General features: G+C 34.0%; 3 protein-coding genes across 6 annotated transcripts; 1 reads left to right on the top strand and 2 right to left on the bottom strand.

Moving 5' to 3' along the window:
• Positions 1-24,399: 24,399 nt before the first annotated feature.
• Positions 24,400-40,708, top strand: LOC127847586 (uncharacterized). Of its 4 annotated transcripts, none has more exons than XM_052379594.1 (5): positions 24,400-24,753; positions 26,584-26,654; positions 27,614-27,763; positions 28,168-28,302; positions 28,940-31,788. In XM_052379594.1, exons 1-5 carry the CDS (start codon positions 24,596-24,598, stop codon positions 29,191-29,193), a joined length of 768 nt encoding a protein of 255 aa, XP_052235554.1. In that variant the 5' UTR covers positions 24,400-24,595; the 3' UTR covers positions 29,194-31,788. The 4 variants fall into 4 exon arrangements, with proteins under 4 accessions (XP_052235554.1, XP_052235556.1, XP_052235557.1 ...); XM_052379596.1 differs by lacking the exons at positions 26,584-26,654; positions 27,614-27,763; positions 28,168-28,302; positions 28,940-31,788 and adding exons at positions 35,512-35,582; positions 36,542-36,691; positions 37,096-37,230; positions 37,868-40,708 and having other exon boundaries at positions 24,423-24,753; XM_052379597.1 differs by having other exon boundaries at positions 24,529-24,753; positions 27,614-27,748.
• LOC127847585 (putative nuclease HARBI1) lies at positions 29,856-33,214 on the bottom strand. The gene is made up of 5 exons (XM_052379593.1): positions 32,649-33,214; positions 32,148-32,260; positions 31,816-31,927; positions 31,067-31,158; positions 29,856-30,137 (listed from the first exon to the last, which is right to left on the bottom strand). The coding sequence occupies exons 1-5, from the start codon at positions 33,073-33,075 to the stop codon at positions 29,856-29,858; spliced, it is 1,026 nt and encodes a 341-aa protein (XP_052235553.1). The 5' UTR covers positions 33,076-33,214.
• LOC127847584 (putative nuclease HARBI1) lies at positions 37,698-42,207 on the bottom strand. Its single transcript, XM_052379592.1, has 5 exons — positions 41,569-42,207; positions 41,068-41,180; positions 40,736-40,847; positions 39,995-40,086; positions 37,698-39,065 (listed from the first exon to the last, which is right to left on the bottom strand). The coding sequence occupies exons 1-5, from the start codon at positions 41,993-41,995 to the stop codon at positions 38,784-38,786; spliced, it is 1,026 nt and encodes a 341-aa protein (XP_052235552.1). The 5' UTR covers positions 41,996-42,207; the 3' UTR covers positions 37,698-38,783.
• Between the last annotated feature and the right edge of the window lie 19,348 nt (positions 42,208-61,555).

Below are 61,555 nucleotides of genomic sequence, written 5' to 3'. Positions count from 1 at the left end.
GGTTTCAGACCAGCAATTATTTGGTGACACCAATGAAGCAGAAATTTCAATAAATAATATTAGTACCATTGCTTTACTTGACACAGGCAGCTTTGTGAGTGTTGTTTCAAAACAATTTTATAACAATCATTTATCTTCAGTCACTGTACAACCGTTGACAAATATAGTTAACATTGAATGTGCAGATGGGAATAGTTTACCATATGAAGGGTATATTGAAGTTGAAATTCAAATTAACAAGGGCTTACCTAAAGCTGAAAATAGAAATTGTCTTTTACTTATTGTGCCTGACACCAAGTACTCTAACAAAACACCCGTTATTCTGGGAACTAATGTTTTGCAGGAAATGTTGTCAGATTGCCAGTCTCAATATGGAGATCAATTTTTACAGAAGACAAACATGAACACTCCATGGTACTTAAGTTTAAGAACAATGGTACTACGAGAAAAAGAATTGAAAAGAAATCCAAGAATTGGTATTCTCAGAAGTGCTATACCGCACAAAATACTTCTTAAACCAAATCAGTGTATTGACATTAGGGGATATTTGGACAAACAAGTTAACCATCCAGATACAACAGCATTATACAGGAATCAACTCTGAGTAATTTGCCATCAAACATAGATATTACAACTGCTGCTGTGCAATTTAAGAAAACAGGCTATTCAGAAGTGAATGCTACTCTTTCAAATTTAACATCTAATACTGTCACTATATCTCCAAGAGATATTTTATGTGAACTTCAACCCGTCACTATTGCTGAAGAAGTATTTGAAAACATTGAACACTCTCAAAGAAAGAAAATGTTTGATCAGTTGAACATAGATGAACATAACATACTTATTCATGAACAAAAGGAGAAATTAAAAGAATTATTAGAATAACATAAAGAAATATTTTCTGTTTCTGATACTGACATTGGCCAATGTAATTCTATAAAACACAGGATTGATTTAATCAATGAAACACCTTTCAAACAACGTCATAGGAGAATACCACCTGGTATGATAGAGTAGGTTCGTCAACATATCGAACAACTACTAGCTAGTGGTGTCATTATCTCTTCTAAATCTCATTGGACTAGTAATGTTGTACTAGTAAAGAAAAAGAATGGAAAGCTTAGATTATGTGTTGACTATAGGATGTTAAATCAAAGGACAGTAAAGGATTCATATGCATTGCCTAGAACTGAAGAAATTTTTGACTGTTTAAATGGGGCTAAATAGATTTAAAATCAGGGTATCATCAAGTATAAGTAGAAGAAGAACATAAAGAAAGAACAGGATTTACGGTAGGATCAATAGGATTTTTTTTTGTTCAACGCCATGCCTTTCGGACTCACGAACGCCCCCGCCACATACCAACGCCTAATGAAGGAATGCCTGAAAGCACTCAATATGCGCATATGTAATGTTTTCCTTGATGATTTAATAATTTTTAGCGACACGTTTGAACAACACTTAGAAAGACTAAATTCTGTTTTAAATAGATTGATATCTTGCAATTTGAAATTGGCTCCTCAAAAATGTTTGTTCTTTCAACCCAAAGTCACTTTTCTTGGACATGTTGTTAGCAGTAATGGGATTGAAACTGATTCAGCTAAAATTGAAAAATTAAAAAATTGGCCAGTTCCAGAAAATTCAGATTAATTGAGATCTTTCTTAGCCTTCGCAGGATATTATCGACGCTTTGTCAAAGATTTCAGTAAATTAACAAGGCCATTGAATTAACTTTTACCTCCTACAGTTAACACAAATAAACATAAAAATTCTAAAGAATGGAAATAGACTGAAGTTGAACAAGCTTCATTTGATAAATTAAAAGAAATACTTTGCTCACCACCTGTTCTTGCCTACCCAGACTTTGAATTACACACAGATGCTTCTAATAAACCATTAGACGCTGTGTTGTATCAGCAGCAAGGCGACCAAAAGCGAGTCATAGCTTACGCCAGTCGTGCTCTTACTAAGTCTGAGCGTAACTATAGCGCATTTAAGTTAGAATTTCTAGCGCTGAAGTGGGCTGTAACTGAGAAGTTCTCAGATTATTTAGCCATGAAAACATTTTCTGTTCTGTTGACAACAATCCCCTTACTTATATATTAAGTTCAGCCAAGTTAGATGCCACAGGGCAAAGATGGGTTGCAGCATTATGACACTACAACTTCAGTATTACATACAGACCAGGAACCAATAATGCTGATGCAGATGGTATGAGTCGTTACCCATACGAGAAATTAGATCAACAAAATGTCATTCAAATAGATGACCAAACAGTCATAGCTATTTGCAATAGCGACTCAGATACTGTTAGGTCAATAATAGAAACTCTGCCAATGGCTAGTATGCATATTGTTGAGGCAACAGAAGAATTAGGTCGTGGATTGGCACTAAAAGAATTTAGAGAAATCAGACAGAAACAAAGACATGATCATTTAATTGATAGATGGAGAAAAGCTGTCATTGACCAGAAAATACCAACAAAGTTTAATTCTAAACAAGACTTAATTATGAGGAAACAATTTAATATTTTAAGATAAAGAGAGGCATTCTTTTTAGAAACATTAAAGAAGAAGATAGATTAATTGAACAGTTAGTCATACCTGACTGTTACAAAGAAGAAATATTGAAAGGAGTACACAACAAGGCAGGTCATCCTGGAAAGGAGAGAACAACTAAATTAATGAAAGAGAGGTTCTTTTGGCCAGGTGTAGCAGCTGTTTAGAACAGTAGATTAATGGTTGCGAAAGGTGTTTGAGAAGAAAGAACAATACTAATGAGAGAGCTCCACTAGTTAGCATTAATACCACATATCCACTCGAGTTAGTTTGTTTTGATTATTTGACACTTGAACCAGCTAAAGGTGGCATTGACAATGTACTTGTCATAACAGACCATTACACCAAATATGTGTTAGCCATACCAACCAGAAATCAGATAGCCAAAACAACAGCAGAAGCATTCTACAGTCAATTTGTAATACATTATGGGATACCGACACGCCTACATTTAGATCAGGGGGCCAATTTTGAAAGTGAAATCATTAGAGAGCTAAGTAATTTAACAAATATAAAAAAGAGCCATACTACTCCATACCATCCCCAAGGAAATGCCGGCCCTGAGAGATTTAATAGGACACTTTAAGATATGTTAGGAACGCTTGAAAAAGAACAGAAAACAGATTGGAAACACTATGTAAACTCATTATTTTATGCATATAATTGCATTCCTCATGACTCAACTGGATTTTCTCCACATGAACTGATGTTTGGTAGGAAACCAAAACTGCCCATTGATGCAGTTTTTGAAAAGTCAAGAGAGGAATTTGGCAACAAATCTATATATGAATACATGGAGGAGTTAAGATCTAGGATGAAAACAACACAACAAATTGTAGAAAAACATGTAAATAAGGCAAAAGATTAACAAAAGAAACAATATGACAAAAAGGCAAACGCTGTTTGGATATCAGTTGGTGATCGTGTTTTAGTACGAAAAGTGTCATTTGATGGGAAGCATAAAATTGCTGATATATTTGAAGAGCAAGACTATGTTGTGGTTGAGCAACCGCAAAAAGATATTCCAGTGTTCAGAGTAAAAGAAATGGGTTCAGGTAGAGAAAAAGTTCTTCACATAAACTTATTAATTCTGATTAAAAGTCAGAATGAAGTTCATGATAGTGGAGTAACAGATCATATTGGACTTTAGAAATGTTCAAACGGATCAGAAGTGAGTGTTGATAAAGAAGCCACAGATGAGACAGTTATATGTGACGTCACTGAGGAAGAAGATGATGATGGACTAGATTTTTGTAGCTACTACAAAACAGATTAGGGACGCCCAAAATGCAAGCATAGAATTGGACATAGCAGATGTAGATCTACATACAGAAAAGAGTCAGAACGAAGAACATGAAGAGAAGATGAGAGATTTAGTAGGAATTATTTCTGCTGATCAGACAGAAGAAACAATGGACGAACCTGAAGAAAGAACAACAGATGAAACAGGTGAAGAAGCAGCTGATATGACTGGTCAAGGAGCCGAAGTACTCCATGGCAACAGTATAGAAGCAGCTGAAGAACCCATAGACCATGACACTGAACAAGACATTCAGCTTACAGACACAGGTCAGGATGTTAGAATAGAAGATGGTACAGAAAGGACACGGAGGAGTGAGTCTGTTGAAACTGAAACAACTTGAGAACCACCAGTCCCAGTACCCAGAAGATCTACCAGAGAAAGACATCCACTAAATAGACTTAGAGATTATTATCTTAATTGCATGTTCGAAATTTCTCATGATTGTAAAATTGAAGCATTATCTGTATTGGATAATGCTGGTATTTTAGATCAAATTGATACTAATATAGCTCACCCAATAATTGGAGCTGTTATATAATGAATTGCTTGTATTCTATATAATAAAATGTTAATTGTTTAAATAAGTTTTTTTATCATTCTCATTTACTTTTGAGGAACATTGTAAGTTTATACTTTTGAAATTGTGCGGTCACAATTTCTGTTGTGGGGGAGTTCGCAAAGTGTATAATACTTTAATAATATAAAGTGTATAATGAATACTTTGTATGAAGTGTAAAGTTTACTACATAGCTGTGTGATGAAGTTTGATTGCATGTAAAACTTTGAGAAGTGTTACAGGTATGAATAGTACTGTGTAGTGGTAAATAGTGAGTAGTGTATATAGTTAATAATATTTAGTAGTAAATAGAGAGTAGTGTATACAGAAGATAAGTTTGTGTCTAACATGATATGGACGCACACAGACGTATACTTTATGACGAGAGGTCATTTAGGAAAGCGGGGGAGTATGTACCCAAGTGGTTTTTGACCTTTTTTATTAATTTGTAACCGAAATTCTTGTGGCCAGTTTTATCACTATTGGGTATGGTTTTCTGATTGAATCAATTGTTCAATATTTATGGTGGGAATTTGGAGAAGAAAGGCAAACATTTTCTTCAACCTTTCTTTTAGTATTAAATCAGGATTCCACTGGCTGCAGTCACGTGAGCTTGTAATGTAGAACTTGGAAGTACGAGAAGCCATTCATTTCCACCAATTGGATGGGGCGTTTCCATAGATAACTACATCCTGATCACTTATTTGAGTATTTCCATGAATACATTGATACGAGAAAACTGAAAAGTATTGAGTTGTATAGTCCTCTTATGTGAGTTATAATACCCCAAAGAACCCCAGGGTTATACTTAATGTGCACAGAAAATCATTTGCAGTAGTAAATCGTTTTGAATGAAATGAAAAAGAAATTCCTATAAATCAACGTTGTTGCTGTTGCTTAGTTTTCGGTGACGTGCACGGTTTTTGTAGGTATGCATTTAAGATCAATTGTGTCACATTATGTGTGTCACATTATGGTTAGAAATTGTAGGTGGAATATGTGGGTTTACCTCATGTAAGAAATATTGAAAATTTTATCAAAAGGGCCAGTAAACATGACAGTCACAAAGTGCACATATGTTCAAATAAGCTTATCGATGAGGGAGAGATTAAAGAATAGTATAGTTGACACAAGGCCGGGTATGTTTGTATTGGTCAGGCAAAAGTGTTTATTCAGTTAAATCTCTCATCAAAAGGTTTGAGAAAGCTTGTAAATATTTGGGTGGGTTGTTTATCCCGTTCCCAGGGCTTCATTGATTCAGTATCTTAAGTAATCTATCCAATCAGAAATAAGAACGCATAGAACACTGACCAATGGGATCCTTAGTAATCCAGCCAACCGGCTTATTTAGAATACTGACCAATGGGATTCATAACTGAGTTTCACGGGGCAAATGTTAGAGAGAAATGGTCGGTTAGCGTTTAGACTTGGAGGCGTACGGATCGAGAAAGATACGATCATGTAGCTATCAGACTGTATTTGTATAACCGAAAATATTAAGTATGTTAGACATTAATTTGGACTAGAAACTGATACATGGTGTTGTTGAATATTTTATCCTACATTATGAGAAACCAACATAATAGAGAGGGACCGACTTGTCCCATGCGCGACACGAGAAAATGGTAGTTAATGCAAAACTCGTCATCTTGGCAATACGCGCATGACGAGATATCGAATGATAGGCTACACACCGGTAATTTAAGAGTAATGAACATTACTAGTAACTATGTGTCGTCCATGAACTATGAACGATTACGTGACACAGGACATTAAATGGTGCCGTGATCAGGATTCGAACAAAGAAATACTTCCACTTACGATTCCGAAGCCATGAAAAACAACGCAAAGAAACTCCGTTTCTTCAACTTCTGTAACCAGTAGCAACGACCGTGAGCCGGGAACAACGACACCAGACCGATCATATTCTACAACTTCCGGTGAGTGACTGTTTTATTTCCTAACGCTTGTATCAAAATGGCAAATAAAATAATCCCTGAATTATTTCAAAATTTGAATGAACAAATTAAAGATGTTAAAACGGCCACAAGCACTCAGACTATTTCAGAGGTTGTACAATCATTTGATGGAAATTAAAAAGAATTTAAAAATTGGATTACAAATGTAGAAAAATATGGAACGCTTACCAATTTAGATGAGAATAAATTAAAATTTGTTGCTTATCAATCTAGTAAAGGGCTTGTTAGTGATAACATACATCGCTTTTTGACTGACGATACCACAGGGACATGGTCAGATTTAAAAGAACAACTTAAATTAAGATTTGCAGAAATTCTAGACCCACAATACGCTTTCTCATTATTAAAGACGACTAAACAAAAGACCGACGAAAATGTTCAAATATACACTGAGCGACTTTTATCTCTTGCGACTGATGCATACGAAAATATTGAAGGAAATTTAGACTATATAGAAAAACAGTTAGTAGAAATTTTTATCGACGGATTATCGCACGATTATTTGAGACTTAAATAATGCGCGAAAATCATGCAACCCTATCAAATGCCGTTAAACGCGCAACACAGGAACAAAGTATCAGAGCTAGATTTGCGTTACGATCGCAAATAAATGGGGGAAAGGACCTTCCTATGGTATTTACATTTCGCAGTTGGTACGTTATGCCAGAGAATGTTCGTGTATTAAAGATTTTAATGATCGTAATCTAATATTAACTAAAAAATTGCTAAAACAAGGCTTTTTATATCATAACCTAAGAAATAAATTGCTAGATTTTACTCTAAGTATGGTGATTTAATTTCAAAATATAATGTTTCTTTAAAATGGCATTTAAATAATGGAATCTCCCATCCATCATTCTACGGAGATGTTTTGAAGCGTGTCCGCAAACTAATATATGTTAAACCAAATGTTCATATTAAACTTTTCAATTTAATTAACTTGTTTTTATCAAAAGGATACGATGCTTATGTACTTAAAAATACGTGTTTGATGGTTTTTGATTCACTATATATTTCTTCCCTTAAAATTTGGAATCATTAGTGATATTATAGGCATTTTTCACTGTTGAATAAAATTGTGTCATTGTGTCTTATGAACAAATCTGCATGAAAACTACATTATAGGCATTTTTCACTGTTTAATAAAATTGTGTCATTGTGTCGTATGAACAAATTTTGCATGAAAACTACATTTGGACTCAAATCGTACATCAAATCATTTCTGTCTTCAGTTGTCAAAACACCTATATACTGTTTGATTCCAATAATGTCGCTTTAATGGAATTACCATTTTTAATCATTTGCTTCTTAATATTAAATCCCCCAAACAAACGAATACTTACCAAGTTGAAGTTTGGTTGGGATTCTATGTAGTCATATATCTATTGAAGAGATCACATGAGATGCGCGCCGAACCGTGACCATAATATCAGTACTTAAGAGCTTCAAACCATACATTTTCGAAAACACAGAGCACAAACACCCTATATAGATATTAAGAACAACCTCCGTGCACAAATTCCTGGGAGGGTATACACAAAAAACATTTCATAACTAACACTGTGGGTGGGCATGTGATCTCTTCAGTAGATATATGACTACATAGAGTCCCAACCAAACTTCAACTTGGTAAGTATTCGTTTGTTTGGGGGATTCTATTACGTCATACTACTTCCGAGACCACATGAGACTTTAAAGCAATACAGAGAAAATTTATGACTTATGTAGAAATTTCTACATACCAGTGTAGTTGTCCAACCTATTGTGAAGAATCCAATAAAGAATCCGAGAAGGATCTTTGCTGTTGTATGTCTCTGTTATAGAACCGGTTGAACGTTGTAGCATTTTTCCATCCCGCAACAGATAGTATTTCCTTAATAGGTACAAACTGACTAACTTTGGATGTTGATGCACCTCTTATTGAATGAGCTTTATAAACGTGAATGTCTATCCCAGCTAAATGCATAACTGTTTTAAGCCAACGGCTAATCGTACTTGCAGTCACAGCATGGTATGGTTTCAAATAACTGATGAGTAACAAATGTTCACCTTTTCTTAAAGGTTCAGTTCGCTTGATATATTCCCTCAAAGTATGTACAACACAAATGTTTTTATCAGGACAATATTCCTTTAATTCAACTTATGGTACACGCCTACCAGGCTTACATTGTTTTAAAGAGTTACTGTACTGTAACACAATAGAATTATGTCAGGGCAATCACCATTGCTAATTTCAATGTAAGATTTTTTAATGTCAATAACCTTACATCAGGTAAATTTTTAAATACTTCAACACTATATTCACATCCCAAACATCTTTATACCTTGCCTTAGATGGTCTTAAATTAAAAACACCATTGAGAAATCTTTTAATCAACGGATGTTGGCCAACCACAAAACCGTCTAACAAAAAGCCTAATGATGACAAGGCACTTCGTGCAATATTTATAGTGTCATATGACAAACCACTGTCAAATAGTTGTGTAAGAAAATCTAAAACATCATTCACAGTAACTTGAAGTGTATAAATCTCCCTTTTACTACAGAACAAAAACCATCTTCGAATGTATACCGAGTACTGTTTTTGAGTGGAAGGTTTCCGTGAAGTAAGCATGATGTCAACAGCTCGTTTTGGAATTTGTCTGTCTTCAAAGGATTTCCTGATAATCGAGAAACAACTAACTGGAGTTTGCCTGCCAAAGGATGTACTTTGGCCGTATTGGCTATCATCAGTGTAGTCCTTTCGACTGGAATCACTAACGGAATATCTATCAATAGTTCCAAGAAACTGTTCCAGCAGTTCTGAGTTGGCCACAGTGGAAGTATCATAATACATTCGCCCTTGTCCCTCCTGAGCTTCGCCAGAGTCCGCCCGATCAAACTGAAAGGACAAAATATGTACATCAATAATTTTGACCAGTCGCATGAAAAAGCATCTACATATTTTGCGTCTGCATCTGGTTTCCATGAAACAAAGATCGGCAACTGGGTATTTACCCTAGATGCAAACATATCAATCTGTGGTTATCCCCATTTGTCAATAATTTTTGAAAAAATTTCCTTATTCAACTGCCATTCAATATTGTCATTAAAATTCCTTGAACCAAAGTCAGCAATATTGCTAACACCAGGAATATGAGTCGCTGATAGCCAAATATTCTTATTCATACACCAAACCAACAAATCATGAACCAAGTCATTACAATCTAGTGATTTACAACCACTCATGTTTTGAATATATGCTACAGCACAAGAGTTGTCTGAACAAATTCTTACATGCAAATGGTGTTTTTCTTTGCAAAATGCTTTGACAGCTAAAGATGATGCTATTAATTCCAAATAATTAATGTGATGTGTAGCTTCAACAACTGACCATCTGCCACCAATTTCTTGGCCATCACATTTTCCAGCCCAACCTAGTGTTGAAGCATCTGTGGTTATTGACAAATCAGGATTTCCATGATCAATAAGCCTTTTTTGATAACTTAAATTATCAATCCACCATTTCAATTCAACTTTCATTTCGCATGTGATATACATTAATTTGGAAAAATCACCTTTCGCTTTATTCAGTGCTTGAATTTTACCAATTTCAATTTTCCGGTAAAACAAACGGCCATATTCTACTGCGGAAAAACTTAAAACCATTAGACCTACAAGTCTAGCAACTGATTGAATTGTTGCTTTTGATTTGTGAAACAAAACTGAACACTCTGAGATTATAGTATGTACTTTAGATACTGGCAAAGATACTTCCATTATCTCAGAATCAATTTCATTACCCAAAAAGTTAATTTTTGTTGTGGGAATTAGAACCGATTTTGTTTCATGGATTATGAACCCTAGATCAGTCATCAACGAAACTGTGTCAACCACATTTTGTTTACATTCTTGATATGTATCACCAAGAAGTAAAGAATCATCAATAAAACCAGAATTTGAATGACCACGCATTCGCAATGCAGCAAAAACTGGTTTCATAAGTTTAGTGAAAATTCTCGGGGCAAAAGAAATACCATTTGGTAATGCACAATATTGATAAACATGACCAGAAAATGTAAATCTAAGTTTTACTTGATCTTCCTCAGCTATATAAATAGAATAGTAAGCATGTTTGAGATCAACAGATGCCATAAAACAACCTGGACGTACCATTTTTAGAGCAGACTCGAAGGTGTCCATTTTAAAATGGTGATATTCAATATATTTATTTAACTCTTTTAAGTTTAAAATCAGTCTATATTCCCCAGGTGTCTTTTTGGGAACGACAAAAATAGGAGAAAGAAACTCATTTTGAACATGTGAAACCTCTTTAATAACTTTTTGTTCTTGCATTTTTTGTAATTCTTGTTCCACTACAGATCTCTCTGTAGAATTGAAATTTGTTTCTCTACAAATTAATCTAGTTGGTCTCCTATTATCAATAAAAGGTATATGACAACTTTTTATAATATCGATGACATTTGGATCATTCGTTAATTTAGTCCAATTTTTTTCAAAATACCGTATTCTACCTGCTTCAAATTTATCACTAACCTGTCTTATTTCTTCTGCCCCTCCCTCTGGTTTTTTGCAGGCACTGGAATTCTGTCCTCAGTCCTGATGTAACCAGGGAAACCAGGATATCCACGGCCCCGAAAACCTCTTCGGAAGCCCCGTATTCCTCGCCTATATGGCATATTTCGATATCCTCGTCCACGAAAAAACTTTCCAATTTTTCCAATCTTGCTCATATCCTGTATGTCCTTGACATTTTTGTTCACATCCGTTTAATTACCATACAGGAAATCAGTGAATGGTAAACTTGGAGAAGTCAAAGGATAGAACTTTGGATCCAAATCATTCCTGTGTGACTCTTTTCTCTTGTTATTTATTAACTTGTTTTACTGTCCAAGCAAAGCAAGAGCATTAGTTCCCCACTCTAACGACTGAGCGTCAACATTTTGGCCTTCTTTGTCTAACAATTTTGCAATGTTAATAGAGGCTTTCACAACATTATTCTGAATAGACTGCATTTTAGCATCTTCAGTTTGTGTTTGAGGTTTCAAAAGGCGCCAGATTCCTGGATTTACCCTCGTTTTTGTCAACGCCTCACAATTTACTGGCCTATGGACATCCTTACAAATTTCTGTCACACGTTCTTCTGAAACACCACTTCGGAACGAAGTGTTGATAAACATAGCAAGATCATCATTGACTTAATTGTCAACTTTTTCGGAGAACAAAAACTTGTCGGACAAACCTTTGAAACATTGCCTTGAATTTTTACCAGGTTCACATTCTGACTGAACACCATCTATAATAGTGTTACTACAATTCATGTCAACAGGCTGCTGTTCATGTTCGTCAATTTCATGATAGTCTCCCTCAAACTGAACATCTGGTGTGTGGTCATACCATTCATAAAGAGTGTCAACTCTACCATTCAACTTTTCTAATTTCTCATCTTGTTGTACGACATTAGAGTTTAACTCACGCAGAATAAGGAGCACCTCCTTTGTTGGATCTTTGTAAGTTTTTTGAGGTTTGTCTGGTTTTTTCATAGGCTGTTTAGAAACAGTAGCAGGTTTTTCAACATGAACAGGCACATTAATGTTCTCTTTATCGCCACTGCCACCGGCAGGGGATTTTCCTTTACTCAGTAACATTGATTCGGCCATCTTGAACCATGTGCTACTACATTCAGTGCGTGACTATTCTTTAATCAATTATTCACCTTTATTTAAAAAATAAAATAAATTATATTATAATAAATACAAACAAAATCAAGAATAACCGCGTTATTCTTATTATAATGAAAAAACAAAACATATATAATTAAAACAACAACGTTGTTTTCAATAAATTTTTGTCACGGTCACACTCCACTAAACTAGCAGAGCAATAGAATTCGTCTGTACACGACGAATTCTGAAAGCGCACTGATGATGATATTATGGTCACGGTTCGGCGCGCATCTCATGTGGTCTCGGAAGTAGTATGACGTAATAAAATCACCTAAACTTGTTTTATAAGTAGCACAGCCCCATTAATATTTTTATTTAGTACTACCCCTGGAATTTGTTCACATCATTATGTCATTATGGATTTTTGTGACGTCAAACGACCGACTTTCCCAGTTGTAATCTACATGCATAGGTCATTGGGTTTATTACGTTCCATTTTATTTATATTTTCTCTCTGATAGGCGTTTCTTGTTTGATTTAATTATTTTTACTTTTTAGCAGTCACATAAACAAACAAGCTATGTAATATGGAATTTTTACACCCATTATTGCTGCTTCTTCCTGTATTTGCGCGATGATTATCTGAGATATTAACTCCATGACATTATATTCTCAAATCTTTTTTTGTAAAGAAGGAATGTAGTTGACAATTGTTAATAGTTTTATTTGATCGTTCGTCAAAAAGTTGTAACTCTGTTACTCTAGTATCTTCAATGCAATTGAGTAATTAAATAGTAATTAAATTGAATGCGTTTTAATTCCCTTTTATTATTGTTTAATTTGAGTTACAATGCTATGACGTTAAATTTTATTTACACTTAAATGTATTATGAATATTGCTGGGCCAATTGTGAGGTTGAGCGCTCTATAACCAGGTTTAAACCCCCAATGCTTTGCATTGACCGTTCCAAGGCGGTGACCCCAGCTTTATTCATATTTTGTGTTTATGTTGGTTTGTATTGTGCTGTATTATGCTGTTTTGTACTGTTTCGGCAATCGGTCACTTGCCTTAAATAAAGGACCAACTAATTGTTTTAATGAAAATTCAATACTGCTCCAGCAGCTGGAGTTTCACTTCTTTATATTGATAACATTACGACCGATAATATTCAGACAGATATCGATTATATTAAGTCATCTATTGTTTGCACATATTGCAAGAAACACGGTCATTCTATTGAAATCTGTCGCCGTAGGCAACGCGAGGTAAGTGCATATACAGTAGGACGGAACGGTCATACGATAGGTCAAAGCGGTAACGTGCGCAAGAACAAATATGACAAAAATTGGAAAGATAAAATTGATTGTCGGAATTGTGGTAAATTAGGACACTTAAGTAGAGAATGTACTCAAAGAAAAACGTACATTAATCGAAAAAACTAGGCAATTCTTACCAAAAAGGGGTCTATGGTAAGAATGAAAAAGTCGAGACATATAATATCGCTTTGTGTGGTGGTCCAAATTCTTGTGTTATTACAATAAGTGGGTTTCAATTTAAAAGTCTTGTTGATTCTGGAGCAGAGGTATCTTTGATAAACAAACGTACTTATGATATGTTAAAACAAAATCCCGCACTGATAATTAAAAAAGTAAATCTTAAGTCAATACGGAAATTCATTACATGTCCACGGATGTGTAAAATTGAGATTCAAAATAGGGAGCATATATAAAGAGCACATGTTTTTTGTAGTAAGTAACGTTAATAGAAATGTAATTTTAGGAAGAGACTTTTTACAAGATAATGGTGTCCGTTTGTACTTCGATTTAGGATGTTTGAGGATTGATAACTGTTATGTACCTCTAGAAGAAGATGTACACCTTTCAACGATAGCGAGATTAACTAGACACACTGTGTTAAAACCACAAACTGCATATAGACTCTTTGCTCAAGCTTAAAGAAACTGCATACGTTCAAATACAAATTATGAATTCAATGAAATGAGCAATTCTTTCTTTGATACTGAACCTGGTTTAACAATTGTTAATTCAGTAGTCAAGACAACGCGTCGTGATAGACAATTTCCCATTTTAATTATAAACAATACGCGCAAAACAATAAGGCTTAGACGACACTGCGCCATAGGGCGAATAAAATCGGTAAATGATAATGAAATATGCTCAGTACAAGAAGTTATCAAAAATAATCAGCCGGAAGCAGGTTTATCTAAAGATGAAATCTTATCAGATTTACGTGTAGATGAAGACCTTAAAGAAAATATTCTACCGGTACTCTTTAAACACAGAACTCTCTTTGCAAGAAATACTTTAGAATTAACACAAACTTCAGCGATAGAATTTACCATAGATACAGGGGATCATCCGCCCATTAAATTAAGGTCGTATCGAACACCATTAAACAATAAGGTATTCATAGATAAAGCCATCGACGAAATGCTAGCCGCAAACATAATAAGTCCATCAAGAAGTCCGTGCAGCTTCACTATTGTTTTAGTAGATAAAACGAAAAATAACCATGATTCAAATAAAGATAATAAAGATGAAAAAAGGTTTTGCGTCGATTTCAGACAGCTTAACAAAATTACAAAACCAATTGCCTATCCATTACCATTAATGGATGATATATTGGCGTTATTAGGTAAAAGTAAATATTTCACCAGTTTAGATTTGATATCGGGATATTGACAAATACCCATAAAAGAAGAGGACAGAGAAAAAACGGCTTTTGCTTCGGGATTCAGGGGTCTATTTCAATTTAACGTTATGCCCTTCGGTGCCTCCTCTTCCGGTGCTGTATTTTAAGAATTGGCTAATAAAGTACTCAAAGGTTGTGAGGGCTTCGCTGTTGCGTATCTAGACGATATTCTTATATTCTCACCTGACTTGCAATCTCACTTAGCACACGTAAATACAGTACTACAGAGTCTCAGTAAACATAATCTAAAGCTTAAACTATCAAAATGTCAATTCTTACAAAGAGAGACTAGAGACCTAGGCTTCATCATAGATCAAAACGCTAAAAGGCCGGATCCGTTAAAAGTGAAAGCGATCCGACAATTCCCTAGGCAAAAGTGCGTGCGCGATGTACGATCTATCTTAGGTGCAACGGGATTTTATAGGAGATTCTGTCCGTCGCATTCAGAAGTAGTCGAGTCTCTCATTAATCTCACGAGAAAGAATGTCCCATTTAAATGGTCAAAACAATGTGAAGATAGTTTCATACAATTAAAAGACTCATTTACGCAAATCCCTTATCTTTCATACCCTGATCCAAAAAAATGTTATATACTGTATACTGATACATGTGATAAATGCGTTGGAGCCTGTTTGACTCAAAAATGCGACAATAACGAAACCGATGATTATGTGGGCGAATAGCCGATTTTTTTCATATCGCACAGATTAAGCCCCACGCAATGCAAATATAGTACCATTGAAAAAGAATGTTACAGCATATTTTACAGTCTAAGTAAATTACACCATTATTTACACAATGCTGAATTAGTTATCAGAAGTGATCACAAGCCGCTTAAGTATTTACTGGAAAGTCCGATGCAAAACAAGAAAATACAATTATGGCCCTAAAGTATAGCGGGTTACAACTGCAAAATTGAATATATACCGGGAAAAAAGAATATTATTGCCGACTTTCTAAGCCGACCTCCAAAAACCAAAATAAAGAATCATCAATGCGATCAAACAGAACTAGAATTAGATATTAACGATAAACATTTTACGATTAATTTGCAAATAAATAAACAAGACCAAACACGCGAAATTAATGTAATCGACTCCACAAACATTGACCACAAGCAAATAATTGATAATATTATTACCCCGCAACCACTCCCAGTCGACGACACAGCGTCGAACGATAACATATCTGAGCTTAATATGCAAATAGAACAAGAAAAAGACCCTCATATATCTGAGATTAAAACGAGATTAAGATTAGGGAAACAGAACAAGAGTGAACATGATAGATATATTACACACATGATAAGATATACCCAAATAAAATTAATGTGCTAAAGAAACGTGATTCTCATGAGGCAAATTTATTGTTTTATTTAAACTATACGCGTTTGTCTAGTCAATGAAATGCATTGTGCTTTATTTGTTTTATTTATGTTTTAGTGTGATAAGTAATCTGAGTGCTAATATAGCAAATTCCATTTACTATAAATATGTAAACAGAAGGCCCGTTTATCATTTCATGTAATTGACCCTATAAGATTTGCCTATGCGATACAAGTTAAGGATAAAAACAGCGCTCCTGACTTCGTTGGCGTGGTTTGCCTGCAGCAACATGCGTTCATAACGCATTTGAGATCGTGATCAGATCTTAACGCCCCGACAAAGAAGAAGAATATGTCATCGAAATACAGATATCTTCGACGACGATGTATCCGTCGACGATAAGATGACGTAACATACGACTTCAATTGGGATCCAACATTGTCGACATTGATCCAAATTGTGAACCAGCATCAGTACCATACAACGAGTGGACTGTTAATGGACATATCACGCGTCGTCGAAAATGATTTTTAAGGATACGATGATATGAATGGACTTGATGATGAAAAATCGCGCGTACTTTGTACATATCGTCTATGAACTTATATATATGTGTGTGTGTGTGTTACCTTCATTACGTGTACATAAACAATTATTATGATGCTACAGTCATGAGCGCAGACATTCTCCAGAACTATATATAAAAAATGTTTGAAGTATTCTACATCGTGCGACAACCGAGGACCAACAGCTTCTCCGACCGACAATCATCGTCTTCATTCGGAAGCCGCCGTCTTCAATCGACTTCACGTTACCATCTACAACCAGATGTCACATACTCTCCAACCGGACGTCTCATCTCTTCACCCAGACGCCACATCGCCTCCAGCAAAGATGTCAAAAATGGACACTATTCGTATTGACTTTCCCGAATCAGTGACGCATTCCACTTCATTGTGATTGACATTGACTGTTTAAATATTCCGACGTTTTATTATTTCAGCAGAAACATTCGTTAAAAATGTCATTAATAATTTGCGGATTTTCATCATATATATGTTTAAGTCACTGATGTTTTCATGTTTACGTGTTTGATTTTTTCATTGTATGTGTTAAAATGTTTACGTTTACTTCCATACTTATATTCTTAAAGATTTTTCTGTTTCCTTAAATACATAAAAATCAAATTGAGAGGATAAGTTGTTTCACATTATGTGTGTCACATTATGGTTAGAAATTGTAGGTGGAATATGTGGGTTTACCTCATGTAAGAAATATTGAAAATTTTATCAAAAGGGCCAGTAAACATGACAGTCACAAAGTGCACATATGTTCAAATAAGCTTATCGATGAGGAAGAGATTAAAGAATAGTATAGTTGACACAAGGCCGGGTATGTTTGTATTGGTCAGGCAAAAGTGTTTATTCAGTTAAATCTCTCATCAAAAGGTTGGATAAAGCTTGTAAATATTTGGGTGGGTTGTTTATCCCGTTCCCAGGGCTTCATTGATTCAGTATCTTAAGTAATCTATCCAATCAGAAATAAGAACGCATAGAACACTGACCAATGGGATCCTTAGTAATCCAGCCAACCGGCTTATTTAGAATACTGACCAATGGAATTCATAACTGAGTTTCACGGGGCAAATGTTAGAGGGAAATGGTCGGTTAGCGTTTAGACTTGGATGCGTACGGATCGAGAAAGATACGATCATGTAGCTATCAGACTGTATTTGTATTACCGAAAATATTAAGTATGTTAGACATTAAATTGGACTAGAAACTGATACATGGTGTTGTTGAATATTTTATCCTACATTATGCAGAGAAACCAACATAATAGAGAGGGACCGACTTGTCCTATGCGCGACACGAGAAAATGGTAATTTATGCAAAACTCGTCACCTTGGCAATACGCGCATGACGAGATATCGAATGATAGGCTACACACCGGTAATTTAAGAGTAATGAACATTGCTAGTAACTATGTGTCGTCCATGAACTATGAACGATTACGTGACAATTGTAAACGTGTATCGAAAAATGGACCTTGTGAATATTTTTTCCTAACGATAGTAGCTTGTATGCGTATGAGCCCAGTGAATTGCTTTTATGTATGTTATTTTTTATATTTTAGTGTAGTTACACCTACTGTAAAACCGGATGCGAGCGCATAATATTTTCATGTTGACTTATTTTGGTTAAATTTTACATTAAACAATATATTATCAATAACTTTTGCAAGTGAATAACACAATCAAATAATTTTGTTCCCATACGATTGCTTGAATACAATTTTACCAACTGGACGATGCACACGGGGAATTTTCATGTGTGTTATCAGTTTCGGATAAAGGCTATTTTGGATAAACAATTTGTCTTATTTTTTTATATAACTGTAAATGTTAGAGATGCTCACGTGCACATGTTTCGAACAATACAAATGCTTTTATGCGCGATTGATGTTTATTTTTATATTAATTATAGTTAGTGTGTTACCTGGCCAGAAATTTACCAGAAACATTGCCTGTCAGACTATTCACACCCAAGACAAATCACCCCCCGAATTTGATTTCCTTGGACAATACCCCCAAAGACAATTCACCCGAAGACAATTCATTCCCAAGACAATTCACCCCCATATTTAAGATGGGATTTTGTTGTCATTTGCTTTTGTCATATTTGAAAATAAATTGTGAGCAGATGTTTTGGGGTTATAATTTTGGCCTTGCATCACAATTTTGGCGTGAAAAAGGTAGTATGTAAATGAAAGATGACTTTGTGATTTTTGTCAAATGCAATTCAACTAATGTATTTTTATATAAAGTGTGTTACAACATATAACATTGAAATAAATAAAATTTAAAAAATTAAAACCTAACAATCATCAATTATAAATTTCTACAACACAATTAATGAACCTCATTATGGTCAATTATAATTATATGAATTAAATGATTTCAAAGACATCTTTTGAGAAAATAAAGCTTCAAACAATGATCTCTCTATTTTGTATTAATTCCAAGTGAAAGATAACTAATAATCAAGAATGATAATAACAAACATGTTATGGAATAACGGTCCGTCTAAAATACGTATATGACTCATATCCACGGATATGAACGAAAAGTGCGAATATGAACGAATATTTATGCTTTTTTGCAGTTTCTTTATGAACAAATCACTGTTGAATTGGAAATTCACAATATATGATAAATCTGTTAATACTGCTTAAAATAGAGCAATTTAATATGGTTTGGTTTATTCAAAATATACCCTAGACAAACAGTCCATGAGTATACATGATCAAAACATAGTTACATATATTAAGGCATGACATGTGATCAGTATTTAATTCCATAAGTTGTTAAATAAAGTATAAATACATAAAAAGGTCCAGGACAAATTATTTTCAGATTACAACATTTAGAATCTATAATTTAATAAAAGCGGTATTCTGAATGGTCATTCATTTTTGCGGATATGAATTTGGAGTAACTGAAATTAAAACGCCAATGTAAAACGCTTTTAAATTTATTCGATCGTAACAATACACATGAGCAACGTGTATTTTTTGTCACAGATCTTTTTTTATATAACAAAAATAAAGGAAAATACATTTTAAAAGTTCAGTTCATATCTGCGGATATAAGTCATATACGCATTTTAGTCGTACACTGGAATAATAGTAATCCATACGTAATTACGCAGGGGTGAATTGTCTAGGGGATGAATTGTCTCCTGGGGGTGAATTGTCTTGGGGGTGAATTGTCTCGGTGCCGAAAAATCGATGATCACAATGGGGATTGAACCCGGGACCTAACAGTTCCAAATCAGGTCGTCACTCTACCGCGCCGCTATAAAAGCTAGCTCATATAGCAAGGCAGTATAATGTCTCCTTATTTACCGAACTGATTTGCTGATGTCTTATTTTCTTGTGTTGGCGCTTTAATAATTGCAGCAAATCAATGCAATAATGGATGTAAAAGTTAACCATTTGAAAACTCTCACCAATTTGCAGGTTCTGAACAAAAATATATTTATATTAAAAGAAAAGGAATCAAAGCACTTAATACTATTTTACATGCTTGAATTCAATGACCAACCAGGAGTTGTAAAATGAAAATGTTGTCATCTGTAGCACAAATTTTAATAGCATTCAGATATTTGGCAACTTGGGGTTCAACTTAATGATTGCGATATCTACTAATTATTGCAGCTTCCATTTCAAACTCGATTGCGTAGTTATTAATTCGCTTGAGTTGGTGGGTTCATCAAGTCCCACAGCTAGGGTTGTAAAACTAATACAACCGTCACGGTTTCATAGCTGTTTTCCCCAACAAAATTAATCCCTCTATAAAATAATCCCCAAGAAAAATAACTCTGTAGACTGTGGCTTCTCAAAAAGCCAACTGTGTGTCTCGTCTATGGGCCAATCAAGCCGTGGGCGTATTGTAATAACGTATTGATTACCAGTAAAACTTGACATGCTCTTTAATTACACCATGCTCTTAAATTTCACATGTATATCATACCAAACTTAATTTTTCGTTGTTTCCTTTCCTAAGTTAATGATGCTATGTGTACGGACGTGATTTCACAATCCCATGTGCATGAACATATACTTTTTCTCTTTTGATTATTTTTCTTTTTCTCTAATTCTATAAGCTTAGGCATGTTTGTTAAGTACGGCAATAATTTCATGATGATTCCCGATCGAAAGTGGGTATGAGCACATAGTCGTAAGAGCACTTGAATACGTGAGTTCGCTCATGAACACATGGTAAGGTTAACTAAATCTCCGCGATATGATCTAATATGTGTTTAAAACAGCAAACAATATCCAACAAACGAATGAATTGTCAAACATAGTATGTGCACTGATGTGGCTCTGTAATTTATGTTTGAAAAGTTTATTAAATATGCAAAATGAAAAAGCACGCAGAAGAGCGATTATCACAGATATGATTCGGCTATAATGCTGTTTATATACCATAGTCGCTTCAACGTTTACAAATGGCAGGTTCGAAATAATTCGTTTTCTTTACACTCATGATCGCATTGAAAGTTAATTATACACGTTTTAATTCGCAATTTATTTACTGAATCACGACAAATGTCAAACACAATACAGAAAATGCATAGTTGTTTCATTGATCAATAAACATATAATGGATTGAATATAACTGATTTAAAATTGACGTTTTCAAACTATTATTAAATCTTTTCCCAGAGTATGCTGTCCTATTTATAGCTGAGCTTCCTATATCGTTATCAATGATAATCAGCGAGGTATGCCGATTAGAAAAATCGGACTGGCTCGGTCTTTTACATAGGTTGCCATTGAGAAGAATTTTTCATGATATGATAACTTAGACGATGCTGCGAAGCATCGTCAAAAACAAACTATGTACAGTTGTGAAAAAATAATTTTTACATATTTATCCAGTGTTACATTTTGATCCTTTATAGTTTTCTTCAGTTAATCGATGCAGCGTTAAGTTCACCAAAGAAATTTACTTGAATATTCATCATTATGAAAATCATAGATTTTATGATAGAAGATTATATATTTGCAAATGTAATGCATAACATAAATATAGAAATAGTTGCAGTTTTGTTTTTCTCAAACAAGGACAGTTAATTAATTGTATACATTTGGGCTGTGCTCTGCGAAAAGGAAGTTTAATACATATGAGTTGGCTAATCAGGGACAACACTTTCCGCTTAAACCGGATTCTTTGCTAAGAATATGGTTTCTTAAAACAGAAAATATGATAAAGCGGAAAGTGTCGTCAGACCACACAGGCTTATGTGGGACAACAAATGCACATGCATTAAACCCCTTTTTCACAGAGCATTTATGGTTTACATTGTTCAATCTGTTTGAAGAGCTGAATAAATTGATTAACCTTATGCAAGTTCTATGGTGATTTGATTCAATGTCTGGTATTTAGTGACTTAATTACTCAATGGCTTAAAGCTCTAAAATTTACTCGAATATTCATCATTATGAAAATCATATATTGTATGATAGAAGATTATATATTTGCAAATGAAATGCATAACATAAATTTAGAAATTGTTGCATTTTTTTGTCTCAAACAAGGGACAGCAAATTAATTGTATACATTTGGGCTGTGCTCTGCGAAAAGGAAGTTTAATACATATGAGTTGGCTTTCCGCTTAAACCGGATTTTTTGCTAAGAATAGGGTTTCTTTAAACAGAAAATATTATAAAGCGGAAAGTGTCGTCAGACCGCACAGGCTTATGTGGGACAACAAATGCACATGCATAAAACCCCTTTTTCACAGAGCATTTATGGTTTACATTGTTCAATCTGTTTGAAGAGCTGAATAAATTGATTAACCTTATGCAAGTTATATGGTGATTTAATTCAATGTCTATTTATAGGACATATTTTCAAATAATTAAATGTAATCTAAAAAAGAGAGAAAAAATTAGTGTTCTTAGTATTGGTGGGAAGTGGCTAAAATTGATCAGATGCATGCATGATGCCCCTGGTTTCCATGTCACACATAAACTCCCATGTACATGTATATGAGTTGTGCATGTGAATAAGGGTTTAATGCTTGTGCGTAAAGCGTCATCCCAGATTAGCATCTGCAGTCGGCACAGGCTAATCAGGTATGATACTTTATGCTTTTATGATATGTTTTGTTTCAAGAAAGTATTTTCTTAGCAAAAATCCAATAAACATGTGAAATCAAAACAACAACATTATATAGAATTCTGATGATCATTCAAATTTGAATTATGCAGTCCTTAACAAAGGCTACAGCTAAGCTGATACAAATTGGTATGTGTATATAGCGGGCTGTATGAAAAAATGCATGTTATTTTGTATATGAATGCCCCCCTTCGAAGAAGAGGGGGTATATTGTTTTGAACATGTCGGTTTGTCGGTCTGTCCACCAGATGGTGTCCGGATGATATCTCAAGAATGCTTCGGCCTATGTTCATGAAACGTCTTAGGTACATTGATCATGACTGGCAGATGACCTCTATTGATTTTCAGGTCACTAGGTCAAAGGTCAAGGTCACGGTGACTCGAAATAATAAAATGGTTTCCGGATGATAACTCAATAATTCTTACACTTAGGATCATGAAACTTCATAGGTACTTTGATCATGACTGGCAGACGACCTCTATTGATTTTCAGCTCATAAGGCCAATGGTCACGGTCACAGTGACTTGAAACAGTAAAATGGTTTCAGGATGATAACTCAATAATGTTTACTCCTAGGATCATGAAACTTCATAAGTACATTGATCATGACTGGCATATGAACCCTATTGATTTTCATGTCACTAGATCAAAGGTCACGGTCACGGTGACTCAAAACAGTTAAATGGTTTCTGGATGATAACTCAAGAATGCTTAGGCCTAGGATCATGAAACTGCATAGGTACATTGATCATGACTGGCAGATGACCCACAAAACAGTAAAATGTTTTCCTGGTGATTACTCAAGAACACTTAGGCCTAGGATCATGTGACGGTATAGGTACATTGATCATGACTGGCAGATGACCCCAATAGATTTTCAGGTCACTATGTCAAAGGTCAAGGTCACAGTGTCTCGAAACAGGTTTCGGGATGATATTTCAAGAACGCTTAGGTTTAGGATTAAGAAACTAAAATAGGTACATTGATCATGACTTTCAGATAACCCTACCCATCAATAAACAAAATTTATTTGGCAGGGCTATCAATTCAATGAAATGGCTTGTTGATATCTCGAACAAGTTGAAAAATGGCTTAGATCAGTGAAAAAAAACACTTTATACATCAAATCCTCACTAATATTTGTCTCTTTTTTCACAGGTTAAATAATGATCCCCTATAGCATTGACTTAGTCACTACATTAATTGAATAAACATTATTATAGACTGATTATATTCACATTATCTATGTAAGAAAGTGATATTGACACTTACTGTTGTTTTAAAATGCCAAGATTGAAGAAAAAGTCATATCAGCAGCGTAAGACATCTATTAGGGATGCAGTGACGACAGGAAGACTTGCTAATGAAACAAAGAACTGTGATGGGTTAAACTTTACCCCTGAAAAGTGTGATGGGTTAAACTTCCTTAAAAAGTGTGATGGATTACTTGCTAATCAAACAAAGAACTTTGATGGGTTAAACGTTACCCCTGATAAGTGTGATGGGTTCAACTTCTTTAAAAAGTGTGATGAGTTACTTGCTAATCAAACAAAGAGCTGTGATTGGTAAAACGTTACTCCAGGCCCCGTGTTCACAAAACTTTTTACTGTCATCGAAAATCGATTTTGCATGACATTGAAAATCGTTGTCAAGTGACATCGATGACAAAGTTCGAGTTCACGAAGTTATTTAAAATTGATGTCGTTCAACATCGGTTTTAACGACATCGATTTTTTTTCGACTTTTTGTGGACGTAAGCGGTAAAGCGGAAGTTGTTTTTTGTTGACGTCTGCTGCTACTACAATGACTGCTCAGGTGCATTGGTCTATGTCGGAAAAAACCTTCGTGGTTCAACTGATAAATGATCGGTACGACGAGTTATATTGTCGATTTAAAGGTGCCACACTAGGTGGCAAAAAAAAGGAACAAACCTGGCAAGAGGTTGCTGATACCTTCAATAGGTGAGTCGCAATTAACTTGTTTGTTTTGAAATGTCATCTTACTATTAGTCTTAGTGAAGTTAGTCTGTAGACAAAACATTCATTTGTTTTGATAGAACTAACACATGCCTGTATAACCGAAAGTAAGAAAATTCGGCATTAATATATATATTCATAATGTTTCAGTGACCTATGAACAAAAACAATGTCTGAAAATATTTGGCAGCTGCATGTTTGCAACTGAAAATTATGTTTTTAAATTATTTGTAATAACTTCAAGTCACTGAAGTTCTAGGCATGTTTAATTGTCTCAAATAATATCACTAGTATTAGTAGCATCTAGCCTATCAAGCGTCTGTGTGTTTGTGACGATTAAATGTATGTTCTGAAAATGACGGCCTTGTTTAGTCTATTCTTACACTATTATTAGCACATACAGAGCCCTAATCAACAAATCCGTTCACCATAATTCCTTACAGGTTCTAGAATCTGATTGCCTTTTGCATGTTAATCCTTGGTCTGTCCGCCCTAAATCTAAGATTATATGAAATCATTAAAAGAGGCTACATAGTAGTTTTTATTCAGTATTAGATCTAAATGTTAATACCATAGTATGATTAGTCACAAAGTGTGAGATATGGCACAATATCAATTATTCAAACCATGACTGATTATAATGTATATGCATTGCAAGAGAAAAGCTTAACAATCTGAAATTCTCAAAATATTTCTGATTAAACTTACATGTAAAATACTTTCCAAACAGTCCTACATGTATAACCAAGAGCAAGTAGTATTTCCTACCCTGGTCTGAAGCAACATGTTATATAAAAATATTTCTGATTAAACTTAAAATACTTTCCAAACAGTCCTACATGTATAACCAAGAGCAAGTAGTTATTCCTACCCTGGTCTGAACCAACCTGTTATATAATTTTGTTTTACAAAATTATATAAAAAAAAATCAAAAATTTAGAGATACTTTTTACAATTAGGCTATGTAATTAAGCTTTGCAACATCTTATCCACAAAGGACAATTTGAACTTTTTTTTACTGTTATGAGATAAATGACCACAAAATGATAGGATACAATCTAATTGGAAATTTCTTATTTATATATATATAAAGTTAGATTCATTTGTCTGTTTAAATGCAGGACTATCTCAAATATTTTTGTTCACTAATTTGATTGCATAGAATACACTGTGCGAGAAAAAAATGAGAATTTGGACAAAAATAGTGCTACTCAGTGTAAACAAAAAAAATTAAAAAAATCCAATACTAAACTGTTGTGGTTTTGTTAATGAAAAAATGTTTCTAATTGATAATGATTATTTTTTACAAAATGTTAATGTTTTCTTATCAAAACAAAGACAGAACAAAATATTAATAAGAAAGATCTAGCAAAATCATGTTTGCTCAGGTGCCTTTATAGACATTCATGTCTTTATATGTGTCATATATTTTTAGCTCGACTATGTCCTTTGACATATTGCTTTTATATTTTGTGTACTTCTTTATCAACATGACCCCAACCTATAAACAAGAGTAGACAACTGTATTTAGCATTTTGTAAGAATTATGTGCCCTTTTTATACTTAAAAAATTGAAAAGTTGGTTGAGTTTTGTGCTTAGGTCCACTTTATACCTAAAGTAACAAAGCTATTGCTTGCATACTTGCAACACTTACTTACTATATAGGGGGACTGTGCAGGCAAAGTTGTGTAACTCTGACTGGCATTTTGACATTATTATGTCCCGTTTTATACATAGAAAAACATAAGCAATGAATATGTTTCAATTATGGTCCTCTTCCATTTAAAATATGACTATATTACCTTTCATTTCAGCTCCAGTGTCGCACAATGTTCTAGGACAGTGCGTCAAATAAAAGACATGTATGCGCAGTTGAAATGTCGAGGTACCTTACATTTTGCATTTATATCATGATCGTATGTACCAGTTTTAATAGAATGTAAAAATGAAACAAAATGACATGTTCTCATTATGTAATGTAGTGAAATGTTTTCTTTTATTGCACCCATTGTAAAAACTGTATAATATTAAATGTAATTTATTAAGTATTTTATGCACACAAAAATAAAAAAGTTCATGTAATTGTTGAATATTATGAGCTCATTACATGTGTTTTGCGCGCCAGTAATATTTTGCTAGATCTTTAATCACGCTCATTATTCATGCTTGTTGATTATTTTTAATACTTTGGCAAAATGTAGTTAAATGTATTTTTGATGATAAAAATAAATTTCTGAGTATTAAAAAATTATAATAGCATTAGTTAGTTCCTTTGGCCCATTAATAGTTAACAAGTAATCTCTAATCTTTATTACATATTCCTTAATCAGTGTTCATTTTTGTCAACATATTGAGAAAATATTTGTTATAATATAAAGATGTATGCTCTTAAAATACATTGGTATATGTGCTGAGAGCTTAATCTTTCAGTTAATACTATTTTTGAACTGTTCAATTCAATAGTTCAGTATTTTAGTCTTACCATGTTTTTTTTAACCCTTTCAGTGCTGGAACCGGATTTTGAAGGCCTTTACAAACAGTTTGGATCCAGATGAGACGCCACAGAACGTGGCGTCTCATCAGGATCCAAACTTTTTGCTATTCTGATAGTATTATTGAAACAAAATCGAAAAAAATGCTAATTTTTATAAATTCAGCAGACGACATTTTAGCAGACAACAAATTTACCAGCATGCAAAGGGTTAATAATAATCACTGCCAATTATTATTGTACATCAAAAATAAAAAATATCAATGTTGATTGTTTAATAATTTTTCAAAGATTACAGTATATGATATTTAAGTTAAAAGAATGGTTCATAAATGTACCTCGCTTAATTTCAGCCAAAAAAAAAGAGTCTGACAGAAAAGAAACTGGAGGGGGGCCTCCAGCTGTATTAACCACCGTGGAAGACCTGGTCATAGATGGCATCCGCGACAAGCCACAGCTGATTGGCATTCCGGGTGGCATTGATTCAGGTGATTGTTATGCATGTATAATGATCTTTTTAATTTATTTTTCACTGTTGCATTTTCTTTCAAATTTGTAACATGCAATGAATATGAATGGAATATTTAGAACTGCAACCGACCTGCAATATACGTTACCAGATTATTTTGGAAACATTAAACAATGAACCATACACAATGGCTCTGCTTCAATATATTTGTCTTGTTTAATATTTAACCATTATATACATATCTGGCAATAATAATTTGTGGAATGTTAATTGGTTTTATTTTGCGATGTTTGTGATTCGAAAAATGGTGAAGGGGCATTAATAGTAACATCTGTATGTCTGGCCGTCTGTCTAAAGTTGTGACCGGTGCCAATTAGTGGTGCATCATTGGACACATTTCTTGTTTATTCATAGATGTTATAATTTGTTGTATTGAAGGCGTGGCTGATGTTGCTGAGATGGCAGACACTGATGAAGCCTCAGCCAAGTGTACACTAACTGTTGCTGAGTGTACATCAAAGCCTGCAACTGCCTCGAATGTAGCCACTTCTTCAACATCAAGACCATCAAAAGGTATATTTCAATATGTCAATATTTTAAGACCAAAAATCATCTTTTGACATCCTCTGAATCTGGAAGCATACTGATATTACATACACTATTATTAACTTGAGTATGCAGATGATATATGAAAGTCATATTGCCTTTTACACAATAAACCAATACTCAAATAAACCAATACCCTAAACCAATCTATATTAAGAGAATATACATGTACTACAACTTGTTTCTCAGTCTCGCATGATAAACTTGATCTCTATCCGACACGCACATAATATTCTATTACTCATTATTGGTCGTTTATAATTAGAAAAAAGTTAAAATACTATATATTATCGGAAAACCATGGTCTAAAAATGTCGATATTAGCATAGATATTATATTTATACGATCACTTGATATTCTATTGTTTTTGTTCTGGTAATAGGATAAAAAGCATGCACATAACTGAAATAACAATTAAAACTTTAAGAACAGAGTCATTTTTAACTTCACTGATGTATGAAGTTTCTTTTGTGCATATAAATTGTTCAAATCATAACTGGCATAAATCAGTTACAAAAACATGCATGTAAACATGGATAAAATGAAGAAAGTATTTAATTTCTTAAGTACAATTTGAATTTGTCAATGTATAATTAACTTCCAGAATCGTTGAAAAAGAGAAAGAGAAACAGATGCTATGAAGAAGAGCTACTTGAGCTGGAAACAAGACGTGCACAGGCTGAGTTGGACCTGCTGTTGCAGAGGCAACAGCAGGAAAAACAGCTACATGATCTTAGAATTAAGGTGATCACAGAGGCTGCAGAGCAAGAGAGACAACTTTTTACTTTAAAAAAAGAGTTGTTAAACTCAAATATAAAGTCTGCAATGGATCAAGGCCTTCTTTTGTTTGAATCTTAAACTTAACATGTTCCTAGGGGCATATCGACTGCTAATAGCCAAGTTAAATATCTATTATTTGCAGAAACAGCTACATAGGACTGATTTATGCATGTTTTATTAATTAAATGTATAAATAATTTGTGACACTCAAATATGAATAAGTGAAACACTACTTACCATAAATAAAGGACCAAGTTTGGTAAATGATGAAAGTGCTATACTGATGGGCAGCTGGTGTTACACTTATTCATATTTTAATGTCATACATTATTTATATATGTTATTCACATAGCATGCATGAATCAGTCCTTTGTAGCTTTTGCTGCAAATAATATCCATTTGACTTGTTGTTAGCAGTCAATATGCCCCTTGAAACATGTTTGACTCAAGATATATTTGTGTCCGGTGAAATATTTAAAATGCATTTGTCTTTAGCATTTAAGACACATTTCTAGTTTCCAATATACCTGTTTAAATGAATAATACTGTTGATATGCCTATTCTTTTGTTCTAACTTGTCTTTCTTGATCTGCAGCCTCGGTGATCCTTCTTTTATCTTTTTGCTATTGATATAATACTTTGTTAGTTTATCATTATGTGAATGAACCTTTGTTCAGTTATCTTCAAAATGACTGTGAATGTTTTGCATACAGCCCTTGTTATTATATAACTATATGTTCTTAAAAGAAAGATTCTGCGATGTGGTCTCTGTAACTGTTTCCAGACCCATCTCCTTCATAAAGAACATGTGGCTGATCCGTGTCATCCTCACATGTTCGTGAAAACATGTCTTGCCTCTCTAATCCAATGTTATGAAGAATGACACACGCGACTGTTATTTTGGCTGCTCTGTCAGGTTTTACTCTAAGTCCATAATGTAGACATGGAAACCTACGCTTGAGAACGCCAAAAGCTTGCTCGATCACCACTCTTGTTCGACATAAGGATATGTTAAACCGTTCCTGTAAATGAAACAACATACTAATAATATTGCAATCATTCCACTAAATGTTAATAACTAATGCTAGTTTGGTGACATTGCTTTATGCCTGTAAGTAAATATTAAACCTTTTCATGATGATTAGTATTTATGCCACCCTTCGAAGAAGAGGGGGTATATTGCTTTGCTCATGTCGGTCTTTCGGTCGGTCTGTCGGTCGGTCTGTCCACCAGGTGGTTGTCAGACGATAACTCAAGAACGCTTGTGCCTAGGATCATGAAACTTCATAGGTACATTGATCATGACTAGCAGATGACCCCTATTGATTTTGAGGTCACTAGGTCAAAGGTCAAGGTCACAGTGACCTGAAATAGTAAAATGGTTTCCGGATGATAACTCAAGAATGCATACGCCTTGGATCATGAAACTTCATAGGTAGATTGATCATGACTTGCAGATGACCCCTATTGATTTTGAGGTCACAAGGTCACAGGTCAAGGTCACAATGACCTGAAATAGTAAAATGATTTCCGGATGATAACTCAAGAACGCATACGCCTAGGATCATGAAACTTCATAGGTAGATTGATCATGACTTGCAGGTGACCCCTATTGATTTTGAGGTCACAAGGTCAAGGTCACGGTGACCCGAAATAGTAAAATGATATTCGGATGATAACTCAAGAACACTTTTGCCTAGGATCATGACACTTCATAGGTACATTGATCGTGACTCGCAGATGACCCCTATTGACTTTCAGGTCACTAGGTCAAAGGTCAAGGTCACAGTGACAAAAACGTATTGACACAATGGCTGCCACTACAACGGACAGCCCATATGGGGGGCATGCATGTTTTACAAACAGTCCTTGTTTTGTTTAATCTAAGGTTAACAAAATTTAATTCTGAGTATATGTTACATTGTTTTAAAGATCCATTTAATAACTATACCTTACAAGGACTGTCGGTGTTTTGATATGGTGTCATAAGATACCTCTTGCATCCATAGCCAGAGTCACCAAGCAGAAGACCGTCGATTTCACCTGTTATAAAAAAAAAGATCATTTTGCAGCACTGTAATGTCAAACAACGATATCAAGCAGTGTATTGTTTAATGCATGCAAGTTTATGACATAGTTATAACGTTATTGATGTAATATGTTGTTGTTTATGTTACATTCTAATAATTGTGATATTAGTTACTGTGATCATTTGGAATGATGTGATTTCAATGAAGTTCAATTTTTGTTGTTAGTATGAATTATTTATTGGGCTGATGAGACGCTAATTCAATTGTGTCATTGCGTAAAAAGGTGATGTTTTAAGTTGCTTTCATTTGTCAAATGTGATGTGATAATAATACATGTGATCGTTTTAAAAGCTGTTATATAAAATAAAACCAGACTTGACAGATAGATGGCTGGATGGATGGATGGATGGCTGGATGGATGGATGGATGGATGGATGGATGGATGGATGGATGGATGGATGGATGGATGGATGGATAGATAGATAGATAGATAATATATATATATGGCTGGTGATCAAACCTACTTGAAAAGATGGAAACGCTTCAATAAAAAATAAAATTGTGCTTGTTAATTTTGATGTACCGGTAATAATTCTGTGCTTAAATAAATGGGTGCAATGAATGAATAAAATCATAATACTGAGTAGTCTTCATGTAATTGTCATTATACCTCTTTCAAAACGCTGACGTATGGCGCTTTCACGAAAGATCCTTGAATCGTGAACGCTCCCAGGCCACTTTGCGACTACGTCAACAAACCGAAAAGTGGCATCACAAATCATCTATAGAGCAAAAAGAAACCACAAATCTTAATAAAATTCAAACTGCACAATGTCATTTTGTCTGATATCACAATAATACAAGTAAACAACAGAACATCCAATTGTCAATAGTTTCGTTTTGCAATTATCACTGTGAACAGACAACCTTTAAACATATATAATCTAAAAAAAATACAAGTTGAGGAAATGTTCATGGACTTCATTTCACTTATTGTTTTACCTGTACATTAAGGGAGTGAAATCCCTTTCTGTTCACATAATCGTCTTCGTTGGCGCTAGGCGCTTGAATACGGATATGTGTCCCATCAACAACACCAACCACTTGGGGGAAACCTTTAAAGACAATAACATTGTTAGCCTAATCGACATTTGTATTAGATAATTTTATACTAATTTGAGTATACTACAAACAAAGTTTCCGCAATATTTTTTTCAAAAGTTACAAGTTCAATCTTCTGTCTTTCATGTCAATATATGTGTTCCCAAAAATAACAATCACTAATAAACAGTTATGTTTATTATACTTATCAAACACGTAATATACTTAATATACACGTATGTTATTTCAAGACGTATAAATCTAGCATACAGTACTCTTACAACGTTTTGAATTGTGCCCGATTCGACTAAGAAACATTTAACTCCCTTTATCTGTTTACTTGACAACCAATCAAAAATCATTAAATTGTCCGATTAAATTATATTAAGAGCTAATACGCACCAGCGATGTTGTAGAACTGTTTTTGCACCGTCCGTTGCACATTTTCGATATTTGGGAAGAAAACGAAGTCATTAAGATGTAGACACACGCTGTCCGTAAATTGCTTGACCGCTCTAGATACACTGGACCTTGAGATTCCATGAAGCCCTGCCGTCACAATGTGGTGTGTGCCAGTTGCAAGGAAATGCAATGCCGCTAAAGTTGAAATGAGCGGCGGAAGAGGACAAGAACGTTCAGTAGCCCTCTCCAAATTCAGCATGTTGACAAGAAACAGAATAGTTTCCGGGAAAAACCGGTCCCGTTCACGAATTTCCATCGGGGACAAAGTTTCCAATGGGTTCGTTCGATCACGGAAAACTCTCCTATCCATTGGAAACAATTCATTTAAGTATCGAGCGCGACGAAGACGTCTTTCAATGTCGGCCATATTGTTTTCTTACCATGGTGATTGTCATCAATTTTCAATTTGACAATGCCCAATATCAATGTCAATTTCAGTGTCATTGATTGCAAATTGAAAATCGATTTTGGATGTCATTTGACATCGATTTTCTTTGTGAACACCAAGTTTGAGAACCGATGACAAAAATTGAAAATCAATGTCACTTGACATTGAAAATCGATGTCAATTTGCTTTGTGAACACGGGGCCTGGCCCCGTGTTCACAAAACTTTTTACTGTCATCGAAAATCGATTTTGCATGACATTGAAAATCGTTGTCAAGTGACATCGATGACAAAGTTCGAGTTCACGAAGTTATTTAAAATTGATGTCGTTCAACATCGGTTTTAACGACATCGATTTTTTTTCGACTTTTTGTGGACGTAAGCGGTAAAGCGGAAGTTGTTTTTTGTTGACGTCTGCTGCTACTACAATGACTGCTCAGGTGCATTGGTCTATGTCGGAAAAAACCTTCGTGGTTCAACTGATAAATGATCGGTACGACGAGTTATATTGTCGATTTAAAGGTGCCACACTAGGTGGCAAAAAAAAGGAACAAACCTGGCAAGAGGTTGCTGATACCTTCAATAGGTGAGTCGCAATTAACTTGTTTGTTTTGAAATGTCATCTTACTATTAGTCTTAGTGAAGTTAGTCTGTAGACAAAACATTCATTTGTTTTGATAGAACTAACACATGCCTGTATAACCGAAAGTAAGAAAATTCGGCATTAATATATATATTCATAATGTTTCAGTGACCTATGAACAAAAACAATGTCTGAAAATATTTGGCAGCTGCATGTTTGCAACTGAAAATTATGTTTTTAAATTATTTGTAATAACTTCAAGTCACTGAAGTTCTAGGCATGTTTAATTGTCTCAAATAATATCACTAGTATTAGTAGCATCTAGCCTATCAAGCGTCTGTGTGTTTGTGACGATTAAATGTATGTTCTGAAAATGACGGCCTTGTTTAGTCTATTCTTACACTATTATTAGCACATACAGAGCCCTAATCAACAAATCCGTTCACCATAATTCCTTACAGGTTCTAGAATCTGATTGCCTTTTGCATGTTAATCCTTGGTCTGTCCGCCCTAAATCTAAGATTATATGAAATCATTAAAAGAGGCTACATAGTAGTTTTTATTCAGTATTAGATCTAAATGTTAATACCATAGTATGATTAGTCACAAAGTGTGAGATATGGCACAATATCAATTATTCAAACCATGACTGATTATAATGTATATGCATTGCAAGAGAAAAGCTTAACAATCTGAAATTCTCAAAATATTTCTGATTAAACTTACATGTAAAATACTTTCCAAACAGTCCTACATGTATAACCAAGAGCAAGTAGTATTTCCTACCCTGGTCTGAAGCAACATGTTATATAAAAATATTTCTGATTAAACTTAAAATACTTTCCAAACAGTCCTACATGTATAACCAAGAGCAAGTAGTTATTCCTACCCTGGTCTGAACCAACCTGTTATATAATTTTGTTTTACAAAATTATATAAAAAAAAAATCAAAAATTTAGAGATACTTTTTACAATTAGGCTATGTAATTAAGCTTTGCAACATCTTATCCACAAAGGACAATTTGAACTTTTTTTTACTGTTATGAGATAAATGACCACAAAATGATAGGATACAATCTAATTGGAAATTTCTTATTTATATATATATAAAGTTAGATTCATTTGTCTGTTTAAATGCAGGACTATCTCAAATATTTTTGTTCACTAATTTGATTGCATAGAATACACTGTGCGAGAAAAAAATGAGAATTTGGACAAAAATAGTGCTACTCAGTGTAAACAAAAAAAATTAAAAAAATCCAATACTAAACTGTTGTGGTTTTGTTAATGAAAAAATGTTTCTAATTGATAATGATTATTTTTTACAAAATGTTAATGTTTTCTTATCAAAACAAAGACAGAACAAAATATTAATAAGAAAGATCTAGCAAAATCATGTTTGCTCAGGTGCCTTTATAGACATTCATGTCTTTATATGTGTCATATATTTTTAGCTCGACTATGTCCTTTGACATATTGCTTTTATATTTTGTGTACTTCTTTATCAACATGACCCCAACCTATAAACAAGAGTAGACAACTGTATTTAGCATTTTGTAAGAATTATGTGCCCTTTTTATACTTAAAAAATTGAAAAGTTGGTTGAGTTTTGTGCTTAGGTCCACTTTATACCTAAAGTAACAAAGCTATTGCTTGCATACTTGCAACACTTACTTACTATATAGGGGGACTGTGCAGGCAAAGTTGTGTAACTCTGACTGGCATTTTGACATTATTATGTCCCGTTTTATACATAGAAAAACATAAGCAATGAATATGTTTCAATTATGGTCCTCTTCCATTTAAAATATGACTATATTACCTTTCATTTCAGCTCCAGTGTCGCACAATGTTCTAGGACAGTGCGTCAAATAAAAGACATGTATGCGCAGTTGAAATGTCGAGGTACCTTACATTTTGCATTTATATCATGATCGTATGTACCAGTTTTAATAGAATGTAAAAATGAAACAAAATGACATGTTCTCATTATGTAATGTAGTGAAATGTTTTCTTTTATTGCACCCATTGTAAAAACTGTATAATATTAAATGTAATTTATTAAGTATTTTATGCACACAAAAATAAAAAAGTTCATGTAATTGTTGAATATTATGAGCTCATTACATGTGTTTTGCGCGCCAGTAATATTTTGCTAGATCTTTAATCACGCTCATTATTCATGCTTGTTGATTATTTTTAATACTTTGGCAAAATGTAGTTAAATGTATTTTTGATGATAAAAATAAATTTCTGAGTATTAAAAAATTATAATAGCATTAGTTAGTTCCTTTGGCCCATTAATAGTTAACAAGTAATCTCTAATCTTTATTACATATTCCTTAATCAGTGTTCATTTTTGTCAACATATTGAGAAAATATTTGTTATAATATAAAGATGTATGCTCTTAAAATACATTGGTATATGTGCTGAGAGCTTAATCTTTCAGTTAATACTATTTTTGAACTGTTCAATTCAATAGTTCAGTATTTTAGTCTTACCATGTTTTTTTTAACCCTTTCAGTGCTGGAACCGGATTTTGAAGGCCTTTACAAACAGTTTGGATCCAGATGAGACGCCACAGAACGTGGCGTCTCATCAGGATCCAAACTTTTTGCTATTCTGATAGTATTATTGAAACAAAATCGAAAAAAATGCTAATTTTTATAAATTCAGCAGACGACATTTTAGCAGACAACAAATTTACCAGCATGCAAAGGGTTAATAATAATCACTGCCAATTATTATTGTACATCAAAAATAAAAAATATCAATGTTGATTGTTTAATAATTTTTCAAAGATTACAGTATATGATATTTAAGTTAAAAGAATGGTTCATAAATGTACCTCGCTTAATTTCAGCCAAAAAAAAAGAGTCTGACAGAAAAGAAACTGGAGGGGGGCCTCCAGCTGTATTAACCACCGTGGAAGACCTGGTCATAGATGGCATCCGCGACAAGCCACAGCTGATTGGCATTCCGGGTGGCATTGATTCAGGTGATTGTTATGCATGTATAATGATCTTTTTAATTTATTTTTCACTGTTGCATTTTCTTTCAAATTTGTAACATGCAATGAATATGAATGGAATATTTAGAACTGCAACCGACCTGCAATATACGTTACCAGATTATTTTGGAAACATTAAACAATGAACCATACACAATGGCTCTGCTTCAATATATTTGTCTTGTTTAATATTTAACCATTATATACATATCTGGCAATAATAATTTGTGGAATGTTAATTGGTTTTATTTTGCGATGTTTGTGATTCGAAAAATGGTGAAGGGGCATTAATAGTAACATCTGTATGTCTGGCCGTCTGTCTAAAGTTGTGACCGGTGCCAATTAGTGGTGCATCATTGGACACATTTCTTGTTTATTCATAGATGTTATAATTTGTTGTATTGAAGGCGTGGCTGATGTTGCTGAGATGGCAGACACTGATGAAGCCTCAGCCAAGTGTACACTAACTGTTGCTGAGTGTACATCAAAGCCTGCAACTGCCTCGAATGTAGCCACTTCTTCAACATCAAGACCATCAAAAGGTATATTTCAATATGTCAATATTTTAAGACCAAAAATCATCTTTTGACATCCTCTGAATCTGGAAGCATACTGATATTACATACACTATTATTAACTTGAGTATGCAGATGATATATGAAAGTCATATTGCCTTTTACACAATAAACCAATACTCAAATAAACCAATACCCTAAACCAATCTATATTAAGAGAATATACATGTACTACAACTTGTTTCTCAGTCTCGCATGATAAACTTGATCTCTATCCGACACGCACATAATATTCTATTACTCATTATTGGTCGTTTATAATTAGAAAAAAGTTAAAATACTATATATTATCGGAAAACCATGGTCTAAAAATGTCGATATTAGCATAGATATTATATTTATACGATCACTTGATATTCTATTGTTTTTGGTCTGGTAATAGGATAAAAAGCATGCACATAACTGAAATAACAATTAAAACTTTAAGAACAGAGTCATTTTTAACTTCACTGATGTATGAAGTTTCTTTTGTGCATATAAATTGTTCAAATCATAACTGGCATAAATCAGTTACAAAAACATGCATGTAAACATGGATAAAATGAAGAAAGTATTTAATTTCTTAAGTACAATTTGAATTTGTCAATGTATAATTAACTTCCAGAATCGTTGAAAAAGAGAAAGAGAAACAGATGCTATGAAGAAGAGCTACTTGAGCTGGAAACAAGACGTGCACAGGCTGAGTTGGACCTGCTGTTGCAGAGGCAACAGCAGGAAAAACAGCTACATGATCTTAGAATTAAGGTGATCACAGAGGCTGCAGAGCAAGAGAGACAACTTTTTACTTTAAAAAAAGAGTTGTTAAACTCAAATATAAAGTCTGCAATGGATCAAGGCCTTCTTTTGTTTGAATCTTAAACTTAACATGTTCCTAGGGGCATATCGACTGCTAATAGACAAGTTAAATAGCTATTATTTGCAGAAACAGCTACATAGGACTGATTTATGCATGTTTTATTAATTAAATGTATAAATAATTTGTGACACTCAAATATGAATAAGTGAAACACTACTTACCATAAATAAAGGACCAAGTTTGGTAAATGATGAAAGTGCTATACTGATGGGCAGCTGGTGTTACACTTATTCATATTTTAATGTCATACATTATTTATATATGTTATTCACATAGCATGCATGAATCAGTCCTTTGTAGCTTTTGCTGCAAATAATATCCATTTGACTTGTTGTTAGCAGTCAATATGCCCCTTGAAACATGTTTGACTCAAGATATATTTGTGTCCGGTGAAATATTTAAAATGCATTTGTCTTTAGCATTTAAGACACATTTCTAGTTTCCAATATACCTGTTTAAATGAATAATACTGTTGATATGCCTATTCTTTTGTTCTAACTTGTCTTTCTTGATCTGCAGCCTCGGTGATCCTTCTTTTATCTTTTTGCTATTGATATAATACTTTGTTAGTTTATCATTATGTGAATGAACCTTTGTTCAGTTATCTTCAAAATGACTGTGAATGTTTTGCATACAGCCCTTGTTATTATATAACTATATGTTCTTAAAAGAAAGATTCTGCGATGTGGTCTCTGTAACTGTTTCCAGACCCATCTCCTTCATAAAGAACATGTGGCTGATCCGTGTCATCCTCACATGTTCGTGAAAACATGTCTTGCCTCTCTAATCCAATGTTATGAAGAATGACACACGCGACTGTTATTTTGGCTGCTCTGTCAGGTTTTACTCTAAGTCCATAATGTAGACATGGAAACCTACGCTTGAGAACGCCAAAAGCTTGCTCGATCACCACTCTTGTTCGACATAAGGATATGTTAAACCGTTCCTGTAAATGAAACAACATACTAATAATATTGCAATCATTCCACTAAATGTTAATAACTAATGCTAGTTTGGTGACATTGCTTTATGCCTGTAAGTAAATATTAAACCTTTTCATGATGATTAGTATTTATGCCACCCTTCGAAGAAGAGGGGGTATATTGCTTTGCTCATGTCGGTCTTTCGGTCGGTCTGTCGGTCGGTCTGTCCACCAGGTGGTTGTCAGACGATAACTCAAGAACGCTTGTGCCTAGGATCATGAAACTTCATAGGTACATTGATCATGACTAGCAGATGACCCCTATTGATTTTGAGGTCACTAGGTCAAAGGTCAAGGTCACAGTGACCTGAAATAGTAAAATGGTTTCCGGATGATAACTCAAGAATGCATACGCCTTGGATCATGAAACTTCATAGGTAGATTGATCATGACTTGCAGATGACCCCTATTGATTTTGAGGTCACAAGGTCACAGGTCAAGGTCACAATGACCTGAAATAGTAAAATGATTTCCGGATGATAACTCAAGAACGCATACGCCTAGGATCATGAAACTTCATAGGTAGATTGATCATGACTTGCAGGTGACCCCTATTGATTTTGAGGTCACAAGGTCAAGGTCACGGTGACCCGAAATAGTAAAATGATATTCGGATGATAACTCAAGAACAATTTTGCCTAGGATCATGACACTTCATAGGTACATTGATCGTGACTCGCAGATGACCCCTATTGACTTTCAGGTCACTAGGTCAAAGGTCAAGGTCACAGTGACAAAAACGTATTGACACAATGGCTGCCACTACAACGGACAGCCCATATGGGGGGCATGCATGTTTTACAAACAGTCCTTGTTTTGTTTAATCTAAGGTTAACAAAATTTAATTCTGAGTATATGTTACATTGTTTTAAAGATCCATTTAATAACTATACCTTACAAGGACTGTCGGTGTTTTGATATGGTGTCATAAGATACCTCTTGCATCCATAGCCAGAGTCACCAAGCAGAAGACCGTCGATTTCACCTGTTATAAAAAAAAAGATCATTTTGCAGCACTGTAATGTCAAACAACGATATCAAGCAGTGTATTGTTTAATGCATGCAAGTTTATGACATAGTTATAACGTTATTGATGTAATATGTTGTTGTTTATGTTACATTTAAATAATTGTGATATTAGTTACTGTGATCATTTGGAATGATGTGATTTCAATGAAGTTCAATTTTTGTTGTTAGTATGAATTATTTATTGGGCTGATGAGACGCTAATTCAATTGTGTCATTGCGTAAAAAGGTGATGTTTTAAGTTGCTTTCATTTGTCAAATGTGATGTGATAATAATACATGTGATCGTTTTAAAAGCTGTTATATAAAATAAAACCAGACTTGACAGATAGATGGCTGGATGGATGGATGGATGGCTGGATGGATGGATGGATGGATGGATGGATGGATGGATGGATGGATGGATGGATGGATAGATAGATAGATAGATAATATATATATATGGCTGGTGATCAAACCTACTTGAAAAGATGGAAACGCTTCAATAAAAAATAAAATTGTGCTTGTTAATTTTGATGTACCGGTAATAATTCTGTGCTTAAATAAATGGGTGCAATGAATGAATAAAATCATAATACTGAGTAGTCTTCATGTAATTGTCATTATACCTCTTTCAAAACGCTGACGTATGGCGCTTTCACGAAAGATCCTTGAATCGTGAACGCTCCCAGGCCACTTTGCGACTACGTCAACAAACCGAAAAGTGGCATCACAAATCATCTATAGAGCAAAAAGAAACCACAAATCTTAATAAAATTCAAACTGCACAATGTCATTTTGTCTGATATCACAATAATACAAGTAAACAACAGAACATCCAATTGTCAATAGTTTCGTTTTGCAATTATCACTGTGAACAGACAACCTTTAAACATATATAATCTAAAAAAAATACAAGTTGAGGAAATGTTCATGGACTTCATTTCACTTATTGTTTTACCTGTACATTAAGGGAGTGAAATCCCTTTCTGTTCACATAATCGTCTTCGTTGGCGCTAGGCGCTTGAATACGGATATGTGTCCCATCAACAACACCAACCACTTGGGGGAAACCTTTAAAGACAATAACATTGTTAGCCTAATCGACATTTGTATTAGATAATTTTATACTAATTTGAGTATACTACAAACAAAGTTTCCGCAATATTTTTTTCAAAAGTTACAAGTTCAATCTTCTGTCTTTCATGTCAATATATGTGTTCCCAAAAATAACAATCACTAATAAACAGTTATGTTTATTATACTTATCAAACACGTAATATACTTAATATACACGTATGTTATTTCAAGACGTATAAATCTAGCATACAGTACTCTTACAACGTTTTGAATTGTGCCCGATTCGACTAAGAAACATTTAACTCCCTTTATCTGTTTACTTGACAACCAATCAAAAATCATTAAATTGTCCGATTAAATTATATTAAGAGCTAATACGCACCAGCGATGTTGTAGAACTGTTTTTGCACCGTCCGTTGCACATTTTCGATATTTGGGAAGAAAACGAAGTCATTAAGATGTAGACACACGCTGTCCGTAAATTGCTTGACCGCTCTAGATACACTGGACCTTGAGATTCCATGAAGCCCTGCCGTCACAATGTGGTGTGTGCCAGTTGCAAGGAAATGCAATGCCGCTAAAGTTGAAATGAGCGGCGGAAGAGGACAAGAACGTTCAGTAGCCCTCTCCAAATTCAGCATGTTGACAAGAAACAGAATAGTTTCCGGGAAAAACCGGTCCCGTTCACGAATTTCCATCGGGGACAAAGTTTCCAATGGGTTCGTTCGATCACGGAAAACTCTCCTATCCATTGGAAACAATTCATTTAAGTATCGAGCGCGACGAAGACGTCTTTCAATGTCGGCCATATTGTTTTCTTACCATGGTGATTGTCATCAATTTTCAATTTGACAATGCCCAATATCAATGTCAATTTCAGTGTCATTGATTGCAAATTGAAAATCGATTTTGGATGTCATTTGACATCGATTTTCTTTGTGAACACCAAGTTTGAGAACCGATGACAAAAATTGAAAATCAATGTCACTTGACATTGAAAATCGATGTCAATTTGCTTTGTGAACACGGGGCCTGAAAAGTGTGATGAGTTAAACTTCCCTAAAAAGTGTGATGGGTTACTTGCTAATCAAAGAAAGAACTGTGATGGGTTAAACTTCACCCCTGAAAAGTGTCAAAAACACTTTCACCTAGGATAAAGACTTCATAGGTACACTGATCATGATTATAAAAATACCCCTTTTGAATTTCAAATCACTACATCAATCAAAGCGCTGAAGGCACTGAAGATGTTCGCTATTGCATAATTTAACACGCCATTCATTTTTGAAAATCAATCGCAAGATTGAAATGAACACACGCCATTCAACTTTATAAAGTGTGTGTCATAGCGCACGGGTCGAGTTTTGTGTGCACTTTTTATCATCCTTATTATTTCATAGAAATAAATAAGACAAAATAAAAACAACATGCTTTTTGGAAGTTCTGAAAGCATAGAAAGTATGATGAAAATGGTAATGAGAACTTAATATAAAGAAAATTTGCAGTCACCATCATATAAAAGGAATATTTTTTCTAATATCAAATGACTATCTCACCAAGAATATAAATTCATAATGAAAGTTCCGTGTACAAAACTTTTGATTTTTGACACCATATACAAATTCAAAATATACAATAATCTTCGTATCTTGTATATGGAGGAATAAAAGTATATAAACATTGCTGTTTATGCTTTACTTGTTACCCGAGCAGTTAACACGGTGTCAACAACTCTAACTTAAACATAGGTATAGAGCACTAATGCGCTTTTAGGCGTAGCTTTTTCAGTTTTCTTCTTAGTGACTTTTACATAACGCCAACAGACACGCATGAATATTTTCGAATATTTAATAAGCTGATTCGAGATACAGCTTCTGAATTTTTGCTACATCACTGCGTATGTGCTCAATTCAAAGGATGTAGCACTGTTCAGTGTAAGGAATTCCGGACTAGTCTCTGTATGCTCAAAGACACAAATTGTGGCCCTGTTACAATAACGCGTTACAATCCATCTCGCAGAATTTCACTTTCGCCTCCAAGATGAGAAAACAATCATTAGCGAAATAGTATAGTGTCACGATAAGAGAAAATCGTTTAATTATCATACCACAATGTTTGCCGTACTTGGTCAGCACGTCTGGAAATCATTCCTTAATGTGTGGATTGGCTGCCATTATAAACAAGTTTGCTATTCTGAATTCAATTTTGTATCAAAAAGCATTGTTCTTAAATGTGGCATTTTCAATTCGCAATGAGATTTGTAATGACCCTCGTCAAGCGAAAATGGGTCTTATTCCATATGTGCCCATCATATAAATAGCCCACTCAGCTATCCCTCCTTCTGGTAAGGAGAAACATAACATATTGAGTGATTTTAAAGCGAACAGCATCGCCTATGGCCTGACTGCGCAAAAGCACATGTTGGGTTTAACAAACGCTTGCCGAAACGCATAAGACCCATTTTCGCATGACGGCGCTATTGACGTGTGATTTAAATGTGTCCAGAGAAAACTGCGTTTAAATCAAATATAAACATACGATATATTTCGATAGTGAAGGAAGATACTCATAACAAGGCATATGAGGACACATATGAAGTGCTCTCCCGTAGTATATGTTTTATTTACTCACACTAATGTGTGGTTTGACAATGCTAACACACATTTCATGCGGTGAATATGCAGCTTACAAGTGAAAAACAAAACACATTATTTAGAAAAGTAAATTGCTAACTTTATTTCAAAGTCAGCGTATACGCCGACTACATTTTTAAAAGACATTTATTGTTATAAATATATTTAATATAATATATTAAGTTGTTTTCGGTGTTAGCGATTAAAAAGCATTTTCGAGGTTGCCTATAGTATGCCTGTAGTAATTGATGAACTCATATCCAACTGTCTATGTATTGAGAACTGTGAATATAAACAAGCTTAACCTTCTACTAACCTTCTACTATTGCATTCGAATTATTATTATAAATTGTTTGTTATATTCGGGTTTAGCGATTATGAAACTTTTTTTGTCTATCGTATCGCTGAAGTTATTGTTGAACTTATGTTCAACGTTTTATAAATTGAGTATATAAATAAGCGTCAACTTTTTCCCGAATCTCTCAATTTACGACCTTAACTATGTCACTGAGTTGTATGCGAGAGCGTAACCTATTGCGTTGTTATAACCCGTAAACTTTCCATTGTTTATCGACAGGCGCATCTATTAATAGCCTCCTATCATGAATGCCAAAACATCCGCGAAAAAGAACCACGTGACCAAATAGGACGCAAAATCCAAATACCATGCGACTACGACTTTTATTATGTAAGAACGCTCCGCAATTCCTTTGAAGCCGGAGCCTTGTGATTGCTATTACGTAAAGAATTGACCTCTAACTGAAGTAAGCAACGGAAAAGCAGCACCTAATTGACCCATTCCTGCTATGTGCGAGGGCAGATTGAATTTTACTAATGTATGGTTTGCCTATTATAACACACATTATAATGCGGTAAATATGCGACTAACAAGTAAAAAACACTATAATAAAACTTTTGTTTTGAATTAAGTTATTTAGAAACCAAAATTGCAAACCTTATTTCAAAACAGCAAGACAACATTTTTTAGAGAATATTCTTGTTATATTTAAATGTTTTTTAACAGTTTCAGCGATAATGAAACATTTTTTATGTTGTCTATCGTATCCCTGTAATAATTGTTGAACTCGTGGTCAACGTATTATTAATTGAGACCTGTGAATATAAACAAGCGTAACCTTATACTAGTGCGTTATTCTCACCCGGACTCCCCTTTGTTTATCGCCAGCCTCAGAGTTATGAGTGAGGTGAGCGAAAATACTACGTCACGCAGACGAAACAGAAAGAGGACTATCTTTTATAATTCATAAACAATCTCCTCCGCGACACGTCCAATACGATCATTGTTTTTTATTCTTTTCTATAAAACACCATTCGAAACTATTGCATTTAACACGATATTAATATAATGTTTCCATTTGTGAATATACATAATTGGAGAACTCAAACCTCTTGCATAAATTATACAACTCTTTCTTGCGCATAGTAAGCGGGAATTGGGTTAATCATACCTAGGCCGTACCGACCTGAATTTTACACTAAGCTCTTTAGACGGTCGCTAAAGCGACCATCTAAAAATCAACATCACAGTGACTCAAAACAATAAAATTGTTTCTTGATATTTACTGGCAATGCTTACGCCTAGATTCATGATCTTCACAGTTACATTGATCATGACTAACAGATGACCAACATAATGTTCAAGTCACTAGGTCAAACGTCTTAATAACAATGACTCAATACTGTTAAATGGTGTCCAGATGACAACTCAAGAAACCAAGGTCAAAAATCAAAGTCACAATGACTAATATATTCATATTCACACAATGGCTGCCATTACAACTGACAGCCCATATGCAGGCATGCATGTTTTACAAACAGCCCAATACATTTGGTAAAATTCAATGAACACACTCTTCTCAGGTGAGCGAACTAGGGCCACCTTGGCCCTCTTGTTGAAATGAGAAACAACAAGACTATTGCCAAGGAGTAAAAGTCCCCTACCGGTGACACTTCACCATTTTCAGCAATATTTCTAGTCTATTTGTTGCCATAGCAACCAGAATTCTTAAAGTAGGAACAAAATGAAATGACGTGCACAATCTACATATTGCCACCAATCTATATGTCAAGTTTCATGAAAAAATATGCAGAACTTTTACAGTTATCGCAAGATCCACTATTTTTAGCAATATTTCGAGTCTATTTATTGCCATAGCAACCATAATTCTTGAAGTAGGAACCAAATGAAATGACGTGCATAATCTCCATATTTCCATCTGTTCATGTTTTAAGTTTCATTAAAAAATATGAAGAATTTATAAAGTTATCGCAGGATCCAGAAAAGTGTGACAGACAGACATACAGACAGACGCACAGAGCGCAAACTGTAAGTCCCCTCCGGTTTCACCATTAACACGGCCCCGACTAACTCTGTAAGCAATCCCACGCTAGAACTCAATCCTAGCTTATATGCATGGTTTCATCAATATTGCATGAAAATCACCTGTCTTACACATCCGTAAAAAAAATTAACCACCCCTAACCAGGTTTATCAGCATTTAAATATTAATATTCTAACCAAAAATTAGTCAAATAATAAATTTCTACAATATAACATGAAGATGCTGTATATAGTTAACGTTCAATAAATGCGTTTAAAACAGTAAGCGTTATGAAACACTATAGATCATAGATGCCCAGTATATTAACTAACACTCATTATCATTTATGTACAATATTGAAACCATGGCAAATAAATCATTGTGCACTTATTGTTACATAGATTCACTTTGACAATACAATTGTTGGACTTGGGTATTTTTAACACTTTAAGTTATATTTCTTGTGCTTTCTTTAACATGAAAATTTGGATGGACAAGCAGGTTAATCGGAACATGTACCAAGTTATTTAAAAAAAAACATCAATGCATACCAAAATTATGGCCGAGACAGGAAGTTTCACACAAACCGACAGACGCAGAATGTGAGTGCAGTTTGCTACATGTTGCAAATTGGAACTGCCACATGGAGCCAAAGAAGGCTTAAAAGGATTATTATAAAAAGACATTTAATTAATAAGGCAAACCGCAAAAATTGGACACCATGTTTACTACAACCTACACAAATCAGTGCAGCCCTCAAACTGCAGTAAAGGTTACACATTTCTACTGTTAAGCGAAACAGATGGTTACTTTATAACAATGTGCTTTTTCAATGTATGGGTTAATTGACAACATAATGCAAGAAACTTAGGCAATCAAACTACGAACTTGAGCAGTCAATAAAGAAAGCAGATACCCTCACTGTGGTTCATTAAAAGAAGGTTTAAAACTTGATTAACAAAAAAACCTCAAAATTTTGTCTTTTACTTCTTTAAATAATTAAAAGACAAAAGCTTCATGTCGATGTATAGCCTTAGTTGTTTGTGAAACACAATGCCCCCTACTGCGCTTTGAAGCCGCACAATAACTATTTTAGAGAAATCTCAAAGTCCAAGGCCCATAACTTCGAAAAAATCAATGGACCGGAACGAAACTCACACTCAATCTGTAAGTCATGTAGCTAGACTCACATACCACAAATCAGCTCAATATCTGAAAGCGTTGCGTATAAAAACTTTCCGGAAAATGGTTATTTTAGAGAAAAATGTTAAGTCCAAGGCTTCGCCAAACATCAATGGACCCGAACGAAACTCACACTTCATCTGTAGGCCTGTCATGTAGGTATAATTAGATACCCAAAATCAGCTTAATATCTGAAAGCGTTTCGTAAAAAAAACTCAGGAAAACAGAACGCTGGACGGACAGCGCGACTGCTATATGCCACCCTACCGGGGGCATACACATAATTTCTTGCACTTTAGCATAAACAACACTCCTATAAAGTTTCATTTTGATAAACACAGACCCGAGCGACTAGTTTGCTACACAAAGTACACATGAACCATGGTGAAATTCCCATATGATGCAAGTATCCAAAAGTTGCATACATTCAATGGCAACTTAGAGGTTTACAACTTATATTAAAAATTTCTTGCTTTTCGACATAACATAAATAAAGTAAGTTTAATTGTGATCCACTGAAAAGTTAAAGAAGAATGAAAGTGTCGTTGAACCCTCTGGATGCGTTCTTTGTGTTGTAAAATAGTCTTGAAAAGTTGCAGAATAAAGAAAGTCAGTCTTAAAGAATAATGAATGTGTCATTGAACTCTCTGGATTCGTACTTAATGTGAAATAGTCTCTAAGAATGAATTTTTCTTTTTTCTGCAACAATTCGATAACGGACAAAGTCCTTAATCATTGTCCATGACCTGAAGTGTCCAACATTAGCTTTTCATATAAAGCTTTTTGGAATATCTGTTCCAACCATACAACTATTTTTTTTCTTTGGTCCCCTGTATCAATCCATTGAAATGGAGAAGTGTAATTGAAGCAAACGTGGCTGGTTACAGTTCTGATAATCAAAATTTCAGAAGCCCATTTTATGACTTAAAAATATGGCACAGTTTAAAAAAATGTTCTAAGATCCCGCGAAACCAACCACGCTAATGAAGTCGGGGATTCTGTTGTGCAAGAAAGGATGAATAACTTCATTGAACTCTACATGGATTCATGGGACGCAAGAGTCTCGTCTATAGCCATTGATTCACTGGAAACCACCAAACACAACACTGTCAAGTTGTTACCACTTGTGAAGGATGTTGCGGTGCTCTCCAAACACATTGAAAATGAAATATTTAAAGCAAAAACTCAACAACCCTGCAAAACACCAAATTGTGCAGAAGTAACTTAGCACAAATAATTATGTTCAACAGAAAAAGATCTGGAGAAGCATAGCGCTTGAAAACAGACGACTACATCAAGGCATTTGTTGATCCGAACATAGATGATGAAGTAGCAATACTTCTCAAACAAAATAAGAAACAAAATGTGGAGGTTTAGAAAAGGTTTCATAAAGAAACTATCAAATATATTTAACTCAAAGCTGAAATATTTTTTTACGGCAACATGGTACATATGTAGGTCAAGCTGCATAACTCTATCAGCACTATTATTAGAGTTATGCCCTATTTAAATCATAAATTTGGGTTAAATCTTTAATTACGTTCAATAATTTGAATACTATCAAAGATAATCAAATATAATCAATTCAGACTTGGACTACATATGTACTTCCTTATGGTGACAGGATTCATGGGTATGTCAAGCTAAATAACTCTGTCAACAGTTTCTTTACAATTGTGTCCCTTTTTAACATAAAATATTTAGTGAAATTTCTATATTTTTAAGACTATCAAAGATATTTAACTCAGAATTGGAATTATTGAGACTTTTAACACTTTCAACAAGATGCATGTAATTTTAAGCTACTCACATTTTGTTAAGTTAAGTTATGCCCTTTTTAACTTATACATTTTCGTTAAAGTTTTATAAATTGAACACTTGGGTACAACACATAAGTAAAATATCTCTTATAATATTCTATGTGTGACCTTGACCTTGAAGGTCAAATTTCTTTAATTTGCTTCAATTGCCATAACTTTTCAATTGATTACCTTGATTGTTTTCAAACAACTAGTATTTAAGATATACTATTTGCCGGTCCTTTAGTGTTGTTACTCGCAGTTGGAATTTTTTAGATGTTTACTTCCTATTTAATATTTTTGTTTTTTTGAAACTTCATCTGTGGAATAAGTGGATTTCAAAGACGAATAACATTAAATGTGGTAAGTGTTTGATTATATTTATTTTTCTACACAAATAAAAACATTAAATTATTTATTATATCTAGTTTAAACATGTATTTTATTGTTGTTATTATTATTTATGCTGTAAAATAATGACACAGTTTCATATGGTTATGGCAACATACATTTCCTTTCCAGAGCTGTTCCTTATTAGCATAATGGCTGTTAACTAATGTTATGACACACATTTGTCCTTTGAAAAAAGCATATCAATTGGATGTTCGCAATGTAACAGTCTCGGTTTGAATGAGCCTGTAAATGAGCGGCACTTAAATGTGCTACACCACTCACTTCTACTAACACCAGGTCAAACAGAACTCAACAATTTATGAATTAAAACATTAAACAAGAGAGCCTTAAAGGCCCAAAGTCGCTCACCAGAAATTCAACGGAACTGACATGTTCTGTGAACAAATGTTCTAACCAATTTTCATGAATAGTAAACACATTTGCGGCCACGTTTTTCAACGGACAGGAGTCATTTTCGTACACATTCATGCTTTTATTAAAACAAATATTCTGACCCAGTTTCATGAAGATTGGACAATAAATGTGACTTAAAGAGTGTTAACAAGCTTTTACAAATGCCATATATGTAAAAATGCACCGCCCCCCCCCCCTCCTCCTAGTGGCCATGTTTTTCATCCAACTGGAACAATTTTTGAACTCGTCCAAAATATTATTGTGCAAATCTTCTGATAAAGTTTTTTGACGATTAGACAATAAATGTAGCCTGACTGGCCTCTAGAGTGTATACAAGGTTTTACAATAGCCATTTAGCCGAATAAGGAAAAATGACCCGCCCCCTGGTGCCCATATTTTTCAACAAATCGGAACTATTTTTCAACTCATCTAAGATATCATTTGGACAAATCTTCTGACCAAGTTTCATGATGATCGGACAATAAATGTGGCCGCTAGAGAGTTAACAATGTTTTACTATAGCCATACATAAGGAAAAATGCCCCGCCCCCTGATGGCCATGTTTTTCAACTAACCCGAACCATTTTCAAAACGGTGCAAGAGATCATTAGGACAAATCTTCTGACAAAGTTTCATGATTATCGGACACTATATGTGGCATCTAGAGTGTTAACAAGGTTTTACTTTAGCCATAATATGAAAAATGCCCCGCCCCTTTTGGGCCATGATTATCTACCAACCGGAACCATTTTCCAACACGTCCAAGATATCATTGAGACAAAGTTTCTGACCAAGTTGCATGATTATCGGGAAATGAACGGACCTCTAGAGTGTAAACAAGATTTTCCTATAGCCATATTTGGAAAAATGTCCCGCCCCCTGGCGGCCATGTTTTTCAACCAACTAGCTTCATTTTCGAACTCTTCCAAGATTTTATAGGGATTAATATTCTGACAAAGTTTCATCAAGATCGGAAAATAAAACAAGAGGGCCTGAAAGGCCCAAAGTTGCTCACTTGAGTTAACAAGAAAAGACCTGTTCTTTGCAGCCCAAGATATCAATATAACAAATGTTCTAACCAAGTTTCAAGAATGAACAAATGGTTTCCTGGCGGCCATGTTTTCAACAGACCTGAAGCATTTTTGAAATCGTCCAAGATATCATTGGGACAATCTGACAAAGTTTCATGAAGATCCGAAAATAAATGTGGCATCTACAGTGTTAACAAGGCAAATATTCAAGACACACAATTGAAAAAAGGTGATCACAAAAGTTCACCATGAGCAAAAAATATTATGCTCATAAAGATTGTCACCATGTTTGAAGATGATATTATTAAAACTAATTGAGTAAACTAAATCAAGATATTAAAACAACATTTGTACTCAGCAAGTGTAATACAGGTTGAACTAAAATTGTGACTAAAAGTATTCACAACGTTTCACTATAAACAACTGCCTAGTGGGCACCCAACGTTACTGCAACGTTGTATTTAGGTTGCATTCAAACGCTGCATATGGTTGTCACAAAGGGATATATGAACGTTTTCCTGACGTTCTTTCCCAACGTTGCTGCAACGTTGTATTTAGGTTGCATTTAAAGGTCAATTTCAAAGAAAATCCAAAGTCACTATATTTAACGCTATTTACATTGTAATATGATTAAATTATCGGGAAAATAACGCTTGCGTGTTGTGTTTAACCTGAAAAGGATGATTTTGTTAACTTTCATGATCGTAACTCGCAAAGCGTTGATTCGCTTATCTCCCCTGTTCATACCTGTTTTGTGACGTCACAGCTGAACAAGCATTTTCGCGTCCGCTTAGCGATAGTTCAGAATTCGGGTTTTATTTTTCTGTTTTTATTGATATTTTCGTGAAATAGTTTTCACAGTAATAGGGAAGATGGTTATCTGTGCGGCCTTTGGCTGTAAATCACGTTCTGGAAAAGATAATGTGATTTTTTTCCAGTTTCCGAATGACAAAAAATTGAGGAAGATTTGGTGCACTAAAATCGGTCGTGCTAGCCATGCAAATATTAACAAATATTTATTGTATACTATAGCAAATGCTGAATAATTTTAAAATTAACGAACATTAGAAACAGTTACAGATAATACGCTGATATATTTACTTCTGCGCGATTGTGTTAACATTTCGCCAGCTTCTCTGCATACTTAATACAATTACCATCGGATGTCATCTGTCAAAACAATGATAATTCCGTATATGGCCGATTTCCATTTTTAACATTAAATTCTGGTAAATATTGACGAAACGGTGCTCAAATTCATAAACACAAACTTTTCCATTTTTTCTCAAGTATCAAACGGATTTCGGCATATGTTTCTTTTTAAAGATTTGATGAAATTTCGATGAAAAGTTTCGTAGTGAATTTCAACTAAAGTACCGGGGTATCTCGCGAATTATTTGCCATTGACAATTCCTTTGAATAAAATAAAAATCAAACACGCTGTATCGTTATCGTTACACTCTTTTAGTTCGTTCATTATTGAACAATTACATTCAGTTGCATACATTTGTATTGTTCTGTAAACTGATTGCACAACAAAAATCATCGTGTACAATTCATATTCTTTTGCAAAGACCAATAAACAACCTTATTTATATTTAGATATCATAACATGTACAAGTTGTTTCTGTATTGAAACATTGGTTTGTATTTAAATTGTTCAAACTATTTATACTTTTTGTCGTCTGTGTATGGTGTATGTTGGATGGTTGTCATTTGTATTTAGAAATTATTTTGACAATACATATCGTTATTTTAAATGTTTTAAGCAAGTCTCGTTTCCGAGATCATAACGGGAATTCACTGTGTGAGCTACTTCGATATGTTTACTAATCTATAAAAAAAATCATTGTTTTAACAGACGGCACGTCCTTATCTAAAGTTTGTGTGTCGTAATACACAGGATATTGGATGTTCAGGGCTTGATTGGGCAATCACACAAAGACGCGGTCTGCGGTTTTCGGTAGAACGTTTGTACTGACCAACATAATATTTAATAGTGCAAGTGCTTATCTTACATCTAGGGATCAAAAACACGGGTCGAAGCCACTGTGTGCTCTTTTGGGCCATAAAACATAATCCCAATGGCTATTTTCAGTAGCACGCTAGGTCAGAAACTAACAAGCTAGAGTAATAAATCACAGAGATTATGATCTGAGAACTGCATGGAGTCTGAAATGAAACAAAATGCCGACTAATCAAAATGGTCGCAGCCTTATGTTTCAATTTAAAATTCGACGTGTAGACATATATGATGCAATTATTAAAATTAATTAAGGTTTCGTCGTGGCTACAAAAAAGAGAAAAGCATAAACAACACGAAATTATCACTTATCCAGGTGCGGGAGCCTACAGCTAGGTGCGAGCACGGTTTCCTTTTATCATCGGTGTCTAAAAAGACAACAAAACTTTCTTGTGCATGGTTGTGAAATACATGTTGAAATTTGGAAAAGAAGACATATTCCGTTCATATCTGCTAACAATCCCGACTGTATATTTGACGATAAAATTTGTAAACGGCGCGCATAAACATAAAACAATCAGAAATATGTTTCGGATTACAAATTGGTATTCTTATTGGGGAATTCAACAAAACATTTATATTTGAAATATATTTGTAATGAATTAATTATTAATTTGTTAAAAAGCTTTCCGTGTCGAAAAAATATTTTGATAATATAATGCATGCAAAGCACGATTTCCAGGAGGATTACACCCGGTTGCTATCATCAGTAACTGACCAGGATTGTATCGTGGAGCAGTACACATAAGGATTAGTGTGGTATGTATATAAAAGCCATAACACTGCAATAAACCAAGGCAATCAAATTACCGCTAATGATTATCACACGCGCATTTAATTGCAAAAATCAGGATATTATGTTTTTCATTTTCGTCCATAAATAACGCTTCGGAAAAAAGTCGCGTTTTTTACCCCCGAAAAATACAGCAGTGTGTTTTCTGTCTTCTGAAATTTGTATTGAACTTTACATGTGCACTATGCATAAGTGGAAAAGATTACGAACTAGACCCAACATGGGCGATGAACAGTTAGATTGGGCGCAAATGATTAGAATTATTGTTATAAGTTAAATTATATGTTACAATAATGCGATTTCTTTCACTTGCATTTATTTACAAAGAAAGAAAAGATGATGAAAAATCTAAAAACGAACACTTTAAGGCTTTGTCCAGCCATTTTGGGAAAAGGAGTCTGGTCTAATTGGGATTTTGTAAATCGATTTTTACATCGATGAAACGGCGTGTGCTGTACATATACGGTCTAATTTCATGCAGTTCATCTTCATTATGATCAGATTCGTCAGAAAAGTCCATAATTTAACATAACAGTATTGAAGTAATAGCAATACAGTTGATCGTCTCGGCATAAATAACGCTGTTAAAATATAGCGGATGTACACCTCTAACGTCACAGCAAGGGAGGTAAGTCAGTCCAACTTTGAGAAAAAGGTGCGTTATTGGAAGATTTACTTGGTGATTTATGACATAAGGCGTAACGCTAAATTGTTGCAAATAGTTTTAGTCCGCATCTCAAACAATTATCTTTAATATTTAAAGTTTCCAAACGTGTTAAAATTGACCTTTAGACGTTGCAGCTAGTATTTTTGAATTTAAAATTAACTGTTATTTTTACTTTTTTATGTAAAAACAAAACACACTTTTCTATCTATCTCTGTTTCGAGTATTATAGGCAGATATGGACACTGTCGAGTCGATGAAGGAGATAATGAGAATGCTGCCCGTGTAGGAATCGAACCCACCAGCTCCCGATCGCTTGGCGGACAATTCATTCACTGCACCACCGCGATATTTGATAGTTTCAGCAAAAGTCGTTAAGTGTAAACCCGGCACAATCAGGTAAGGGCATTCACATCGAACTCCGTATAGATGGTGCCTGTCTTTCTGTCAACCGTAAAAAATTCTGCCGGGTTCAAGAATGCCACCACTAGGTACAGCGAAATGGTGAGGGACGCTGATAAGCTTAAAAGAGTTGAATTTGCAGTCATCTCATTTCCAGCGACTATACAATGGCCGATATAACCTTAACGGATAACATTTCGGAACACTGCATCATAATAAAAGATCGCCATACAGAAAAAATGGCCAAATCCCATACTCCCCAAACCAAAGCACCTGCACAATGTTTTATCTTAGCCTAACCCTATCTTACCCTAACCCTAACGTGTGTCACGTTGCCACGGGCTAATTAAACACCTGCTTATCAAAAATAGATGCCCATATGTAGGCTGAATACCATGAAATAAGAAAATTAAAATAAATCATGAACTTAAAGTTGGCGATCCTATGTATATAATCTTGCCAACAATTACCGGGGAATAACCATAAACAATATAGTCTTAAGTTTTATCATAGACTCATTAAATGGTGCGACGATAACAAACGTGTAAACATTTCAATTTGGTTACAAGAAAGGAAAAAGTGCAATTGACTGCATCTTCATTCTCAATAAAGTCTCAATAGCATTGTCAATAAAGTAATAAATTCAGGTGAAAAAATACAGTGTGTTTGTATAGATCATGCTACATGCTATGAGAGCATAAATTGCCCTCTTCTGTGGCACATTGTAAAAAGCACGGGTATAGGAAAATAGATAATTTACCAAGATAAATCTCATACTACCGCTTCAACGACAATTTTGGTTTACAACCATACATATCTAGATATTATTAAAATTCCGAAACATAAAATAGCTCTCACAAAATTTCGAGTATCATCTCATAGATTAAAAACAAAGAGAGGTCGATATAGTTATATTTCACGAGACAACAGAAATGTCAATTTTGCAATCTTAATGTTATAGAAAACGAGCATTATTGTTTGCGAGCATGTCCCATTTACAGAGATATAAGACTAATCTATTGTAAAACCATATTTTCCAAGATGGACAAACTTAAATACATTTGCCATTTTGATGAGAACCAAAGACCTATAATAGGTCTTTGTGAGAACCCAAAATATAATTATGCTTATAAACGGAACACAAACATTCTAAAAATGAAATATTTAGAAGTAAATGGTTAACACATAACTAGTGCAGGTAAATAAGCCGACAAAGGCAAAGATAATCTAAATCAGTCGTTATTTCTTACACATACCAACATGGTCAGTCTCTCATTTATGTAATAAACCGGACGCGTTTCATTTAATCTGCTAGTCCGGCATGGTTACGTAATTATTTCACGATAAAGATCGCCATACTGTGATAGTTTAACACTTCAGAACTTAAATTTGTGAAACACGCCTTACATTTTGTATGCTGATGTTTTAATGATATTCGAAATTCACATATTCCCAACTTAAATCGGTAAATCATGAAAAGTAAGGAGCAGCTTACTAAGTGTAAACGTAATGGTAGTTCCGTCATATTTATTACTAATAAATAAGGCTCACGCTGGGTTGAAATTTTCTGTAGCCAACATTTTAGCCAAACAGATTTTTTGTAGCAAAATTTTAAGAATTTTAGCCAAATGTAGCCAATCATTTCGGGTTAAATGTACAAACATTTTAAACTACAATATTGTGTCTAACATCATGTTAATTCATATGAAATATTATAAATTCATTAAACTCTCTACATAGACATAGTTAAAGCAAAGCATATTTCAACAATGACAAATAGAAAAAAGTACTTTTTTTGGCGAACGGCAGCGTGATAATAAATAAGTCTGTTTCGGCCAGTTACCTACATGTAGCTATAGGAATAGGAATAAAACATCTTAACAGTTATATTTGCAATATAAGTATAAAAATAGTATTATATGACCAGGGAGTATAGACTAACAGCAAACATAACTTACATCATACTAAGTATAATTGCTGTTGTGGATAGAAAAAATCAGTGGCATCTCGAAATTTACTCGTTAGACAAACACTAGTTTCTAGAGAAGATTTCTACCAAACAAAACCTTATTTTCATTTTATTACACCAGTTATGTTCTTTATTAATTGATATTCCGTGCGCTTTTGTAATCGGATTCGACACTTAAGTGTTTGATTTGTCATATCATTAATCCGTTAGCAGTCAGCCATTCAACGTTTGTCACGATTAACGGGGAAATAATAATAATAAAACTTGCCTCTTCGTCAGTCCGGATGTATCCTTTACTCCTCACTTGTCGTTTTGAATCACACAAATACTGAACTCAGAAGTGAGACTCCTTTTTTTATTCAATATAAGACATACAATGTATATAAGGAGAATCATTATCACCTTAACGTTTCCTATTTTCTATTTATTTGAACGACATAGAAGAACATTATATGTTAAATGGTTTCAAAGGAATCGATATTGGTATGCTAAAAATTATTTTGTTGTTATATGCAGATGACATTGTAATTATGGCAGAAACTGAGGGTGAACTAATTAAAGGTTTGTCTTTGTAAGAGGAATATTGTGATAAGTGGAAATAATGTGTTAACACAAATAAAACAAAGGTTATGGTTTTTAAGAAAGGGGGACATCTTAGGAGGGATACTAATTTAAAGACCGAGCATTAGAAATTGTTAAAACATATACATATTTAGGAATTATATTCACTCCAAGAGGATCTTTTGCAAATACCTTTGAAACACTTGCAGGTCAAGCCTCAAAGGCTGTTTTTAAGCTTAACTCATATTTAATAAATTATCCAACAATTACAATACTTTCCAAATTAGAGTTGTTTGATCAACTTGTTTAACCAATTTTAAATTATGGGTCAGAAAAATACGGGGCTTAACCGAATCAATGGCACTTGAAAGAGTTCACCTAATTTTTTGCAAAACTACTTGGCGTGAAAATTCAAACACAAAATAATTTTGTAAATGGGGAACTTGAAAGAACATCCTTTATAACTAAAAGAGCCATACATGTAATACGGTATTGGGTGAAAATTATACAGTTAGAAGATCATAAGTATGTACAGTGTATTTATAGCCACATGTGTGAGAATTTAATAAATAAATCTGTATGTAATCTGTTGCAGACCTTAGGGTTTCAATATGCATGGCTGCACCAAGGTGTAGGTGATGAAAAGTGTTTTTGTATCTTTGGTAAAGTCTAGATTTGCAGATTAAGGGTCTCATCCCATAGATTAAGAAATAGAATCAGGCAGATGGCACAAACATAAAGCCATACTATTTCAAGATAGAAAATGTCAACATTGTAATGTTCTTGAGGATGGATATCATTTTTAACTAGAATGCTCTTTATATATGGTGATATTAGGAAATTGTATATAAATAAATATTACTGGAAAATACAAAACATGATAAAATGTATTGAAATAATGCAATTGGATAATACAACTACCAACAGAAACTTAGCTATGTATGTACGTAAAGCATTTAGTCAAAGAAACCTGTATAAATATTATTATGATTAATTGTACATAATGCATTACCCAAACTTGACTTCTCGCTCTCTACTCTAGTAGATTCGTCTTTGTTGTTTTGATTTTACCGTTATAGCAGTGATTGTGAAATAGATTCTAAATGTTGTAATCCAAAAAACAATTTGTCCTATCCTTTTCATGTATTGATACATGTATTTTATTTAACAAATTATGAAATTCAATACTGATAACATGTCATGCCTTTATGTATGTTATTATGTTTTAATCATGTGTACTCATGGACAGTTTGTCTATTGTATACATTGAATAAACCTATATGATCATAAGACAAAGTGATACGATGTAGCAGCAATAATGTTCAAACATGTTATACAAGATATGCTAATGTATAATTTTTTGACCTTGTGGTTTCCTTTTGAATAAAAAAATGGTAAATATGTATTTTTGTCTTTGGTTGTATGTGAAAGGTGCTTTTTTATAAAGGAAAACAACAGAATAGCAATGAATAAAGATTAGTTGCATTGAGTGGGTAGAAAGCATACTGGACTTGTTTATGAAGATTTAACGGTTTCCATTTTTGTTCAAATATATGCAGTGTATTATTGTTTAGGGATATTTCTTTTTCAATTTCAATCTTCAGTTTTAAATCATTGTTAAAACAGTTCATGGAAGGTGTTTGTTGTTTGTATTTCATGCTGAATATTTAAATATTTATTATTATAATTAAGAATTTCACAGCGTTATTAACCTCTTATATTTTGAAGGTATTTACCCCTTAACTGATGTCTAAGAGAGATACCGGGTAGTTTAACATTTAATCGTTGTTTCTCTCGAAAGGTTGTCAATTGATTCCATAGAGATTGAGTATGTTTACACTCCTAGAAATGGTGTTCTATTGTTTCAATATGTTCACTAAACATATCACATAGATTTGTGTTGTGCTATCAGTAGTTGATTTATATGGCATTACAAAAATTTGTATCCAATTTAAAAAAAATTCTCTCAGAAGGTTTTGCCATTTATTTTGAGCTTTAGAGATTTCGGCATGGTTTTTAATTTGAAGTGTGTATAATATTTTGTTCGTTTTGTTTTGTTTTGCAATTATGTTATCTACGAATGTTTTTTGAGTACATGGTATGTTATTTATATTGGTTACAGCTTTAATATGTATTGGTATACTTTTGATCAATGTGTAGTACATCAGGAAATGACGTGTAGGTATTCCAATTGTGTAGCATAAGTTATCAAAAGAATAGACGTCGTACAATTGATCTACATATTTTATGTTTCGTTCGAACCAATGTTTATGGAAAAACGTTTTATTGTTAGTAGTTATGTCTTAATTGTTCCATCGAATAATTTTAATGTTTATTTTGGTTGCTAAATAATGAGTAACTTTACACCATGCCGATAGAACATTCGATAGAAATATGCTTTTGGTTGAAATTTCATCTAAGATATTATTGTCGATATTACATTCAAAAAGTCAAGAGTCACCATATGTTTTAAGAATTTTCTGGTAGAATAATTTCCATTTACTTGTACTGGTATTATCTAAATATACTTTTACCCAACTGCATTTGATTGGATTCAGGAATGAATCTTTATCCGTTAGTCTGATACCTCCATATTCTATTGATTGAATTAATTGAGTTCGATTTATTTTATCAGGTTTACCGTCTCATATGAAATTAAATATTTCTGATTTTATATATTCAATAATACCATTTGATGGGTTTGTGAGAACTGTTAGTGTATAAATTAATTTAGGGAGTGCAAACGTTTTCAACCCGGTGTTTTTTTCCGATTAGAGTAAGTTTACGATGTTGCCATGATTTTAAACAATTTTTAAAGTTTTGTAATTTAGGCAATATGTTTTTTAGAATTGTTTCATTTTCATTGTTTGTAAAGGTTATTCCTAACGTTTTTAATTCTTCTGATGGCCAGTTGAATTTCATTTCTTTTTTTAAGATGAATATTATTTTGTTCAAATTTACCTACTCGTAGCAAAGTGCATTTACTATTGTATAGTTTAAGACCCGATGTCATTCTAAAAAGAGTTAGCGATTCTATAAGACTATTGAATGAGTCACTACTGTCATTTAAAAAATAAGTTGCATCGTCAGCAAATAGGGACTGTTTAATTTCTTCGTCAGGTTCTAGCGATATTCCCTTTATATGTTTTTTTTATTGGATATAGTGTGATAGATACTCGATGCATATAATAAATAGCGAGGATGAAAGTGGACATCCTTGCCTTACCCCTCGTATGATGTTAAAACTGTTTGAGGAAAAGCCACTGTTAATAATTATGCTGCTAATATCGGTATAATTTTTGTTAACCCATTTAATTAGACTTTCACCGAAATTCCTTTTTTCGTAGCAAAAAAAACATAAACGAATGGTTAAGTGAATCGAAAGCTTTTTCGAAGTCTGCAAAGAAAATGAGGCCAGAATCGTTTGGTTGGTTGAAATAATGTATGCATTCTTGTATCAGACGTATGTTTTCACCGTCATTTAATAAAACCAAATTGAGATCTTGAAATGATTGATGGTAATATTTTTTAATTCTGTTTGATATACTTTTAGTTGCAATTTTATAATAATTGTTCAGTTAACTAATCGGGCGCCAGTTTGATAAGAATTCTAAGTTTTTTCCAGGTTTCGGAATGAGTGATATTTAACCTTTTTTGTAGCGTAGTAAGGTTTTCGTTGTTAAATGAATAGTTGAGTGAATTAATTAAATGTGTTTTAATTTCATTCCAGAATATTTTATAGAATTCGATGGTGATGCCATCAGATCCTGGACTTTTGTTATATTGCATTTCCTTTAGTGCTTATCCACATTCATATTCATTAAGTAATCCGTCGCACAGTAGTTTTCGCTCATGATTTAAAGCATGATGTGTATTTTTAAAAAGGGTTATATTTTCAACATGTTTTCGTTTATAGAGGGTTTCGAAAAATAAACGTTGTTCTTCTAGTATTTGTGTTCTGTTTGTTATATATTCGCCATTGACTACTAATTTGAGTACAGTTTTTTGTTCACGACGTATTTTGTATTTTTTTTATTGTGTTCAACATGCTCTGCACGTGCTCGTAGTATTATTCCATTGAGATGTGTATGATAAATTCCTTCTAATACGGTACTTGTTTTTTTTATGTCATTTCATTTTCAATGGCTTTGGTATCATTTGTG

This window comes from Dreissena polymorpha, chromosome 10, assembly GCF_020536995.1.
Source record: "Dreissena polymorpha isolate Duluth1 chromosome 10, UMN_Dpol_1.0, whole genome shotgun sequence".
Lineage (NCBI taxonomy): Eukaryota > Metazoa > Mollusca > Bivalvia > Myida > Dreissenidae > Dreissena > Dreissena polymorpha.
Note: the sequence above shows the minus strand (reverse complement) of the source record. Positions and strands in the feature narration are given on the sequence as shown.

Coding starts and splice junctions, on each gene's coding strand:
- LOC127847586 (XM_052379596.1), top strand. CDS start 24,596: ATGACTGCTCAGGTGCATTGGTCTATGTCGGAAAAAACCTTCGTGGTT. Junction 24,754..35,511: donor GTTGCTGATACCTTCAATAG/GTGAGTCGCAAT, acceptor CTTTCATTTCAG/CTCCAGTGTCGCACAATGTT. Junction 37,231..37,867: donor AACATCAAGACCATCAAAAG/GTATATTTCAAT, acceptor ATTAACTTCCAG/AATCGTTGAAAAAGAGAAAG.
- LOC127847585 (XM_052379593.1), bottom strand. CDS start 33,075: ATGGCCGACATTGAAAGACGTCTTCGTCGCGCTCGATACTTAAATGAA. Junction 32,261..32,648: donor ACAGTTCTACAACATCGCTG/GTGCGTATTAGC, acceptor TTGTCTTTAAAG/GTTTCCCCCAAGTGGTTGGT. Junction 31,928..32,147: donor TTCACTCCCTTAATGTACAG/GTAAAACAATAA, acceptor TTTGCTCTATAG/ATGATTTGTGATGCCACTTT.
- LOC127847584 (XM_052379592.1), bottom strand. CDS start 41,995: ATGGCCGACATTGAAAGACGTCTTCGTCGCGCTCGATACTTAAATGAA. Junction 40,848..41,067: donor TTCACTCCCTTAATGTACAG/GTAAAACAATAA, acceptor TTTGCTCTATAG/ATGATTTGTGATGCCACTTT. Junction 40,087..40,735: donor ACGTCAGCGTTTTGAAAGAG/GTATAATGACAA, acceptor TTTTTATAACAG/GTGAAATCGACGGTCTTCTG.